Source organism: Triticum aestivum, chromosome 6B (genome assembly GCF_018294505.1).
Source record: "Triticum aestivum cultivar Chinese Spring chromosome 6B, IWGSC CS RefSeq v2.1, whole genome shotgun sequence".
NCBI lineage: Eukaryota > Viridiplantae > Streptophyta > Magnoliopsida > Poales > Poaceae > Triticum > Triticum aestivum.
Window position 1 is genome coordinate 26,533,530 of NC_057810.1, and position 72,089 is coordinate 26,605,618.

Genomic DNA, 72,089 nt, shown 5'->3' on the forward strand with positions numbered 1-72,089 from the left:
GAAACAGGCGATCTGGCGCGCGATCCCAGGCGAATCCTGGCGCCAGCGCCAGCGCAATCATTGGCGCACGATCCGAGGAGGATCCTGCCCACCTGCATGCGGAGGCGGCGCGCCTGGTGACCAACAGCGACCGCGTGGAGCCCACCAGCTCAGGCGGGGCCGGGGGTGAATCTCCGCGCGCCCGCAGCCCGCGGAGGTGGCCGACCGAGCGACCGCGGCTGGGCCCAGCCACGGGCCCCGATGCGCACGTCCACCCGCGAGGAACCTTCAGGCGACACACGGCCCGGTTCTGCTGGTGGACCGATCCCGAGGCGGATCTCGCCTGCAGAAGATCTGGCGCGTGATCCCGCGGCCGCTGGGCATGTCCAGGACGCTGGATCTTCTGTGGCTGCCTCCTCTGCTGCACAAGTTGTTCCCCGGCGTCATACACGATCACAATCAGGTATTACTAAGGAAAAAGAATACAAAGATGGCACCATTAGGTATGATAAAAATTGTGCTTTTCTCACTACTACTGGTGAACCAGTTAATCTTGTTGATGCTCTTGCTCACAAAGATTCGAAAGAGGCTATGGATAGTGAGTATGATGCACTTATGAAAAATAAAACATGGCACCTAGTACCATCAAAAAGTGGAATGAATGTCATTGATTGTAAATGGGTGTACAAGATAAAAAGAAAGTCAGATGGAAGTATAGACAGGTACAAGGCCAGATTAGTTGCTAAAGGCTTTAAGCAAAGGTTTGGGATTGATTATGAGGATACTTTTAGTCCAGTTGTCAAATCAGCCACCATTCGACTTGTCTTGTCTATTGCTGTTTCCAGAGGTTGGAGCTTAAGACAGCTAGATGTTCAGAACGCGTTTCTTCATGGTGTTCTTGAGGAAGAGGTGTTCATGCGGCAGCCACCAGGTTATGAAAACAAAGGTACACCACATTATGTTTGTAAATTGGATAAAGCTCTATATGGTTTAAAACAAGCCCCAAGAGCTTGGTATTCACGATTGAGCATGCAACTACAACAACTTGGATTTGTACCATCCAAGGCAGACACATCCTTGTTCTTTTACAATAAAGGAAATGTCACTATTTTTGTGTTAGTTTATGTTGATGATATTATTGTTGCTAGCTCGAGTTCAAGTGCCACTACTTGCTTGCTTAAAGATCTTAAGTTGGAATTTGCCCTCAAGGACTTGGGAGATCTTCATTACTTTCTTGGGATTGAGGTCAAATAGATAAGAGATGGTATACTTTTGACACAGGAAAAATACACAGCTGACATACTCAGAAGAGTAGGTTTAGAAAAATGTAAACCTGTGAGTACACCTATCTCAACTTCTGAAAAACTTTCTGTTGAAAGTGGAGAGCCACTTGGATCAGAGGATGCAACAAATTACAGAAGTGTTGTAGGTGCTTTGCAATATTTGACACTTACACGTCCTGATATTTCTTATGCTGTCAACAAGGTATGTCAGTATTTGCATGCTCCTAGCACTACTCATTGGACTGCAGTCAAGAGAATTTTGAGGTACCTTAAGTTTTCAGAGGGACTTGGACTTCAAATTACCAAGTCCTCTTCTATGCTTGTTACTGCCTACTCTGATGCAGACTGGGCAGGATGTATTGATGATAGAAGGTCAACTGGTGGATTTGCTGTATTTCTGGGATCCAATCTTGTATCATGGAGTGCAAGAAAGCAGGCTACAGTTTCTAGATCGAGTACTGAAGCTGAATACAAAGCTTTGGCAAATGCCACAGCTGAAGTAATGTGGATACAGACATTACTTTATGAACTTGGGATTGAGACTCCAAGAGCTGCCAGACTATGGTGTGATAACATTGGTGCAACCTATCTGTCAGCTAATCCTGTTTTTCATGCACGCACAAAGCATATTGAAGTTGTTTTCCACTTTGTCAGAGAAAGAGTAGCTAGAAAGCTACTCGAGATTCAGTTCATTCCTACTGGAGATCAACTGGCTGATGGATTCACAAAACCTCTCACAATGAGGAGGTTAGATGAGTTCAAGTACAATCTCAACCTTGGTCGAAGTTCATGAGGTTTAGATTGAGGGGGAGTGTTAGAATATGTATAGGATAGTTTCATTCAAATTGTAATCTATCCCTATCTCCCTTTTCTTTCTTCTCCTAGACAACCTCATGTACCGAACCATCTTCTCCTGAGATCGATCTCCTGATCTCTTCTTGTACTCCAAGGCTTTGCCAGTATATAGTAAACATGTGGCCCGAGACAAAGGGTTCAACGCTTCCAACCCAATTTACAACGTTTCATAGAAAGCAGATGATATCCAATTGTTTAGCCTGAACAAACTGCAAAGCACTGCACAACGGAAGTAGTGAAGCACAGTTATTTACAGGCGGTAGATCACTCGAATCAGTAGTAGAGTGAGGAAAAACGACCTAGAGGAACTCCGGGTGGGCAAGGTGCATACTCGGAGTTCACATGATTATGTTCTTGTTCTAATGGTCCGAAGAAAAGGTATGTTCTTGCACTACAACAAGGCCCTAATCGAATTCCACACTACCAGTTGGCCTGAAGTGTTGTAGGTTCGGTTTCTTGGAAACGAGACAGGTGTAGTAACAGGATGCCAGGAAGAAAGAAAGCAGTGCAGCCAGGGTAGGGCTTGCTACTCCCTCCGTATCAAAATATAAGACGTTGTTGTAGGCTATATATTTTGGTACAGAGGTAGTAGTAGTGGTAGTTTGAGAATCTGATTTGATTGCACTGATTGAAGAAACAACAGATATTGGACCTGACTAGCATGAATTCACCTAGGTCATCATCATATTCTACGTGGACCCAAACCATACAAATGATACCATCATACAGCCAGGTCATCACGGATACATATCTCTGAATTTCTGCATTATACAGTTACAATTCAGCCTGAAGTTGGATAACTCCACTGCTATTGACAGTCACCTGCGTTGTTGCAATAGTAGTATAGCTAAAATGCTTTGAACTATCTACTAACGGTATAGTTGTCTTTTTCCTCTTGGCTGATCGATGGAATAGAAGTGGAACTACAACCAGTGTAATCTTCATAATTCATAACTATGTCATCCTCTTCCTTGACGTTACACCCTCTTTTCCAATAACCATTAGCACGAAGGTGCTGTAGCTTCAGAAAATTGGTGATTGTTGTTGGCAACTCAAATATACTTGTACCTCTAACATCTAGAGTTTGGAAGCGCCACAAATTCCGCAAAGAATTAGGCAGCCATAAAACGTTAAAACATCCTCGTAGAGAAAGGTACTTGAGGTGATGGAGCTGCCCGATTTGATCAAGATGATGATCTCTTAACTCCATTGTGTCTTCTAAGTCAAGCACTCGGAGGAACTTCATATTATCATAGATGAGAAATGATATCCACTCTCCGAACACGGTCAATGACCGTACATGTACATGTGACAAGTCTAGAATGTTCTCCAACACATCTTTATCCCTTTTCCAATTCCTGCCTATGAAAAGATGGCATACTGCACCTTGCGTGTCTCTCAAACCACATCCTTCCTCCAGCATGAAAACAAGGTTTGCCTCCCTAGCCTTTGAGATGCATATTTCATGGATCATATCATGAAGTTGGCAAGAACTTATTTTTTGACTATAGTGGTCTATCCCTACACCTGGTGGGATCATACTCCTATCTAGGAGCTCGTCAAAGTACCTCTGACAAAGTTCAGCTGCAGTCATGCCATGCATATCCCTTGAGTAACCCTCTGCAATCCACTGCCTCACCAAGCTACCCCACTTTATTCTATGGACTTCTGGAAATATGGACAAGTATAAGCAAGCAGACTTAAGATGGTATGATAGACCATCATAGCTCCTCATAAGAATTGTCCATATTGTCCTAATTTCACGATTTATCACCAATTCAGTGCTAATACGATCATTCATCGTCCTCCATTCAATAGCAGTTTTTGGGTTAGTGGGCAGGAATCCACCAATAGTCGATATTGAAAGGGGAAGTCCCGCACATTTCTGCAGGGTAACTCTTGCTTGCTCCATCATAACCAACACTAAATTATTTTTTCCAACATTGTCCTTGAATAACTACAATATACATAATTTGGCAAATTTGATTACCTGGATATAGAATGCTAAATTAAGAATATGAAAAAAAAAATATTTTGAACTTTCCAAACTAACACCCCCCCCCTTGAATTCAACTGGAGTGGGCCCCTTCACCCCAACTACCAATTATAATCCTCCACATCAGCTGGTTGGTGAAACTTTAAGTAACCTTTTGTAGATGTAGCATTACTCAACACGTATACCCTGAGACGGGAGCTGCGCAGAAAAGTTTACATGCAACTTCAAGTGCAGCTATAGAGGGACTCAATCACACAACGGATTATGCCCACAAAGAACAGAGCCATATATATATACTAGGCTCCCTACATTTGGAGCCTCATGATGTGTCTGGGTTGTGGGGGGTCGCTAGGGCCACCTATAAGGGTGTGTGTTATTGGTTGAGGAGTTCATGATTATTTTTTTGCTTTTCCTTCTCTTTTATCTTTCTATTTTTTCACATTCTAATTTTTCACATTTATTAAAATTTATGAATACTCTTAAAGTTCATGATTTCAAATTTCAAACTTTATTTCAAATTTTTGAATATTTTTTAAATTACTAGAAATTTTGGAGTTGGAAAATAAAAGTTGATGTGATGCTTTTCAACTTTCCAAGTTGGAGGACGGCGGACATGGAGCGGACGAGATGGGGAGAGGAGATAAAGAGGGGAACTATTCTAGGGCTTCTGCTTATCTATCTAGGCTTCCTTTCCCTCTAGGCCCATACCACACAGGAAACTATATGTTTTTGGGTGGGAGGCGGGGAGGAAAATACTAGTTGACGCGATGCTTTCCATCTTGCGAAGTTGGAGGAGGGTGGCGGTCATGGAGCGGATGGGATGGAGAGAGGAGACAAAGTGGGGAATTGTTGTAGAGCTTCTTTTTCCTTGTAAGCTCATACCACAGAGGAAAACATATGTTTTCAAGGGTGGGTGTGTGTGTGTGGGGGGGGGGGGGGGGGGGGGTAGGAAAATACATGTTGGCACCCTACATTCTATCTTCCCATGAAGTACCAATTTATTTGGCGCTCGTAGAGCCGCTTACAGTGCTTTTCGTAAGCGGCGCACACCCCCAGTACAATCGTTTTTTATTTGGGCGACCCATCAATAGGCACTCGGGTATAGTTTGGTTGCTGGTTTTGGGAAGCTTCTGGAAGGTTCCAATTTTTTTTTTAAAAAGTTGAGTCTTTTGGATGGTTTTTATCCAGTTTTTTCTTTTACATTTTCTTGTTTTATAATTGTGCGAAATGTTTTCAAATTCAAAAACTTTCTTCAAATTCGTTTACTTTTGTTTTCAAATTAGATGAACTTTGTTAACCCACACCTTCTTTTTCAAAATCCATAAACTTTCTTTTAACTTCCTGGCTTTTTTTTCTAATTCCTTAAATTCCTTCCCAAAATCGAGGAACTTTATTCAACTCCGCAAACTTTTCTTGCGCCCAGCAAACGTTTTTTTGAACCCTTGAACTTTTTCGAGTTTGTAAAAAAATTCATACCCATGACCTTTTTTTAAGAGGTAAATACAGCAGGAGTCGTAGTACTTGCATTAGCGATGGTCAGTTTGGTGCATAAACTTGCTACATACATGTTTCTGGTCATCAAGCTGCCACGATCGTTTATACATAGTCACATTTGGTGTACACGGACGTATCCATTGCCTACATGGCATACCAGCATGGCTAGGGCCCATTGTCAGCCGCTATCATATGGCAGAATTTGCAGAAAACATCTTGGCTTTTTTATTTACGTATCAAGCCACTAAAATAAAAATGATAAAAAAAACAAATACAGGTAGAGGGTTTGGAACCAGCAAACTGCCCCTTGCAGGCTTGTGTGGACAACCACTAGACAAATGATTATTCATGTTTGATAACACCAGAACTAACATGTAGTATATCATGTAAACATGGACCAAAAATAAATTCAAAAAATAAATGTAACCTGAAAAAAGAGAGCACCATGGCTCGACCATCCGACTAAGATTACCGCCAGGCTACGACAACGCAACATCTAAAGAAGGGATAAAAAAACTTCATGTGGCTATTCCTTCTTGTTCTATGTAACAAACAACTTATATTCTTTTGTTTGTGACATCTAAAAAGTGTTTATGTGTTTAAAAAAAAGATACATGACATTTAAAAAATGTTTAAGCATTGTAAAAATATATTTGTGTAATTAAAAATATGTTGAATTTAAAACTGTTCATGCATTTCAAAAAACTGTTCATGTCATTTCCTAAAAAAATTATACAATGTTAAATTCGTGTAGTGTAAAAAGGTTTCATACCATCCAAATATGTTTAACACGTATTGATTTTTTTCAAAAACATGTAATTGAAATTTTTTAATCATATGTTTAAAACTTATTAAACGTGTATAAAACTGTCTTTAGGTGTATATTGGGAAAACTACACGTCAAAATATATATTTCTTAAAACTTTGTCTAACATTTTTCAAATACATGATTAACATTTTTTAATATATGTTTTGCTCTCTATTTTCCAGTATACATATTAGAACATTTTATACACTTTTAATGTTTTGTAAATATATGATTACTATTTTACAAAATATAAGTTTTTGGAACATTTTTTAAATGCATGTTAAATATTTATGGATGGTACGAAACATTTTTTTTCAAATAAACAAACATGTAAGTACATTGTGTGAACATTTTGCAAAATGTCATCAACAGTATTTTGAAATGCGCAACCATTTTAGAAATGCAATATATGTTTTTGAATTAACAAATATATTTTACAATGCTTAAATATTTTTTTAAATGTCATGTACCTTTTTTGGTGACACATAAATATTTTTTGAATTTCACAAACACAAAAATATATGTTGTTTTCTTACATAGTAGAACAGCAAAAAAAATTATCCCTTCTAACATGTTCTGTTGTACTAGTTTGGTGGTAATCTTAGTTAATGTTGACCACGAGATCACATGATCGAGCCGCGGCGCTCTTTTTTTTCAGGTCACATTTCTTTCCAAATTAATTTTCGGTGGCAACCCCCACCATCCATTTATTTTTTATCATATTATTTAGGGGCTTAATACGTAAATAAAAAAAGCAAAGGGCTTTTCTAGAAATTTTATCATGCAACAGCGGTGTCTGGCCATGTAGGCTACATTTACTTCTGTGTACACGAAAAATGAGCGTGTATGAATGTCCGTGCAAGTTTGATGACCAGAAACACGTATATTGCAAGTTTGTGCATCAAACTGACCATTGCGTGTAAAGTTCTATGACTTCCGGTGTAATTACCTCTTTTTTGAACCCCACAAAGATTTTTTTGCTTTAACTCATGAATTTTGTTCGTGAACTAGCTTTCAAGTTAATGATTATTTTCATACTCGAGAAAGTTTTTGAAATTCATGATTTTTTTCCAAACTCATGATTTTCTTCAAATTCATGAAAATTGTTAAACTCAAATTCGTGAACATATTTTCAAATTCGTGAAGTTTTTTAAACTCATTAATATTTTCAAATTCGAATTCATGATCTCCATGTTTTTTCGTGAATTTTGGGAAATATTTTAGATGCACAAATTCTTGAACATTTATTACAATTACTGAACTTTTTCTAAATTCGTGAAGTTTTTTCAAATCTATAAATTTCAGAACATGTATTCAATTCGATGAAGTTTTCTAAAATTCATTATTTGTTTCCAAATCGTGATTTTTTCCAAAATCTGCAAACAGTTTTCATCTCACAATTTCTGTGAAAAGTAGTATAAAAAACGGCTAATTGTTTTCCAAGTGGACCAACTGCCTAAAAAATCAAAAGTTATGTAGCGTTTTTTAAAAGAAAGAAAAGAAGTTGGCAGAGGAAAGCGAGCAAGCGGGTGAATAAGGCGAGTGATAAGGCGGGAAATTCCTATTTGCCAACCGGGCCGGCCAGTTTTGGAACGTTTTTTTTATTTCTTCAGACTGTAGTTTTTCTTTTTTCCTGTTTCATTTCTATGTTCGTTTTCAAGTTTTTTTTTCTGTTTCAAGAAAATGTTCGCAAATTTCAAATATTGCTGGGAAATAAAAAGGTTGTTCCTGTTTTTCAAATGATGTTAAATTTTTTGAAATATGTTCGCTAATTTGAAAAAAATTGTTTGGAATTTCAAAAATTATTTGTGGTTTTCAAACATTGTTTAAGTTTCTCAAAAAATGTTTCCATTTCGAACAAAAATCACAAATTTAAAATTGTTCCTGTTCTCAATATTTCTTTGCTAATTAAAAAAAATCCTCCCATGTTCCAAAATTGTTCAAATTTCTTCAAAACTTGTTCATGATTGTCAAAAAATGTTTGGAATTTTTGAAAATGTTCCCTTTTCAAGATTTGTTTCACAAATTCAAAAAAGTTCCTGCTTTTGAAAATTTATCCACATATTTTTCAATACTTGGTCTTGAATGTCAAAAATTGTTCATAGTTTTAAAAAATGTTCCAAGTTTTCAAGATTTGTTCACGAATTTTATAATATTATGCTTATAAATGTGATTGTGATATTCAAAAATTATCCACAATTTTTAAAACCTTTTTAATGTTTATAAAAATTGGTCAGAATTTTTTAAATGTTCCTATTTTCGAATCTTGTTGTGGTATGGAAATTTGGTTAGAAATTAGAATTTGTTTTCATAAATTTTGAAAGGAGTACAACTTAATTAGTGATTTTGCAACCTAATAAGGTGGGAGTAATCTTTGAAAGGAGTACTAGTTAATTAGTGATTTCGCTATGCCCCACAAGAAAATATGTTTATCTGGGATCACCCATCCCACAGGAAAAATTTGTAGGCCCAACCCACCATTGCACCACTGCAAAACGGGATATGCCGCCAAAAATTGGAGACCTCCTCGTTAACGCTTTATGCACCAGTTAGGAAGTTGGCCCTCACGTCGGATACCAGGAGGCTGCGGTCCAATATTGTGCTAACTGGCTCGTCCGCTTGCTTGCTTTGTCAGGACATCCTATCTACTGCATTTTGCGACAGATTGCCAGGGCTTCGCACAGGGCAGTCCTCCGACTGGGATGGCCCATGTTGGAGCTACGATCGATGTAAAAAATCAGAAAATGAGAAGGAAATTGTCGCAACCTGGGAGTTTTTCTTTTTTTTCGTACATCTGTTTATTCAAAATGTTGATCTCTTAAACTGTACGGCCAAATCTCGAACCAATTTCATCATTGGATTCCTCGCGTCGAGATCTTCAAAACTAGATTCCATGTTGATAAGTTTTGAATAACTTTTTTTCATGAAAAAACTGAACAGAAAAAAGAACCTGGAGCACTTTCTTTTCCCTTTTCGAAAGAGGCACGACCGTGCATCGAAGTCACAAAGCATATTCATGTTGATAATCAGAGGGGTAATAAATATCATTAAGGATCTGAACATATGATCTTCAACCAAATAAACTAACCAGCATCAACCTACATCCGAGTGGATATATGTATCTAGATCTTTCCCAAACACATGACGCTTGCCAAGAGAAAATGCGAAATATAGGAAGTGATAAAGATCACCATGACTCTTGCATAAAGGTAAATACTAAAGAGGTAAAAGATAGGCTCTTCGCAGAGGGAAGCAGAGGTTGTCATGCGCTTTTTAGTTGGATGAATGAAATCTTAATGCAAAAGAACTTCACTTTATATTGCTGGTTGTGATAAACAACTTTATTCTGCAGTCCGTCGCTTTTATTTCTTCCATATCACAAGTTCGTATAAAGCTTATTTTATCTACACTAATAAATCGTACATATTAAAATAGCAATTTTTATTGCTTGCACCAATGATAACTTACTTGAAAGATTTTACTCAATCCATACGTAGGTATAGTGGACTCTCATGGCAAAATTAGGTTAAGGGTGTTTGGATGCACAAGTAGTATCTCTACTTGGTGCGGAAGTTTTGGTCGGTATGAGGTGGAAGCAAGCGTCACATGTTAAATGATCCATGATAATATAACTTCTATTCGGAAATAAGTATGTTGTCTTCCTTGTTCAACTTCTTAGCATATAGTCCCTCCGTTCCTAAATATTTGTCTTTTTAGAGATTTTAAATGAACTACCACATACAGATGTATATAGACATATTTTAGAGTGTAGATTCACTCATTTTGCTCCGTATATAGTCACTTATTGAAATATCTAGAAACACAAATATTTAGGAACGGAGGGAGTAATATTTTATTGAGTGCTCACGATCATAAAAAAGATGTCCAAGATAACATATTTATATGTGAACCTCTCTTTCTTTATTACTTCCTTTTAATTGCAACAATGACCAACACTATGTTTGTCAACTCTCAACAAGTTTCAATCGACATATTTCTTATATGTGAAGTCATCACTATCCACAGGGCTGGTCCTGAGATTTTGGGGGCCCGGAGCGAAACCAAAACTAAGGGGCCCTTAATACATATTATTTCGACGGGGCTATAGGCCTATTGATATAATCGCCATGGCAATTATAGTAGATATAACCGTATATATATTACCAACAAACATTATAGTAAATCTGCCTACAAAAAAATTAATATATAATTCCAAAATCAGTATTGATATGAAATTGTTTATACACACAATGTTGAAATAAAGAAATTTTGCATCAAAAGTACTCCCTCCTTTCCTAAATATAAATCTTTTTAGATATTCAAATAGAGACTACATACAGGAAAATGAGTGAATCTACACCTAAAATATGTCTATATACATATATATGTAGTCCGTACTGGGATCACAAAAAAGACTTATATTTAGAAACGGAACGAGTATGACAAACAAACAATGCATCATGTTGATAAAGATAATTACTTAATTTTCAATTAACGTATAAGGAATAAGGAATGGTAGTTTGACCAATGATTAAAGTCGTCGGAGAAAGGAGAACGCAGCAACCAAATTTACAACAAAATTTTAGCCTAAATCAGCACAACCAAATTTACAACAAAATTTACCCTAAATCCGCACGATCTCATGTGATCTTGGCCTACATGTCAATCGCGGAGAATTTTACCTGCAGGATTGCGCCGCAATCTTGGCCGTTTCGCCCGACAAACAAAATCATGAATATATATTACCTTCGATCGGTTGAATGGGTGTCGATAATTGTTTCATCAGTTGCTCGGTATTGACGTGGTGTGTAAATGCGTCTGGGGCAAGCACTTGGCGATGTGATGATCACGTGTGTGCTGGGTGATTCCCGTGATGGCGTTGATGGAGTAGAGCACTAGAGATGGAAGAGCGGTGTTCAGCCATGAAACGGTGACTCCGTTTAGAGATCGCTATCGCGGCTGGGGATACTCGAAGACTTTAAGCCTCGATCTGATCTGGGAATGAAATTAGGGAAACTCTTTTAAAAATAGATGTGAATTAGGATACTTTTTTTAGGGAAGGGAATTATAGGAAACTTGCACAGGCATCACGCGATCAACTCGTACGACCCTACGACGACTACAAGAAGTTCGACCTATACATGGGCCCTGACGGAATGAGTGGGATATGTGCATGCGTGGGCTATCTGAGCTGCCTGTTATGACTGCTTGCCCAGCCTAGGGCCAGCGCGTAGCTGCGAAACTGCTGCGGATCTGCCGATGTTTACGTCGATAGGCTGCCACTTACGTACCTGGATGGGGGCCCCTGGAGTTGGGGAGCCCGGGGTGGCCGCCCCCCCTCAGGGCCGGCCCTGACTATCCATAGATCGTTATATACCCCTTTTTATTTATTTTATTCTATTCTTTCTTTATTTCTTTTTCTAAGGATCATAACAAGAAAGCAAAGTCCTCAACTTAAAACTACTCTTTATTATATAACTCTCGGGCTCAATTACATAGAAGGAGCATAAAGCAAAACCCAAAGGTAGATCATACTAAAAACTTTATTCTACTAAACCAAAATATATCAAAAGGATCAAACTAAGAAAAATGATAAAGTTAAAGAGGTGATGATCATACGATACCAGGACACCTCCCCCAAGCTTGGCACAAGGCAAGGGGTGTCCATATATTTAGAACTCTTTCTTCGGAGGAGGTGATGATGGAGTTGTTGAAGATGAAAGAGGCTTATCCTCCGTCTTTCAAGTCGTAGGTTCACCATTGTAAAAAGATGAATGAGTCTCCGGGGTCCTCAAATCTGCAGCCAAACTCATCCTCTTGAATCTATTTTCATACTCACAGTTTTGATTTTGCAGGTCATAGATCTGGGCTTGGAGATGCTTGATTTTCTCATTAATCTTGAAGATGGCCTCCCCAATGTTCTTGGTGTCCAGCTTGTGGTCACGGGTAAATTCCGTGACCATGGAGTGATTGGCGTTGAGTCCACGCTCCACCATCCCTTGGCACTTGAAGACTTGCTGCTCCATTGCTTTGAGCCTTGTCTCCATGCTTTCGGCCTTCTTTGGCCCTTCAACATCGCGGATGTGCAGCACCACCTCATGTATCTCAATGGTTTGAGGGTGTCGGAGCACCTCCGCATGGTAGGGGTTGATGACCTTCTCGACGAACTTGTCATTCGGAGCACTTGGGGACGTCATGGCGATCTACATCTGTCAGGAAAAATAGCTCGAAACAAGACTAGGAGGTATTGTCATGGTACGGTGGTCAGAACCTTCGGGAGATTATATAATGAATTTTACCGATCAAAAGAAGTATTGTGCAAGAAAATGGAGTCTAGAGGGCACACGAGGTGGTCACAAGCCAGGGAGGCGTGCCCGGGGGGTAGGGCGCGCCCCCATGGCTTGTCGCCACCTCGTGCACTTTTCGGACTACTTTTAATTTTCCTAAATTTTTAAATATTCCAAAATGGAGTAAAATTGCCACTGGAAAACTTTTGGAATCAGTTTACTTACCGTATGTCGTGGAATAGTCACGGCAAATGTCCTAGTGTGAGGACTTAGTCATCGAGCCATCGCAACTAAGTTAGCTTAAATGGGTTAAACGGGACAAAGGACACATGAGTTTATACTGGTTCGGCACCTTGCGGTGAAGGTAAAGGCCTAATCTAATTTGAGGTGGTATTGCTTATGTCTCGGTTACCAGGGAGCGAATACGCTTGAACTAGCTTTCGATCTCTTGTTTCTTGCCCGGAACCGCCGCCGGGTCATCCCTTTATATACACAGGTTGATGCCCAGCGGCTCACAAAGTCCCGGCCCGCTCATAGACAACGTGTCCGGTCGGTGACTAACTATACTTGCCTTACAATATAAGTCATACATATGTAGCGGTTTACCCTATGGGCCTTAAGTCACTCTTGGGCCTTCGCCCCGTGAACCGCCATCTTCAATATCCTCATGGGCTTCATACTGATGTACCGCCATAGGTATAACCCGGCCCCTCCTGGGCGGGTCATACTTAATAGTTATATCTCCAATATTAGGCCCCAGATTGATTTGAAATTGTTCATGTCAATCTTTCAACACTTAGAAAAAATCCTTCCTTCTTCCTTTGTGCGAGAGCTCATAACCCGCCATGACGTCATCTCCTGGGATTGTGGTAACCCGCCATGACGTCATCTACCATTTAATTTTACACAATATCCAATATATCTCAACGGATCCTTATCTCTAATGACCTTTTCGAGAATCGAGGCGTCTGCACCGCTGGATAATCATTCTTTGACCTCCTCGTTTATCGCGCCTACCTGTTCACCCGCCTCCTTATAAATAGGGTCAGACAGCCTCTTTTGATTCTCCCCCTTTCCTTCTCGTCTTCCTCCTCCTCTCGCGACTCATCTGTCACTTCGAGCTCCGCCGCCGCCGCGAAGCTCATCGTCCTCCTCATCCTTGGCCGCTGCATCGACGTGAACAGGACCAGAGAACGCCGGCGCTCCACCACAGTCTCCTCTGCATCTGTAAGTGCTCACCTTCCTATGCTCCAGATCTACATTAGGGTTAGCCCTGTCCTTAATTGTTCTTCGCCGTTCTTCGCTATTCTTCTTCAACCCTGATAGCTTTTGATCTGAATATGGCATATAACTCGTGCGGTAGCAGTTTAGCCTTTGCTTTCAGTACCATCAGATTTTTCCTTCATAGAAGATCTCATCAGAACCCATGAACTCCTCTGCTGCCGCTTTTAGTTTTAGGATTTACTACACTTTCTGAACTGCCACTGATCCAAAATTATAATTTCAGTCTGTGAAGCCTGTTTGTCCAGTATTTAGCAAAAATTTCTTCCTGATAGATCAACCTGGCCATGGCGGCTTACATCACCAGTTGTAGTTAGATTCAATACTTAACAGATTTCACTCATGATAGACATCAATCTGGTCATGGCGGCTTACATCACCAGTTGTAGCTAGTCATATACCATTAGGCCCCTTTTAAGCCGCCATTCAGGATATGTACTGTAGTGCTTTTCCCTAGGCTTAACTTAAAGCGGCAAAATTGTTCTTTCTTTTAGGCTTCTTTCTTCATAATGCTGCCGAAGACAGCCACTTCATGTAACTGGGTTCCCTCCACTGTCACTGAGGATACGCTTAAGGACATTTTGAAAACTGGCTACTTACTAGAGAAGACTGTCATGCATTATCGCGCCCCCAATCTGGAAGAAGAAAAACCTCAGCCAAAAGATGATGAAGTCATTGTCTTTACTGACCACATGAACCGGGGCTTCTCACCGCTCGGCTCTAAATTCTTCCGAGATGTTCTGCACTTTTTTGATCTTCATCCTCAAGACATCGGACCCAATTCCGTGTCAAACATATGCAACTTTCAAGTTTTTTGCGAGGTGTACCTTCAAGAGGAGCCTAGTGTGGAACTGCTTAGAGAATACTTTTATTTGAACCGCCAAAACGAGTTCTCGAATGGAACCAGCTTGGAACTTGGCGGGATCTCAATTCAGCGAAGGAGAGATGTTATTTTCCCCTACGCTCGTGTGTCGAGTCATCCCAAAGACTGGAACCAGACATGGTTCTATTGCCAGGATACCTCTTCGGCTAGCGAGAACCAACTGCCAGGCTATCACGCCCAGCGTCTTGAATCAAATCATCCTCTTCTTGATAAGCTGACCGCCGCTGAACGTAAGAAACTCGCCCCCACCATTGCAAAGGTTAAGGCGCTGCTGGGAAATGGCTTAACTGGTATTTACTTGGTTCGATGCTGGGTTGTATGGAGGATCATACCCTTGAGTCGCCGCACCGGTTTAATGTGTACTTACACGGGTGGCAAGAAAGATCCACTGCGCCATATCTCCATGCATCTAACTAATGACGCCATCAACGAAATGACAAAGTCCCTTCTGAATAAAAACCTGGCCGACTGTAGCAAAGTGGGTCTAAGTCCTTTCTGCAAACTTAACCCGGCACCAAAGGTGAGTCTTTAGATTATTTACTTTACCTTCATCATTCAAATCTTTTATTAACCCAACTCTGATGACTTTCATAGGATGACGGTGATTTTTGGTAAAAGACATATGACCACGAAGCTGCCAAAAGGGCCAGGGCTGCCAAGAAAGCCGCCAGGAAAACCGCCAAGAAGAATAGGAAGGAGACCAGTACTTCCGAGCTCTTTGAACTGGCCAACAGCTCTGAGTCGGAGGTAGCTCTTGATTCTCGTGGCTCCTTTTCCAACTACCTTATTGACATTGATTATCATCAGGATGACACGGGGGCCAGTCAAGCGATCGAAGAAGAGGTAACTATCATTTCTCCGAGCCAAGAAAGAAAATTCGAAGAGTAACCCAAAAAGTAAGCTTTTCACACCCCTTAGCTCATCTGGGTCCTCACTTTCTTATGAAGCAACAATAGCACAAGAGCCGGTGACAGACCCGGACCGGTGGTGGTGAAGAATTGTCTTCCGGCTTACCGCACACTCCCCGGAAACGTCGAAACGAGGTCTTCCATGATTTAAACTCTTCTTATCTTCTGGCGGGTCTCATCCGCCAGCCACTTAATTCTTTTGATTCAAATTATCAGGAGATGTCTCGCTCCTCTTCCGGCGATTCATCTCAGTCTCATCTGCCGGCTTTCAAGACTGCTCCCGGCTAATAACAATTCGTTATTATTTGCTCATTATGCTCCTTTATACTTATACTGACCTCTCATGACTCATGCCATGGAAAAGCCAAGCCTAGCAAGAAGGCAAGGGTGACTGATGTCTACTACACAACCTTCTTCTTGTAGACGCTGTTGGGCCTCCAAGTGCAGAGGTTTGTAGGATAGTAGCAAATTTCCCTCAAGTGGATGACCTAAGGTTTATCAATCCGTGGGAGGCGTAGGATGAAGATGGTCTCTCTCAAACAACCCTGCAACCAAATAACAAAGAGTCTCTTGTGTCCCCAACACACCCAATACAATGGTAAATTGTATAGGTGCACTAGTTCGGCGAAGAGAAGGTGATACAAGTGCAATATGGATGATAGATATAGGTTTTTGTAATCTGAAAATATATAAACAGCAAGGTAACTAATGATAAAAGTGAGCGTAAACGGTATTGCAATGATAGGAAACAAGGCATAAGGTTCATACTTTCACTAGTGCAAGTTCTCTCAACAATAATAACATAGATAGATCATATAACAATCCCTCAACATGTAACAAAGAGTCAGTCCAAAGCCACTAATAGCGGAGAACAAACGAAGAGATTATGGTAGGGTACGAAAACACCTCAAAGTTATCATTTTTGATCTATCTATTCAAGAGTTCGTAGTAAAATAACATAGAGCTATTCTTTCCGCTCGATCTATCATAGAGTTCATACTAGAATAACACTTTAAGACACAAATCAACCAAAACCCTAATGTCACCTAGATACTTCATTGTCACCTCAAGTATCCGTGGGCATGATTATACGATATGCGTCACACAATCTCAAATTCATCCAACCAACCCAAAGTACTTCAAAGAGTGCCCCAAAGTTTCTACCGGAGAGTCAAGAAAACGTGTGCCAACCCCTATGCATAGGTTCTTGGGCGGAACCCGCAAGTTGGTCACCAAAACATACATCAACTGGCACGTGATATCCCATTGTCACCACAGATAAACACGGCAAGACATACATCAAGTGTTGTCAAATCAAAGACTCAATCCGATAAGATAACTTCAAGAGGGAAACTCAATTCATCACAAGAGAGTAGAAGGGGAGAAATATCATAAGATCCAACTACAATAGCAAAGCTCGCGATACATCAAGATCATGCCATAGAGAGAACACGAGAGAGAGAGATCAAACACATAGCTACTGGTACATACCCTCAGCCCCGAGGGTAACTACTCCCTCCTCGTCATGGATAGCGTCGGGATGATGAAGATGGCCACCGGTGATGGGTTCCCCCTCCGGCAGGGTGCCGGAACGGGCTCCCGAGAGGTTTTTGGTGGCTACAGAGGCTTGCGGCGGCGGGACTCCCGATCTATCTTGATATTCGATGTTTTTAGGGTACGTAGGCTTATATAGGCGAAAGAAGTCGGTCGGGGGGGTGCTCGAGGGGCCCACGAGACAGGGGGGTGCGCCCAGTAGGGGGGGCGCCCCCTATCTCCTCGCCTCCTCGATGATCTTCTGACGTGAACTCCAAGTCTCCAGGATGATATTCTTCCCAAAAATAACGATGCCGAAGGTTCCATTCCGTTTGGACTCCATTTGATATTCCTTTTCTTCGAAATACTGAAACAGGCAATAAAACAGCAATATGGGCTGGGCCTCCGGTTAATAGGTTAGTCCCAAAAGTAATATAAAAGTGAATCATAAAGCCCGTAATAATTCAAAACAGATAATAAAATAGCATGAATGCTTCATAAATTATAGATACGTTGGAGACGTATCAGCATCCCCAAGCTTAATTCCTACTCGTCCTCGAGTAGGTAAATGATAAAAGAAAGAATTTATGAAGTGTGAATGCTAGAAGGCGCACAAGTTTGATCAATGATAATTTCAATCACCTTTTCTAGCATGATAATATGTCATAATAGTAGTTCATCTCATAAAACTTCTCAGGATAAAGTAACAAGCAATTCACATGTCAAAGCATAGACCATAAACTTTCTTGAAAACTAGCAAACTTCATTCTTAGTCATCAAACAATTGCAATTCATCTTATTTTCAGGAATAACAAACTCCACATACTCAACTATCATATAGTCCTCTACAATTGCTAACACTCACGCAATACTAATGGTTATGGAGTTACAGTCGGACACTGAGAAAGATAGGGGCTTATAGTGTTGCCTCCCAGCGTATTCACCTTTGGGTGATGTCAACAATAATAGTTCATGCTAACTTACATCCAATTGGATATATATATCAGGATCTCCCCAAGACGAGGTGGTTGACAAAGGATAAAATGAAAAAGGGAAAGGTGACGATCACGTTGACTCTTGCATAAAGTAAAAGACATAAAGTAAAAGATAGGCCCTTCGCAGAGGGAAGCAGAGGTTGTCATGCGCTTTTAGGGTTGGATGCACAAAATCTTAATGCGAATGAATGTCACTTTATATTGCCACTTGTATATGGACCTTTATTATGCAGTACGTCGCTTTTATTGCTTCCATAACAAGATCGTATAAAGCTATTCTCTTCACACCAAAAGATCATAAATATTTAGAGAGCAATTTTTATTGCTTGCACCGATGACAACTTACTTGAAGGATCTTACTCAATCCATAGGTAGGTATAGTGGACTCTCATGGCAAGACTGGGTTTAAGGATATTTGGAAGCACAAGTAGTATCTCTACTTGGTGCAAGGAATTTTGGCTATCATGAGGGGGAAAGGCAAGCTCAAAATGTTTGAATGATCCATGACAAATATACTTTAACTGAGATGTCGGAAAACATAACCCATTATGTTGTCTTCCTTGTCCAACATCAACTCTTTAGCATGTGATACTTAATGAGTGCTCCCAATTATAAAAGATGTCTAGAATAGTATATTTATATGTGAAATCTCTCTTCCTTCAATATTCTTTCATGAATTATTCAAATGACCAATACAATGCTTGCTAACCTTCAATAAATTTACAACCTCTACTTCTTAGATGTGAAGTCATTACTCCCCATGGGATAAGCAAATGAGACATATATGATTTCAAATTCATGAAATTCAACTCATTCAACCATTTACTCATAGGATATAAGTGAAGTACACGAGTAAATGATAAACTACTCCAAAAAGATATAAGTGAAGATCAATGAGTAGCTAAATAATTATGTAGCTATATGAAGACTCTCTCTCATTAAAGAATTTCAGATCTTGGTATTGTATTCAAACAGCAAGCAAAACAAAATAAAATGACATTGCAAGGATAGCACAACTCATGTGAAGAAGCAAAAACTTAGGCTTAACCGATACTAACCGATAGTTGTTGAAGAAGAAAGGTGGGATGCCTACTGGGGCATCCCCAAGCTTAGATGCTTGAGACTTCTTGTATTATCTTGGGGTGCCTTGGGCATCCCCAAGCTTGAACTTTTGTGTCTCCTTAATTCCTCTCATATCATGGTTTCTCTTTTTATCAAAAGCTTCATCCACACCAAACTCAACAAGAACTCGTGAGATAGGTTAGTATAAAACAATGCAAAACCTTATCATTTTCTACTGTAACAAATCACTAAAATTATTATTCCACATTGCATACTATATGCCTCTTCATATTTAATACTCCTATCCTCAAATAGAATCATCAAACAAGTAAACATATGCAAACATAACAGCAATCTGCCAAAACAGTATAGTCTATAAAAAATTGCAAGATTCAACATACTTCCCGAACTCCAAAAATTATGAAATAAAATTCCCACTGTAGTAAATTTATCAGAGCTCATTATGCAAAAGGTTTCATCATTATATCATTCTCTGACTTTTCTAGGGAATTTTTGCAACAGCGGTAAACTTTCTGTTTTCAAACAGCAACATGTATACTAGCAAAATAAGCATGGCAAAGGCTATCCTTGACTTTTTATTGAAACTAAAGATGCAAAACATTATTCTAAATTAAAGCAAGCAAATACTAACAAAAGAAAATGATGCTCCAAGCAAAACACATATCATGTGGTGAATAAAAATATAGCTCCAAGTAAAGTTACCGATGAACGAAGACGAAAGAGGGGATGCCATCCGGGGCATCCCCAAGCTTAGGCTTTTGGCTATTCTTGAATATTATCTTCGGGTGCCTTGGGCATCCCCAAGCTTAGGCTCTTTCCACTCCTTATTCCATAGTCCATCGAATCTTTACCCAAAACTTGAAAACTCCACAACACAAAACTCAACAGAAAACTCGTAAGCTCCGTTAGTATAAGAATATAAAACCACCACTTAGGTACTGTAATGAACTCATTCTAAATTCATATTGGTGTAATATATACTGTATTCCAACTTCTCTATGGTTCATACCACTTAATACTAGTCATAGATGCATCAAAATAAGCAAACAACACACGAAAAACAGAATCTGTCAAAAACAGAACAGTCTGTAGTAATCTGTATCAAACGTATACTTCTGGAACTCCAAATATTCTACCAAATTAGGAAGTCCTAAGAAATTTGTGTACCAATCCAGAGAAAAAATAATCATATCAAGATCACGTTTCTGTGAATTAAAAAACTAATTTACTGGGTGCAAAAGTTTCTGATTTTCAGCAGGATCAACACAACTATCACCGTAAGCTATCCTAAAGGTCTCACTTGGCACTTTATTGAAACAAAAGCTATAAAACATGATTATACAGTAGCATAATCATGTGAACACACAAAAACAGTAAGGGTAAATATTGGGTTATCTCCCAACAAGCGCTTTTCTTTAATGCCTTTCTAGCTAGGCATGATGATGACAATGATGCCCACATAAAAGATAAGAAATGAAACATAACGGGAGCATCATGAAGCATATGACTAGCACATTTAAGTCTAACCCACTTCCTATGCATAGGGATTTTGTGAGCAAACAACTTATGGGAACAATAATCAACTAGCATAGGAAGGTAAAACAAGCATAGCTTCAAGATTTTCAACACATAGAGAGGAAACTTGATATTATTGCAATTCCTACAAGCATATGTTCCTCCCTCATAATAATTTTCAGTAGCATCATGAATGAATTCAACAATATAACCAGCACCTAAAGCATTCTTTTCATGATCTACAAGCATAGAAAATTTACTACTCTCCACATAAGCAAAAATCTTCTCATGAATAGTAGTGGGAGCAAACTCAACAAAATAATTATCATGTGAGGCATAATCCAATTGAAAACTAAAATCATGATGACAAGTTTCATGGTTATCATTATTCTTAATAGCATACAAGTCATCACAATAATCATCATAGATAGCAACTTTGTTCTCATAATCAATTGGAACCTCTTCCGAAATAGTGGAATCATCACTAAATAAAGTTGACACTCTTCCAAATCCACTTTCATGTTCATCACAATAAGATTCAACATCCTCCAAAATAGTGGGATCACTACTTTCTAAAGTTGACACACTTCCAAACTCATTTTCATCAATATAATCATCATAAATAGGAGGCATGCTTTCATCATGATAATTATTCTCATCAAAACTTGGGGGACTAAAAATATCATCTTCATCAAACATAGCTTCCCCAAGCTTGTGGCTTTGCATATCATTAGCATCATGGATATTCAAGGAATTCATACTAACAACATTGCAATCATGCTCATCATTCAAAGATTTAGTATCAAACATTCTATAGATTTCTTCTTCTAGCACTTGAGCACAATTTTCCTTTTCATCATACTCACGAAAGATATTAAAAAGACAAAGCGTATGAGACAAACTTAACTCCATTTTTTGTAGTTTTCTTTTATAAACTAAACTAGTGATAAAACAAGAAACAAAAGATTCAATTGCAAGATCTAAAGATATACCTTCAAGCACTCACCTCCCCGGCAACGATGCCAGAAAAGAGCTTAGTTGACGGGCTGTGAGTGAGTGCCGCTTACCTAGCCTCCCCGGCAACGGCGCCAGAAAAGAGCTTGATGTCTACTACACAACCTTCTTCTTGTAGATGTTGTTGGGCCTCCAAGTGCAGAGGTTTGTAGGACAGTAGCAAATTTCCCTCAAGTGGATGACCTAAGGTTTATCAATCCGTGGGAGGCGTAGGATGAAGATGGTCTCTCTCAAACAACCCTGCAACCAAATAACAAAGAGTCTCTTGTGTCCCCAACACACCCAATACAATGGTAAATTGTGTAGGTGCACTAGTTCGGCGAAGAGAAGGTGATACAAGTGCAATATGGATGATAGATATAGGTTTTTGTAATCTGAAAATATATAAACAGCAAGGTAACTAATGATAAAAGTGAGCGTAAACGGTATTGCAATGATAGGAAACAAGGCATAGGGTTCATACTTTCACTAGTGCAAGTTCTCTCAACAATAATAACATAGATAGATCATATAACAATCCCTCGACATGTAACAAAGAGTCAGTCCAAAGCCACTAATAGCGGAGAACAAACGAAGAGATTATGGTAGGGTACGAAAACACCTCAAAGTTATCATTTTTATCTATCTATTCAGGAGTTCGTAGTAAAATAACATAGAGCTATTCTTTCCGCTCGATCTATCATAGAGTTCATACTAGAATAACACCTTAAGACACAAATCAACCAAAACCCTAATGTCACCTAGATACTCCATTGTCACCTCAAGTATCCGTGGGCATGATTATACGATATGCGTCACACAATCTCAAATTCATCCAACCAACACAAAGTACTTCAAAGAGTGTCCCAAAGTTTCTACCGGAGAGTCAAGAAAACGTGTGCCAACCTCTATGCATAGGTTCATGGGCGGAACCCGCAAGTTGGTCACCAAAACATACATCAACTGGCACGTGATATCCCATTGTCACCACAGATAAACACGGCAAGACATACATCAAGTGTTGTCAAATCAAAGACTCAATCCGATAAGATAACTTCAAGAGGGAAACTCAATTCATCACAAGAGAGTAGAAGGGGAGAAATATCATAAGATCCAACTACAATAGCAAAGCTCGCGATACATAAAGATCGTGCCATAGAGAGAACACGAGAGAGAGAGAGAGAGAGAGAGAGAGAGAGAGAGAGAGAGATCACATAGCTACTGGTACATACCCTCAGCCCCGAGGGTGAACTACTCCCTCCTCGTCATGGATAGCGCAGGGATGATGAAGATGGCCACCGGTGATGGGTTCCCCCTCCGGCAGGGTGCCGGAACGGGCTCTCGAGAGGTTTTTGGTGGCTACAGAGTCTTGCGGCGGCGGGACTCCCGATATATCTTGATATTCGATGTTTTTAGGGTACGTAGGCTTATATAGGCGAAAGAAGTCGGTCGGGGGTGCTCGAGGGGCCCACGAGACAGGGGGGCGCGCCCAGTAGGGGGAGGCCCTATCTCCTGGCCTCCTCGAGGATCTTCTGACGTGAACTCCAAGTCTCCAGGATGATATTCTTCCCAAAAATAACGCTGCTGAAGGTTTCATTCCGTTTGGACTCCATTTGATATTCTTTTTCTTTGAAATACTGAAACAGGCAATAAAACAACAATATGGGTTGGGCCTCCGGTTAATAGGTTAGTCCCAAAAGTAAAATAAAAGTGAATAATAAAGCCCGTAATCATTCAAAACAGATAATAAAATAGCATGAATGCTTCATAAATTATAGATACGTCGGAGACGTATCAGTGACTAAGCCGGCCGAAGACCGGAAAGTCAATGAACAGTAGCAACAAATCCCAGCACCTAGGACCTCCGCTCCTTCACCATCAGAGCCCGTTCTTAACGTTCCACCAGTGACTCCGGACCCTTCTATCGATCAAGCAAACGATGATCCTTTGAACACTGAAACATCAAGCCTAGTTAAAACAACTGAGACACATGATGATGATGCGGTGATTACCAACACCGGCTTTAGAGAGCCCGGAAGGCCTATTGTCCTGGCCAAGCACTCCGCCAAGGAAGAACACATTGAACTGCGAAAAGTGAGATTTGATGTTGCCAACTACTCTCAACTAAGCATTGGTGAAGTATATTCTGGCTATCTCAATCAAGTGCACACCACTCACGATCTTGAAGTTGACATGGTGAAGCAGATGCACCAAAATTTTGAGGTATGAACTCCTTTTAATGATTTATGCACATCCTCTCAGCCCCCAAGTCTACTGCTTATGATGGAATTGAATATGTTGTAGATTTAGATGAACGATGAGTATAAGTAATACCCTTTGATAGATCCCTTTAAAATCTGACTTACACCATCCGGGTTAAAGTAGATCTGTAATGACTAACACTGAATTCGCATCCCCCAAGGGCCGGTTTAATCAGCATGAATGAGCTGGTCCGTTGTATCCTTGGGCATAAAGAAGAACTTACTTGTGTAGCCCTCATGAGCCAGCTATGACCGTTTGCGACACAAATGGGTCATCATAAAGTATTAAAAACAAGCAATATGCATTAGCCCACAAGTGACGAGTATTCTTGCTTGCAAAGTACTTTGGACTTTAATCACATAAGCCGTTGTATGAATAATTTTTTCGGCAGGCATTAGCCCCCAAGTGCCAAGTATTGTTGCTTGCAAAGTGGTTGGGACTTCCTTTCTGTGTCTTAAATACAAACATAATCTTGAACCGGTGTATGTACAGGACACTACTGCTCAACTTCAATCTCAATTAACTGATGTGAAAACCCAGCTGGACGTGCAAGAATCCGAGACCCGGAAGGCGGACTCAAAATTCCTATTTAGCGTGGCTGAAATAGAAAAACTGAAGACCAGCTTTGAGGTTGAAAGGAACACCTGGGCTAAAGAGAAAAACGCCTGTATACAGTGGGCTGAGAAGGTGGAAGCGGCTCTTGAGGAGGTGACCACTGAGCTTACCGGCTTAAAACACCATGTATCTTAGATGGTTTCTGCTATATTTGGTAAGTCGCCTTGCTAGTATCAATTTTGAATTTCTTCCTTGATGATATAAACCACCTCTAATCCATCCATGATTTTTATTCAGGTCCCAGGAGCACCAATCTTAGCCAAGAAATGCTTGTGAAGCTGAAGGCTGTTTATACACTTGTTGAGCAGCTCTATACTGGGACTCAGTGCGCACTGGCCACAATTTCTCCGGCTAATCAAGCACCTACTCTCTTGGTTGATGTCTTGAGGAAGCTTTCTGTTCTTCCTGAGAGGTTTAGTGAGATGAAGCGATCATCTGCAAGAGCCGGTGCTGTGACAGCCTTAAGCTGGTCCAAAGCATGGTTACCAGAGCTAGACCCGGCCGATATATCTACTTGGTACCCAAGCTTGAAATAAGATGGCACTCCTTTTGATAAGAAAGACTTTGCCACCTGCGTGAAGGAAATACGTCCCCTGGCCAGTCTGATTGCCAATGAAACGGATCTTGCCATATATCAACCGGCTTATGACTTGGAAAATCAGAAGCTGCCAACGCCGTCTTACAAAGTGATTGATCTAATCCCCCCAATCCGTAAGCACACTTTTGCTCCTGAAGTTGACCCGTCCAAGCTTATTGATGATGAAGCTGAATTCCAAGCCTTGAATGGCATTGACTAGTCATCACCAACCTTCCAGGCAGCAGAGGAGGACGAAGAAGCGGAGAAGGATGATCCAGAAGCTTCAAGTCATCAAAGCCAAGAAGATTGATCTGCTGGGAGGTTCATATATTTGATCTTCTGAAAAACACTAAATCATTTTGGCCTTTTGAGTCATGTAATAGACTAGCAAAACCTTTGCTCTGTCGTGCCATCGTGCACGTTTATGTTTTGCCCAACACTGTTTGAGCCGTCGCCTGATAATTATCCTTTTACCCTTATCATAGTGTTGACTTGTGCAGATGAAACTTAGGATTATCCTGCACACAAGTAAATCACAAGAGCCCTAGCGGTTTACCGCCGGGCGGGTCATAACATCCCATATATAACTACTGACAGTTTATAGATGGGGCCGGTTTAGTCATAATTAAATATAACCATACCCAAAAATATCATACCTGTGATATTGAATTGTACTGCCGGTTTACCTGTGCAGTAAGGATGATAACCCAAAACTTAGAAACCAATGCTTCCAAGTATTTAATATCATCATAAACTGGTGACTTATCGTCCAAAGCCAGGCCGGTTAAAAGAACCCACGGGTACGCTTCAAATATGAGCTATGAGAATTGAGGCTACATAGCCTAAATCACTTTAAACCATATGTCAAGATGGTATCAAGATGAACCGAAAAAAATGTTCAAAAAACCAAGCAAAACGAGAAAACGAGGCTATGCTTCGAATACGAGCAGGAAGCCGGACCAGAAGGGTTATTTATAGCTATGATTCGAATACGACCAGGAAGCCCCCAAGTGGTTTGTGGCTTTGAGCCGATCAAGAGGGTAACGTCGACAGCTATGTTCTCTTTGGTGAATACACCTATGTTTGAACAGGAAGCCCCCAAGTGACCATAAGTTTTGGCATTGTGCCGATCAAGAGGGTACCGACAGCTATGTTCTCTTTGGTGAATACACCTATGTTTGAACAGGAAGCCCCCAAGTGACCATAAGTTTTGGCATTGCGCCGATCAAGAGGGTACCGTACCACATACATATTCCTTTTCGGAGTATGAAACATTCTGGTAAGTCTCCCTTGTGTACTCCTCCGGGGTTATGGTATTAATAATATTGGTTTCAACATTTATGGGAGTACCTGAGATATAATATTTGGTTCTTTGCCCGTTTACCACCTTCGGGTTATTGCCTTCGGCTTTGTTGATCTTGATGGCCCTGGAATGATATACTTCCTCGATAATGTAAGGCCCTTCCCATTTTAAGAGAAGTTTCCCGCAAAAAATCCTAAACGAGAATTGTATAGCAAGACATGGTCACCTACATTTAATTCATGCTTTTGTATTCTTTTATCATGCCATCTTTTAACATTTTCTTTAAACAACTTGGTATTCTCATAGGTCTGGGTTCTCCATTCATCAAGTGAGCTAATGTCAAATAACCTCTTCTCACTAGAAAATTTGAAATCATAATTGAGCTCTTTAATTACCCAATAAGCTTTAGGTTCTAGTTCTAGAGGTAAGTGACATGTTTTTCCATAAACCATTTTATACGGAGACATACCCATATGATTTTTATAAGCAGTTCTATAAGCCCATAGTGCATCATCAAGTTTCTTAGACCAATTCTTTCTAGATCTATTACCAGTCTTTTGCAAGATTTATTTTATCTCTCTATTACTCAACTCTACTTGCCCACTAGACTGAGGGTGATATGGAGATGCAATTCTATGGTTAACATCATATTTAGGAAGCAATTTACGAAAAGCATCATGATAAAGTGTGAACCACCATCAGTTGTTAAATATCTAGGGACTCCAAACCTCGGGAAAAAAAATATTCTTTAAGCATTTTAATAGAAGTGTTATGATCAGCACTACTAGTTGGAATAGCTTCTACCCACTTAGTAACATAATCAACAACAACTAAAATATGTGTATACCAATTAGAGGAAGGGAAAGGTCCCATATAATAAAAAACCCGAACATCAAATTGTTTAATAACAAGTGAATAATTCATAGCCATTTCCTGACGTCTAGTAATATTACCAATTCTTTGACATTCATCACAAGACAAGACAATCTTACGAGCATCCTTGAAGAGAGTAGGCCAATAAAAACAGATTGGAATACCTTATGTGCAGTCCTATCTCCCGCATGGTGTCCTCCATAAGCCTTGGAGTGACACTTGCGTAGGATCTATTCATGTTCATGCTCAGGTACACATTGTCTAATAATTAACACCATCAACTCCTTATTTACAAATATGAGGGTCATCCCAGAAGTAATGTCTCAAATCATAGGAAAACTTTTTTCTTTTGTTGGTATGTGAAGCTAAGCAGTATAAATTTAGCAACAATATAATTGGCATAATCAACATAACATGGAGTACTATGAGAAGCATTTATGATAGCTAATTGTTCATCGGGAAAGCTATCATCAATAGGTAGTGGTTTATCAAGAATATTCTCTAACCTAGACAAGTTATCTGCTACGGGGTTCTCAGCACCCTTTCTATCAATAATATGCAAATCAAATTCTTGTAGCAGAAGAACCCATCTAATAAGTTTAAGTTCAGCATTTTTCTTTTCCATAAGATATTTAATAGCAGCATGATCAGTGTGAATTGTTACTTTGGAATCAACAATATAAGATTTGAACTTATCACAAGCAAACACAACTGCTACAAATTCTTTTTCAGTAGTAGCATAATTTCTTTGAGCGTTGTCTAGAGTTTTACTAGCATAATGAATAACATTTAATTTCTTATCATCTCTTTTTCCTTGAACAACACCAACAGCATAATCACTAGCATCACACATAATTTCAAAGGGTAGGTTCCAATCAGGTGGTTGAACAATGGGTGAAGAAATCAAGGCTTTCTTAAGTATTTCAAATGCTTCTACACAATCATCATAAAAAACAAATGGGACATTTTTTGCAAGAGATTAGTGAGAGGCATAGAAATTTTAGAGAAGTCTTTAATAAATCTCCTATAGAAACCAGCATGACCGAGGAAACTTCTTATACCTTTCATATTCGTAGGACACGACATTTTTTCAATGGCATCAACTTTAGCTTTATCAACTTCAATACCTCTTGCGGAGATTTTATGCCCCAAGACAATACCTTCATTAACCATAAAGTGGCACTTCTCCCAATTCAAGACAAGATTAGTTTCTTCACATCTCTGCAAAACTCGATCAAGGTTGCTCAAACAACCATCAAAAAAAGTTCCGTAAACGGAGAAATCATCCACGAAAACCTCAACAATCCATGAAATCTTTGCACCGTATCAATGCGCACGGTGTGCTGCCGCGCGGGGATAAGCTAGTATGAAACATACAAAGGAATGTATGATGAACAAAACTATAGCACCTTTGAGGATTCAAGTGGAGAAGTTGTTGGGTTGTAGATGTATTTCTCACTAAATAGAAAATGCTCGCATGGGGTAGTAAAATACCCCGGACTGGATATGATAGGTTAGGACATTTCCAAGGCGGACCCTCAAACCTCTATTATATGTCCGGATCATAGTGTCTAGACCATTTTTGCCATCCAACGGGTACCTGTATATGTCCGCTTAGTTGTCCGGACAAACGAATTCCTTCTGGTATCGAAGAAACAAATGTGGGGGGCTTTGCCGGAGTTCGGGCATCCACTTGACCAATCACATGCATGGTCCCTCTCTTCTCTCTCCTCCCAAGTAGAAGGGCCCACTCCCAGTGCATACGATCTATGCTACCAAGCATACCCGGAAAGCCCCTGCTGACATTGATCACTAACAATTAGGTTGTATCTACAGCATTTGGCTCTCTCAAGCAATGTTGATGAAATCATTAATTGGTAGCTGCTCGCTCCGCTTGGGAGTAGCAATTAATCGTTGAATCGGCCAACTAATGGTCTTAATCGGTCGAGCATTAATCAGTCTAATTTTAAACTCAATAGAAGCAAAGACATTCTTGAGAAAATATCAACATTGCAAATATGAAGCAAATGGCACCATTTTCTTTTCTCAATAGATGAAAAACATGTATACAACAACAATCATCCATGTGGGCATAAAAATCATAAATAAACATTTATACAACAACACTTTTTGCTGATTTCCGCATGGGACGCATCTCCGAGAGATGGCGGCCACGCAGGGCGCCTGAATGGGTCAGTTGCTGGAGGTGGCACGACCCGAAGGAGGAGGGAACATAGCGGCGTGCAGAAGGAGAAGAGAAGGTGGCAACACACAGGGAGGTGATGAAGCGGCTGCGCCCCGACGAGGACCTACCTAGCTGCCATCTAGGTCGAGAGGGGATGAGGGAGCGGGAGGTGTGGTGGAGGGATAAACACTAGCTCTCCAGGAGTGGGAGGAGCTCGCAAGGGTTATGGGGACACATAATCAGGCTTTGTTTGCCCACGCGTTACTGGCCCAACATCGTTTAATCGGCCACACAACTAACTAATCGGTCTAACAAACCATTTAATCGGTGTGACAAACCATTTAATCGGCCTGGCAACTTAACGTGATGAATATGTGTTATTCGATTCGGCCACCCGATGAGTTGTGATTAACTCGCCAATTAACTGATTAATTAGATGAACTTTTGAACAGTGCTCTAAAGTACTCCGGGCCAAACACTGCCATCATAGCCTTGCAAAACGTATGCATGGAGTCTAGGCACGTGGACTCGCTCATTCAGACATACTCATCAATGAGATCACCGGGAACTCCGTATGCAAGCATCCGAATACCTGTTGTGCATTCCTGATAAGAGGAGGAGCCAATCTTTCCCAGGGCATCCTCCTTGCACTCGAAATACTTATCGTACGCCACCAACCCCTGCCGGATACGGTTGAACATATGTCTAGCCATACGGAAACGGCGCCGAAATAGGTGGTGTTTGAAGAGCGGGTTAGGCGACTCGAAGTAGTCCTGCCAGATTAGGCAATGGCCGCTCTCTCGGTTGCGATTCAATGCCGGAGTGTGTCACTGGATGGAGCAACTGAACATCGGCCGCTGCCTACTAAGGTGCTCATGGACAACCAACACAACAGCCAGAATGTCCTCATCATCGGATGAAGAATCATTCGAATCGCAAATGAAATTGTGAAAAATGTACTTGTCGCTGGAGTCCAGGAGCTTGCGGGAGTCGTGAAAGAAGCAGGCCGGTGAAGAGCCTCGCATCTTCCCGAGACAGGTAGCAGGCCTAGAGGCGTGGAGGCGAATGTGGCAGTGTCTAGCAAGCAAGGTAGCTGCGCTTGAATGCTACCAGAAGAAAGGCGAGGGCGTGGTGGCGTCGAAGTCGCGGTGCTGCAACAACGGTGAAAACAGTGCACCAAATGCCTTAGTAGGGGGCCATCAGAGGTGGTGTGTGCTGCTAGGGGGAGGTGTGGGTGCGGGCGGCTGGCCTGGGCACCGGAACTGGATGGCGGCGTTGACGGGTGGGGCTGCAGTGTGTGTTGTATGTCGATGGAAGGAAGGGGGAAAGGACAATTTGCCACCGACTGGCGGTCGGGGGGGGGGGGGGGGGCGGACAAAGGACAGTGTCCCGCGCGTCCACTATGTGTCCACGCTGACGCGAATCCGGCCCAAATTTGGGCCTGAAATGGGTCGCGCGCGGACAAAAAGCTGACCCTCGTTTGTTTTGGCCACTGCGTTGGGCAGACTTTTGTGTCCATTTCAACCTAAAAGGACAAGCGCGGACAGTTTATGTCGGCGCGTTCGAGTTGCTCTAAACTACAAATATCCCACCATATGCATGGTCCTTACCTGCTTTTTGTCCTCCCAACCAGATACTTTTTGATTAACATTGGACGTCTCCCTCTCACATCATGTTCGTGGAGCACCTCCGGACATAGAAACATTACCGGAGATATTTGTCGGTCAGCGTGGGAGATGCCATTAGTGGGTGAAGTGAACCGAAACTTGTCAAAGAGAAAACTGGGCCAAATCAACGGCGCGATGGGAAGGTGTTTGGTTTGGATCAATAATCCCTGTGATGTGAGCTTGTGACCATACTCTGCAATATCAGTCTGCATACATACGACGAGAGTTCCCAGGAACTGCGCCTGCTCCCTTCAAGCTGTCTCTCCCCTCTCGCCCTCTGCGCATCGAAACAGCGTGCGTGAAGTGGAAGCCGACATTATTGTCCGCGGAGGAGTGCAGCACCCCCGGTCGAACGGCGGCCACGACGTGAGCTACCGCCCCTTGAACTTCCTCAATAATCATCTCATGTGTGACCTTGTGAGTTGTGACCAACTGATCTGCAATATCATTAGGCATATGAATACGAGGAGAGGTCCAGGAAGAGAAGAAGCCTGATCTCCCCGCAAAAAGAAGAAAAAACAAGAATAAGCCTGATCTCGTCTCTCTCGCTGCTGTGTGGAAGCACCCCAACCGGGCGACGGCCACCAGGTGCGGTAATTAAGCTCGCTTTCCTTCACCTGCTTGATTTTCTTTGCCCAAAAGAAGGAGCGATGTCCACGCGAGCACGGACGCTAACATAAAGCTAGAAGTAGAAGAACACCATTATGCTCGTGGGAGTTGATATGTGGCTAGGACTTCCCTTAATTGTCGGGCAGCACCGCGTCGAGGGCCACGGACATGGCATCGTGGGAGAGGACAGAGGATGCTCGGCGTCAGCCTTCGGAAGTCACACGGTTGTGTCACCTCCTGTCCACCGGGACTGGTTGGGAACACAGGGATGGGGCCCCCACCGTGGTGGCGCCGTCCCAGCTCCGTGCCTAATTGCCGGCTAGAGAAAACACAAGGGAAACGTTTGTATACGGCGGACCGGCCGCGTTCGGCCGGTCATGCGCGAGCCACTCGATCGGGGGGTATCCTGTGGCCCGTTTTCACCTCCCTCGCGAGTCTTATCCATTGCCGTTCTTCTTCCTTGTAAGAAAACGATGCCGCACCCAATCTTCTCTCTTCGCTCACCCTCCCCTCCTGCCTGTCCCATGTTCAATCTGCTAGGGCGCTCTTATCTCTCCCTTTTTTCATGCAGCAGGCTCATGGGTCGGAGGTGTCCCTCATGGAACACGAGCTGCAGTGCGTTTTTTGCCCAGAACACCAAGGCGGGCGCGGTGCCGCGAGTGCACGGGCCGGCGGCGACAGACTGCGCTGCTGGTGCAAGCGACCAAGGTGTTGCAACCACCAAGCCCACGAGCTACTACCCAAGGCATGGGAATCTGCGACGACGAGGTGTAGCTAGCATGTGGGGATGGGATGGGAGGGGACATCACCGGAGGTATGAAAACGGCCACATCCAATGCTACAACCGGTGTTCGAGGAAGCTACAACCGGAGACGTCAAAAGCTTCAACCAGCATCGATGGATGCTGGGGCTGGCCACTGCCAACAGCAAAATGCTACAACCGACAGAGAAGAAAGCTACAACTGATGTCGCAAAAAGCTTCAACCAATGTTGACGGAAGTTGGGGGCGAGGACAGCCAAGCCAAAAAGCTTCAACCAGTGTAGAGAAAGCTACAACCAGCTGTGGAAAAGCTTCAACTAGAGACGCCAAAAAACTACGAGACGACGGTAAGCTGGAACGAGTGTTGACGAGAGCTGCAAGCGGCTATGAAAAAAGCTTCAACCAGGCTGAGGATGCTACAACCATGGCCTGAGGATTCTTGAACTGGCCTGCAGGGATGCTACAAACCATGGCCGGATTTTTTTCTGCAGCCGGCTGTGAGGAAAGCTGCAACCATGGCTTGGATATGCTGGAACTAGTATGTGGGGATGCTACGACCATGATCAGATTTTGCTGGAGCTGGCTGCGGGAGGAGACCAACAGTACTGCAGCGACGGCCGACATGGCTGCGAGGTGGAGCGCATGGCACTGGAGTGTGGGGGGACGACTAGCTGCTGGCAGCATTGACGGACAGAGTTGAGCATGCTGCGACAATGGTTGGGAGCGGGCGCGCTGCGCGATGCGATTTTTGCTACAGGTCACAGCGAGTGAGCTTAATTGACGGCTATCGCGACCGGCGGCGAGGGAGGCGGGCTGCTACCGACGGCGGGGCGGCGGCCGGAGGAGCGCGCTCGATGGCGTGTGCGAGGGAACTGTTCGTCGTTGCAAGAGACGGGGGTAAGAGAAGAAGACCGAGTCTAAGAAGAGATCTGGGCCGCTCAATCTCATGTGATCCTACGTTGCAGGGGTGACCGGCCCAAACTGGACCGGTCGACCGGCGGCTAGTGCCAGTACTGGGCGCCGGCGCACCGGCCGAAACCTTCGGCCGGTCCAACCCCAGTCGTTCGATTCACGTAATAATAACCGTCCAGATTGCATCTCCTCCCTTGCGCGTGGGTCAAAACCTCCTCCATCCTCACGTACAGGCTCGTTGCCGTCGGTAGCTTGCTCGCCGGAGCCGCTCGTCGGCGCGCTCGTCAGAGCCGCTCGCTGGAGCTGCTCGTCGGCGCGCTCGTCGGAGCCGCTCGCCGGACCTGCTCGTCGGCTTCCTCGCCGGAGCTGCTCGTCGGCCTGCTCGTCGGCTTCCTCGCCAGAGCTGCTCGTCGGCTTGCTCGCCGGAGCCGCCGCTCGCCTGCATGCTCGTCAGCATGCTCGCCTGCATGCTCGTCGGAGCTGCTCGCCGGTGCGCCATGTGCGATCAAAGTTCGCCATGGCCGTTGCAGCAAATCACGTGGCCGGACGCAGCTTTTTTTGTGGCCGGTTGTAGCAAAAATCACGAAGCCATGTGCGATGTAGCAAAATGCGACACCGGTAGTAGCAAAATACGATGCCGGTTGTAGCATATTGTGATGCCAGTTGAAGCATCTAGCAAAAAAGATGTTGGTTTCAGCATCCCTGTGACAACGGTGGTCACATGTAGCAAAAAACATGGTGGCCATGCGATGTAGCAAAAAGCGACGTTAGATGTAACTGTGTGGGACGACGGCTGTAACAATTTGTGACAACGGTGGTAACATGCAGAAAAAACACGGGGCCGTATGATGTAGCAAATCGTGAAGCCGGTTGTAGCTGCTGGGAAGCAGCTTGTAGCAATTTGAGACAACGGTTGTAGCATTAGGGAAACTACGATGTGGGCTGGAGGTAGAAGAAGGGGAAGAGATAAGATAGAAAAGAGAGCCAGATGCGTAGGACCCGCCATGTGCGGGAGCTATTTTGCATGCAGCAGTTTCGCGGAGAGCCAGGTGGGTAGGACCCGCCATGTGCGGGAGCAGTTTTGCATGCGGCCGCGCGTGCGGGTCGTGCTGCATGTGCGGGGCTTTGGGTGTGAGCGCGAGCGGCGAGCCGAAAGTTCGGCCGGCGCGCCGTTTCAAAACATGGGGGGGGGGGGGGCGGGGCGGCGCACGTTACCTGCAAGGATGCGCGTAGTACCGCCAGTGGTTGCACCGTCAAGCCTTACGTACGACCGTATAGTACTGGGCAGGCCCATCTTTAGCACTGGGCCGTTCACTGGCCCATGTTCGATGTGGTTCCCTTTGTTTCTTTTGGTTTCTTTATTTTGTTTTTTTTCGGCTTCTTTGGTTCTTCTTTAGTTTTATTCATCTGTTTCTTCCCCAGTTTTCTTCATTTTCTTTAATTTCTACGTTTGTCACTGGGTTTTTTCGTTTGTTTCATGGTTTTCGCTGTGTTTCTTCTTTCTTCTTTTCTCATTTTTCTTTGTTCTTTCTCGGTTTTCACTGGTTTATTTACTTTCTTTGTTTTCTTTTGTTTCTTTCTTGGTTCTCATCGGGTTTGTTTGTTTGTTTCTTGACTTTTTTCCCATTCTTCTGCATTGATTTTCTTTGGTTTTTCATTTTTTGGTTTTCTTCACTTTTCTATGATTTGTTGTTGATTTTCACTGGTTTATTTTTTGTTCAATACATTTTTGCATGGTAATACGTGTCTCATTCATATCATAAAGATCAAAGCACAAGTTACGTAAATACCGACATGACAATACTAAAAGGACAAAAGAAAGTCTTTGAGCTTGACACCAATGCTCGTCACCTACCTCCGACACCATCACAGCAGCCACTGAATAAAAAAATGATCGATCACCTCCTCACCGAGCACGATGCGGCTCCATCGCTGATACGCAGCTTTGCGAAACTCCAAAGTAGCTCACCAAAAGTGAAGCCGTTGTTGTTAAACAAATTAGACAGGGACAACACCCCAGACGCGCCATCGAACTTCAGATCTGGCTCCCCACCATTGTTCAATACATGTCAACTTTTGAGTACACATTCAACATTGTTTGTATACATTAGAAACACATTTTTAATACATCATTATTTTTCTAAACTTATTTTTTACGTGTACTTCTTGCTATACATATTGTACATTGTTGGTATATATCTATACATTTTTAATACAAGTTAGTTTTTTTTAAATACAAGATTACAATTGTTTAATAAATGGTCAACATTTTCAATAAATGGTGAAACTTTTTAATGAAAATAAAAAAAATTCACACACAATGTACATTTAATGTATATGCCAGCAACACTTTAAAATACATGTTTAACATTTTTTGAAATACTTCATTAACATTTTTCAAATGCTTGATTAATATATTTTGAATACATGATCAACTTTTTTCAAACACGTTGTATTCTTTTGTAACATTTTCCGTATATATAAGAAATATGTTTTCTATACATATTTAACATTTTTAAATGCTTAATTAACATTTTAAATGTTTTATATGAAGTTTTTTTGTAAAATATATTTAGTATATAAAAAGTAATAGTAGAAAAAAAATAAAAACAAAACACATTAAGATAAAATCGAGGTCGTGGTATGTGGCCTCACGCGCTCCGACTACCTGTGAGCTACGTTGGGATTTTCCCCGAAGAGAAGAGGAGATGCAGCACAATAGAGATAAGTATTTCCCCTAGTGAGGACCAAGGTTATCGAACCCATAGGAGAATCACACAAAGACTCGTGAGCAGCCCTTGCACACACAAAAGCAAATACTTGCACCTAACACGGGCAAGAAAGTAGTCAATTCCTTGAACTCGTTACTAGCAAGGATTAAATCTTGTAGTGATAGATAGATAAATTGCAAAAGGAAATAAAAGTAAATAAATTGCAACAAAGATTTTTTAGGTTTTCTTTCACTAGAGGTTTCTCTCTCAAACACATAGCATACAGTGGGTAAACAAATTACTGTTGAGCAATTGATAGAAAAAGCGCATAATTATGACGATATTCAAGGCAATGATCATGTATATAGGCAATGACGTTCGAGACAAGTAGACCGACTCTTGCCTGCATCTACTACTATTACTCCACGCATCGACTGCTATCTAGCATGCATCTAGGGCATTAAGTTGATGAAACCGGAGTAACACCTTAAGCAAGATGACATGATGTAGACAAAGTAAACCCAATCAATGTGAATAAACCCCATCGTTTTATCCTTAATGGCAATAATACAAATACGTGTCTTGTCACTTTCTGTCACTAGGATATAGAGCACCGCAAGATTGAACCCATTACAAAGCACCTCTCCTGCTGAAGATAAATCATTCTAGTTGACCAAACCAAACGGATAGACCGGAGAGAAATACAAAGCTATAAAAATCTTGCAAAAAGTTCAAAAAAGACTCAATTACTTCTCATGAATATTCAGATCATAAACCCACAATTCATCGGATCCCAACAAACACACCCAAAAGAAGATTACATTGGATGGAACTCCAAGATGATCGAGGAGAATATGGTATTGAAGATGTGTGTGTGAGAGAGAGAGAGAGGGAGGGAGGGAGGGAGGGAGGGAGGGAGAGAGAGAGAGAGAGGGAGAGAGAGAGAGAGAGAGAGAGAGAGAGAGAGAGTCATCTAGCTACTAGCTATGGACCCGATGGTCGGTGAACTATCACACATCATCGATAGGGCAGCAAGATTGATGTAGAAGCCCTTCGTGATTGATGACCCCTCTGGCAAGGTGCCGGAAAAGGCCTCCAGATGGGATCACGGAAGAAGAGAAGCTTGCGGAGAAAAGTTATTTCGTGGGGTTCTCTGATGGTTTCCCAATATTTGAGAATTTACAGAAGTGGAAATAGGTCAAAAGGAGCTACGTGGGGCCCACAAGGTAACAGGACGGGCCACCCCCTAGGCACACCCTATTGCCTTGTCACCCCCTCATAGGTCTTCTGGCCCTCCCCGAAGCTTCTAGGGTCTCTTGTCCAGAAAAAATCGTAAAAAAGTTTCGTAGCGTTTGGACTTCGTTTGGTACCGATTTTCTGAAAAACCAAAAACAAGCAGAAAACAACAACTGGCATTGGCACTAGGTTAATAGATTAGTTCCCAAAAATAATATAAAATAACATATAATTGCATATATAACATACAAGATTGATACTATAATAAGGAACAATAAAAAATTATAGATACGTTGAAACGTATCAGTGCATGGGCGGGCCCATCTCATGCTTGCCATTAGGGGTGCCTAGCAACAGTAGCTGGGCCGCCCTACTAACACTCTGGCGCTTGCACCACGGTAGCAGCCAGGCCGCTTCCGTGGCAGGGGGTGGCTCACTCACAGGGAGCCCGGCTACTGGCCTTCCCAACGGCCCAAGGCCCACCACATACCCGACGACAGGAAGGAGCCCGGAGGAGCATATAGGCATCATAGATCATCTTGGCCCCAGGTCTACACTGGTGGCGGCCTAGATCGCATCTTCCTTGTTGTAAGATCGTAGCCTCCAACGTGTATATAAGGTGGAGGCAGGAGGCTGGTGCTACCATTTAAAACAATAATGAGGCTGGCCAACTTGCATGGAGAAGGCTCCCCCCAATGGCTTCCTTTGATGGCCGTTCGATCCTGGTCAACTTGGTCCTTTTTTCACTGTAGGTCGTTGGATCGTCGGTGGAAATCAAGGGTTGCCGTTTTCACCACGCAATCAGTTTTGGGTGGGCAATGACCTGTGGGCTCGGGAAGGTTTTGATTGGCTACTAGGCTGCCCGTCTACCAGAAAGGCATGATGGCCACGAGGGAAGCCTTCCCACTTCCACGGAGTTAAGACCAAGGAAATTTTCGCAACCTCGAGTTCTGCCACAAGCGAACCATCTGAAATCTGCACCAAACCTGTTGGAGAATTCGATGGTGCAAGGTGAACATAGTAGCCTCGTTCAGGCCCACGACACAGAAGATGTGACCGGCTTCGGCTGCTTCAACACGGGACAATGATGCCAAGGGTGCTCATAAATCAATTCAAAACAACCGGGGTCACATAGTATGGAGAAGGTGTGGGAGGAGGTGAGGCGCGGGGTGATGTGGATGTGGTCGGTGCATCGGCCTCGCTGACCCCGGCCGATCGACAACTCAACACGGATGAGAGGGACAATAGGTTTAGCATTGGAAGGGAAGTGGGCACAGTTACTTGTCTCATCGGCGTCGACTACAACAGCCGCCCCTCGCCATGCTACCCTCTCCTCCCTCCCTCTCTCCACCCAAGGATTTGGATCCCAAGTGCACTTTTTTTCTCGCGGGCCACCAAAATTCTCGGTTACCGCGGTAACCGCGAAATCCCGGAAAAAATTCGGACGAAATTTGAATTTGAATTTTGAATTCAATTTTTTTAATCTTGTATAGATTAGCTCTGGACTCAAGTTTGTCACCATCAGCAGCCTGGCGCAGTGGTTAGGTCGTATATGTCTTACTATTTCCTCGAGGTTGCAAGATCGAATTGCCACAGCAACAATTATTTTCACAGCATCTCTCTTTTTATCATAAAAATTGTGTAAAAAAAACAAGCAGCAATGGGATTCAAACTCAAGACCTCAGGAAAGTTAGGAAGGACACGCTTACCAGTACGCCACAGCTCGCTGTCTGTTAAGGAATGTATCTAACCTAAGTACCAGAGTTTGAATTCAAAAAATTCAAAAAAATCGCTTGGTATGTAGGTTTCTCGTGGGGTGGCGAGAAACGTGGTAACCGGGAGGTATCCGAATATTCCGCCCGGTACCCAAAACCATGTCTCCACCTCGGGATTCAGCCAAGGACGAACCGACTCACAATTGAGTCGATACAAAAAAACATTAAAAAAGGACACCAATAGCCCCACCCTCCAATCCGGGTCGGGATTGCAAAAACAAAAAACCCAAAATAGAACCACACCAAAAACCGCAGGGCTAGAAAAAAAAGGTATACACTCAAGGCATGTGAGCTAAGATTCAGGCTGAGAATCCGACGGCCACAAAATTTGACTGTGGCCAATTTGAAGCAACTAGTTATTCTTTCGAGAAAATATTTTGTTAATACGAACCCTTACCAACAAAAGTATTTCTTTAAAGAGATAAGTCCATATTGTAACCCTAAACTATTAAAGCTTAATGTATAACCCCGGACTTCAAAATTGTTTGTGTTTGCAACCTTGAACTTCCAATACCAAACAAATACCATTCTTCAAAACAGTTATCTTTAAACAACTGTGAATGCACATAAAAATGTGTCCTTTTGTGTCATGATCATTCATAAATCATGATATTCTCCAACTCGGTGATGGAGCACATATTAAAACTAACTAGAGAATAACCCGTACGTTGCTGCGGAAATCGATAGTAATATATTTCAGTGACTTTTTTTAGTTAAGAGGCCTATGGCCCGGCGTTAAATTAATGACGCCCTAACTGCCCAAGGTACAACGCAACACAAGACTAAAAACACAAGGAAAAACTCCGGCAAGATACATGCGTGCCCAGGAGCAACAACAAAGCCCTCGAACATGATCGAAGAACCGACGCCGAGAAGGAGGCCAGCCGTCGACGGTGGTTGTGTCATCACCATCACCTAGACGTCTGGGACACCAGCACCAACTTGTTCCATTGCCGAAAGGAGCCCCCTGCTCCTCGCCCCGGCTCGAAGGGCGCCGCCCCGTCGAACAATGAAATGCTCACCTCCCTAGAGCGTGTAAGAATAAATTCGAGGCATACCGTTGATCATCCGAGGACCAAGCAATCACACGAGCACGACACCGAGATTTGTTAACGAGGTTCACCAATATGGCTATATCCCTGGGGCTTGACTACGGGCGCTCCTCCCCGTGACACCGTCACAATACCGCACCCGGCCACCCGGGCACTGGCACAGGCCGCCGGCTCCCCCTTGCGCGCCTGTGCTATTATGTTGGCATAGGTTACATCGTGTGTCTACCCCCGCTATATATGAGAGGCCTAGGATACAAGTGTCCTACTAGGACACGACTCCATATCCTATGTAAACACAATACTACTCAGAGTCCAACTGTAACCTACCATGTACACAATATTCGACACAACTCTAACAAACTCCACCTTTGCGAATATTCTCCACCACCTTGAATTTGTCAATGCGTCACATTGGACTTGAGCTTATCCCATGAGCACCGCTGATACTCCAAAGACTCCATATGACTTCACCTGTAACTTGTAGTCACTTCTTTTCTTGACCACAGTCAACACTCGAGCAAAATTAAGTTACTCATTACTCTACATTGTGCTCCCAACTTCCGGAGTATCCGTCAACGCCATCACACACCGACCACTGACCTGCATGAAAGTGAACAACTCACATATTGGGTGTCACACATAAGAGTTACCTGAACTCAACATCACCGCTCCTTTCTTGACCGCATGTCTGAAACTTGAAAATTTTCACCATTGTTTGTAGTCATCTCGAGTCAAATTCGCAGTTGTCTCACCACATGTATGACCACCAGAGCCCTGGTCCGTCTCCATGCACCGTGCATACCGCACGCCTCGCCGCTATTACCGCGTCAAGCCTCCGCTGTCCCAGTCGAGTCTCAAGGGTCGTGAACCCACACCACTCAAACCCTTCTGCAGAGTACCACCGATCATCACGAACCGATGACGAGTTTCACGCTTCCATCAGACCACTGGGCTTCAGTCCGAACTACGTGTCCCTTGCTTTTCCCCTTGTTGAATAGGCTTCGATTCTCTGGATCCTTACATCGTAGCCCCTCAATCCAGCTTCACCTTCAACATGACTCCATGGTGGTTGTACGTGCCACCCCGCCCCGTTGACTCCAAGCTCCATGTGTACACCATCTTGAATCAGCCCCGCGCCATAGTCTTGTCGAAGCCACACAAGCACGCAGTCCCGTGCCACGTGTTTCCACGCCCAGAAGTCGGTCACCATCAGCATCACGCTTCTATGTCGTCGTCACCGATTCCATCACCGTCTTCTGTACCAACCGACTCATGTCGATCCGTCAGACTACCTAGTCCGACCCAGCCGAACTCGTTCGACTGTATGACACGCTCGAGGCTTCCGCAAATTTCCATCCATCACATGATAATTCCACCTCAGCTAACATGATTTCCCGCAACGCCTTCAAAAATCCCTGTTGTGCCAACAAATCCTTCACCTATGCCTGCTATAACCCAAGGTTTTCAGTTCCATGAACTTCTCCACCTCAAACCTAATATACGATGACACCATGATTCTTCATATAGCTAACACTCTGAAAAGAAAAATGTCCGAGCTTCCCACGCGATGCCCAAGTACAGAACTTGTGTACTACTAGTAACAAATCAACCAGTTGACTGTACGTGAATTTGCTCTTGCCTTGGCCTCAACTCCCGATGCTAGTGCTGCATGTCAATGTCTCCTGCTAAATCCGATGGATCCATATCCCTTGATAGATTTCTTCACCAATTGATTTTCCTGGCAATCTCCGTGTCATACGTGGACTCGGTCCACTTTTGGTCCAAACAAATCTCACTGTAGCTTCAACGTTGTACGTGTTCCCGAGCAGCCTAGCTTGGCAGTCGCGCCTCCACGCGCTCGCGCTTCCAACACGGGCCAGCATCGCTAGCACTCCACGCTCCAAGCCTGCCGCCCCAGCACGCACCTCAGCCACGCGCTCCTTCCGGCGGCTTCCAAGCGCCGAGCCAAGCGCCGCTGCCGAGCCATCTAATCTGATTCTGAACGAACTCACCGAGAATGCTGTCTGCCTGACTTCTTCCGATCGATCTCAACCGCACAGCACATATTGTATTACGACCAACTTCTGTGTAGACGATACCGATCAAGAAAATCAATCCTTCCTCTGAATCAACACGATCTGCAGCCTTCGAACAACCTAGCTCATGATACCACTTGTTAGCATAAATCCAAGGCATACCGTTGATCATCTGAGGACCAAGCAATCACACGAGCACGACACCGAGATTTGTTAACGAGGTTCACCAATATGGCTACATCCCCGGAGCTTGACTACGGGCGCTCCTTCCCGTGACACCGTCACAATACCGCACCCGGCCACCCGGGCACTGGCACACGTCGCCGGCTCCCCCTTGCGCGCCTGTGCTATTATGTTGGCATAGGTTACATCGTGTGTCCTACTAGGACACGACTCCATATCCTATGTAAACACAATACTACTCAGAGTCCAACTGTAACCTACCGTGTACACAATATTCGACACAACTCTAACAGAGCGTAGCTGGACACTGACGCCAAGACCCCAAGCGGAGGCCTTCGAACAAAACTGCCTCGCCGGACCTAGCTCCTTGAGAGAGCACCACCATCTAGGCATAGAACAGTCACACGAAGAGAGGAAGCAGCCATCCATGAACCCATCTCGGCGACCAGCAAAATGGGACCTTGCTCATGAGACGGGGCCTCCAAAAAGGGAACGCCCGACGCCGCCACCGCTCGGTCTGGAACAAGCCAGACAAAGGTTTTCACCCAGAGCCCAATGGGAATGGAGGCCACCCACAGTGACACCTCCAAGAAGGGGAACGGCGCACAAAAGCGTCTCCATAAATTGGCACCGACACCATCGGGCGAAGCTTTCGCTTGGGATATGTCCCGACCAAGAGCTGCAGACGACGACCGAAGCAGATCTGGGCAGAACCAAAGACCACACCCGACCAACGAACGCCTCCAAAGTGAGCCACCTCGCTGCCCAAACAGCCTAGGGGACACATGAGCACCCACGCGTACGACATCCGCCCGAATGGTGCCGTTGCGCCTACTGTCCGGAGCCGCCGCTCCGGCAACCATGGGGATCCACCCTCACCCACCACCCACCGGCGGTGGATCGCAAGCACGCAGCCGGCCACCCCTACTGCCGCACTAGCGCAACTTCACCTACCACGGCCACACAAAGCATGCACCTTTCCCACGTGGAGACGAACCACAACCAAGATCTGTGCTGCTGGACGCCCAAAATAGCAGCCACACGGGCCACCGACGAGAAGAGAGCCGTTCCCATGAAGACCAATGAGAACCATCAGATCCGGCGGCAGCCTGGATTCCATCCACGACCGCCGGCCCCCATGCGAGGAGCCGGACCACCAGGGCTCGAAGACCTTGTCCGCACCGCCCCGCACCCGCCTATGGCAGAGCCACCCCAGGCAAGGCCACAGACGAGGGGGAGGGAGGGGGTTCGAGATCTGGGCGGGGGTGCCGCTTCCCAGAAAGAAGACAAACTCAAGAGCAGTAGAGTGGAGGAGGAGGATGCGGGCGCGACCTGCCGCCGCCACAGGCCGGCCGGAGGCCGCCGGCGGCGATGGCGAGGGAGGGTGGCACGGAGGAGGAGGTTGTTGGGGCGGCGGTCGCCTCGTGACCTGCGGGAGCGACCCACGAGACGCGAGAGGATATATTTCAGTGACTTGATTGTATGAAACATGCATAGTTGAGTTAATATATATGAACTAAAATAAAAAAAATGAATATTATATATTGTGTTTGATTATTATGTGGTCAAAAAATATTTTGAATATAAATGGCATAATATAATGAATTTTTTTTTGCATGCATGTTGAGTAGACCTTTGACGAGGTGGCATGCGTGATGAAGTGAGATGTGTGCATGGCATCAACTAATAATGTAAAAGAATTATCATGCATGCTAGGGTGGACCATACATGAGGTGGCATGTGTGTATGTTAAGATAATAAATATAATGGGGATGAACTGAGAACGGCATTTTGGAGCTCGGCCTCCATGGAAGACATTTTTTTTGAAAATTCAAAATTCATTGCACAAGTACACAAGGATGTGATATGTATGCATTCGTTAAACGGTAGCTTCCGCGCCCTTTCTGCCTGCTTCAATTGATGTGAATGATCGTGTGTAAAATTTCAGAATGAAATTGAGATGTGATCAATGCAAAAAGAACAAATTCAAGAACTTTTGGGATGAATAGTATCATGTGTTAAAAAGGCACAGATTTCTCTTTTTTGCACAACCTTCATTTCAATGTATTTCATCCTGAAAATTTACACACATGTGTGTTATGCCTCCATATATGTGTATTGTTTTTTAGAAAATTTTGAAATGTAAAAATATGAATTTTGTTTAATTTTGAATTTTTCGAAACCCTGCCTCCATGGAGGCCGAGCTCCAAAAGTAATTTCAGGATGAACTATTTACATAGATAGCATATATTATTTCATGCCAAATTTAATTTTTTAGAATCATACTGGAGAACATAATAAAATTACATGGAATAGCCAGCTTGTTGAATACTATGATTCAAAACTTAAGTAATATAATCTTGACACTTCCATTTTTTTCAATGGGCAAGGTCTATCTATTTGCGCTCCCGACGGAGTGAAACACAAGATCAAGATGTTCAAAATGATGTGTCACATTGGCAGAGTGGACAGAGTGATATACGGGATCAATATCTTCTTGATGATGTATCACACTCGCAGAGTGGACGGAGTGGAACACATCAACAAGATCTTCTAGATGATGTATTGCTCTTGCAGAGTGGACATGGTGGATCAGAAGAGCAATATCATCATAATGATGCATTGTTGCACTTGCAGAGCGGTCGGAGTGGATCACCACCTTTACAGGAGCAAGGTCCGCAGGATGATGCATTATTGCACTTGCAGAGTGGCCTACAACAGCTTAGAGATACTCTTCCTGCAATGTACAATCTTATTGACCGAGCAGAGTGGCGGAGCCATGAACACCATGTGGCTGAGCTCCTTCCGAGACTCAAGGACGCCGTGTATAATGCGGATGACCTTCTTGATGAGTTTAGGTGGTATGAGATGAAGGCTGAATTGGAGGGCAACACAAGCAAGTCTCCTTTTAGTGACTTCATTGGTACTCTCATTCATGGCAGCTTTGACAAATTGAAGGATGTCCGAGAAAGGATGGAGCATCTTTCTCGCCAGTTGAAGAGGATGGGGTTGCATAAAGTTATGCAACGATTTGACAAATCAGTTAGGCCGGAGACTACCGCTATGCCAGATGAAGCAAAAATATTTGGTCGTGCTGAGGAGCTAAAGCAAGTGATGGAATTTCTCAATGTCCCGACAAATGCAAAACGCAAGAGAGCAAAAAGTTTAGCCAATGCATCAACAAGCTCATCAGCAAACAACCAAGTTAGTAAGGAATCAAGAATAACATATCTTCCTGTTTTGCCAATAGTTGGAATTGGTGGTGTTGGAAAGACTACTTTGGCCCAACATATCTGCAGTGATCAACAAGTGAAGTCTCACTTTGGCCTGGTAATTTGGATTTGTGTCTCGGATGACTTCAACGTGAAAAGATTAATCAAAGAGGTTATACAATCATGTCCTAGAAAAGAGGCAACATATGATAGTGGAAAAGATGCACCGGCTGATAATCTCAATTCTCTTCAGCTTGCTCTTTCTAAGCATGTAAACAATCAAAGGGTCTTGATTGTCCTTGATGATATATGGGATGATTCTTTGAAGGAAAATAGGCAGTGCTGGAATAGATTTTGTGCACCTCTAAAAAGCGCCCAAGAGGGAAGCATGATGTTGGTCACCACTCGATGTCCAAATGTTGCTCAGGGAGTGGGCACAGTGAAGCCTATTATATTAGTAGGGTTGAAAGATGATGTCTTCTGGAATTTCTTCAAATTATGTGTTTTTGGGTCTGAAAGTTCTAGCAATAATCCAAAGTTAGAACTCATTGGTAGAAGCATACTTCCTAAATTGAAGGGTTCTCCATTAGCCGCCAAAACTCTTGGACGCATGTTAAGAATGGACCTTCAAGAAACACATTGGGAGAGTATACTTCATAGTGAATTGTGGGACTGATATTTTACCTGCCCTTCGATTGAGCTACATGTATTTACCATTCAATTTACAGCGTTGCTTCTCATTTTGTGCTGTATACCCTAAAGACTACAAGTTCCAAAAAGAAGCCTTGTCTGAAATATGGGTGGCAGAAGGCTTTGTTGAACCTCAAGGTGATGACTCTTTTCAAAAAGCTGGTTGGCAGCACTTTGAAGATCTTGTAACTCGGTCATTCTTCCAAAAAGTTAATGGTGGATATGTAATCCATGACTTGCTGCATGACATGGCACAAAAAGTTTCAGAGCATGACTGCTTCATCTTAAGAAATAAGAATGACTATGAGAAAGTTCCTGAAAATGTTCGTCATGTATACATATTTTGTAACAGGAATGTTGGCAATTCTGATTTGTTGAGCCTATGCAAGCACAAAACACTGCGTACCCTAATTTGCGAGAAGCAGTTAGGGAGTACAACAAGCACTGTGATGGACAAGTGGTGTACTAATCTGCCGCGTATCCGTGTGATTTCTCTTACCACTACAAATGGGTTACCATATAGTATTGGCAACTTGAAGCATCTTCGGTACCTCAAAATCTCCGAACATTGTCCTTTGAGCATTCCTTCAACTTTTTGTTGGCTCTATAATTTGCAGGTTTTAGATGTCACAAACTGCAGTCTAGAAAGCTTACCATATGGCTTCAGTAACTTGAGCACTCTACGGAGATTCGTATCACAAGGATTCTCATATTCCGCTGATTGCACATATCTGAATGCAGCCAATATGCAGCTACAAGGAACAAAACTAATCAAGAATCTGAACCAAATTCGTGGCTGTCTGCAAATAAGAGAGGTTCGGATGCTGAGTAAGGATTATGCAGCTGAATTAGAATTGAAGAATAAGAAATATCTTCGAGAGCTGAAATTGAACTGGTCATTTGGGTCCACTGCAGTATTATCTCCAAATGAGCAGCACAATGGGACAGAAGTGCTTCAGGTTCTGCAACCTTCTATAGGTCTCAGGTGTCTATCCCTCATGCAATATCCAGGTGTCTCTCTCCCAAGCTGGTTTGAGCCGCAGAACTTGCCAAGCTTAGCATCACTTTCTATTGACAGCTGTTATGCTCTCAACAGCATATCATTCTCCAGCAGTAGTGGTAACGTTGGCACTTTCCTTCCCCTGACGGAACTACACATTTTTTGGTGCCATAGTTTATCAAGCCTACATTTTCTGCGTCCAGATTATGTACCAGCCATCAAGAGTATAAGTATTGATAGTTGTGAGGGCTTAGTATCAGTACCAACCGAAAGGTTAGAAGGTTTTCTTTACCTGAAACATCTGTTTGTTTCTGGATGCCCAAAACTCCAATGGGAAAGTGAATTGTTATTACCGTCGTCTCTCCAAACTCTCAAGTTGAAGGAATGTGGAGATTTCTCTGCATCTGTCCCAAAATGCCTAGAAAACCTGACATCCCTAGTGTCGTTGCACTTGGCGGGGTGCCCAAGTCCCAGCTGGCAAAGGGGGGTGGTATTACCCTCGTGCCTCCAAACTCTCTACTTGGTGAGATGTGGTGATTACTCTGCATGTGTCCCTGGATGGCTAGACAATCTCACATCCCTCGTCTCACTGACGATGAGTGGATGCCAAGATATAACATCCATTCCGGGGCACACTTGGCTCAGTAATCTGGCGTTACTTGCGGAATTGGTAATTAGTGATTGTCCAAGCCTAGTTTCAATCGGTGGAGCAAAGGCAGTTGCAAAAATAAAGAAAGTTGAGATATACAAGTGTCCAAACTTAAAGGAAGCAAATCAGATCATGCGGAGAGGCCGACGGTACATGTGCTAACTCTAGCTTTCCTTCCAGTTTTTGCTCCGTTTTTCTTTTCGTTCTGGAATTTCTGAAAAAAATTGAAACTCTCCAGGTCATCAAGGCGGAATAACTGACAGGCGAGCTAGCTGGAGCACGTAGATGCAGGACTTGGAATTTGGAAAATCAGGGGACAGCCAGACATGATGCATGGCTTCGTCTCTTATCTATCTCTCCATGGCTACCTCTACCATCTGCATATCCATATTTATGCTGATAACAGTGGATCTCTTCTTTGTTTGCACGGAGGCTGAACTTATTTGTTTCAAGTACTTGGCCACAGCTTGTGATGGAACCTACGGAAGAATCAACGTAGCTGAAGTGAGTTTTAGCTATTACTAATATTGTGTGACAAATAAGTGAGGGCAGGACATGTGTGTTTGTGTTGTACCTTGTGTTCAGCCGACAAATAAGTGAGGGTATATATGTCATGGTCTCATGGATGCTGTCATACAATCATACCTAATTTTATTTTTATTTGTTAAGAACATATGGTTGTATAACGTACGATTCTGGGAGTCTACCCATAAACTGAAGTGATGTTTGTCAAGTAAATTGCATTATCGAAGTAGGTTTACAGGGACTCAAATTTACAGCCGGTTTCTGACTTCCATAGCACGCTAGCACTGTCCATGTTGAAACTGATGCTATATGAACCATACATGAGGGCAGAGTTTCAGACTCCAGGGTTCCAATATTCAACCTGAAGTGATCCATCGAGAACCTGAAGTAATTTCTGTTCTAAAGATGGAGAATTCATTGTGGCTTAGGAACTTTCTGTTCTGTCCACCTTGATTTAAATGGCAGAAGTACCAGACATTAACCTACCGAGTAAACTGAAATTTAGCAGAAGAACCAGACATTAATTTTACCGAAAAAGGGTTGCCCCCCGCTTTATATTATAAAGCAACGACCACACGATACAAATGCTGGGGCCTCAGCACAAGCAAGCCCAAAGGAAACAAAAAAAGGAACTGAAGAGAAAATAATGCCAACAACGGCGGATCAACGAAAACGATGAGGACCCGCAACCTCCGCGCCCAGCGGATAATACCACCACGCTCCTAGCACTCCGGACCGCCGCATACCAAACAACACCCTCAAGAAGGATCGCGAAGGTGACGACGCTGTTGCCCGGACATGTCCTAGGGTTTCCCCCGGTACGCGAGGGGTGAGGTGGAAGGGGTATGCCCGACGCCCTTCAGGAAGGCACGTCGGTGCCCACGAGCGTCACCGCGTCGGTGCCGGCCCTGCCGACAAGGATTTCTCCCGACCACCAACCAACCACGACCCCAGACGATCCATCCCGCGCCACCAAACACACCGCCCTCCAACTTGCGCCACCACGATCGAGCAGTCTCCATCGCCGTCTCACCATGGCAAACGAAACAGGACCGACGGAAACAACACGACGCAATCGGGAACCAGGAGCGGCAACATCAACAGCCTCGCGGGAGGGGACATCCTCCACCGCCCCCGGCGGGATCCGGCCGGACGCAGCACAGGGGCAAACCGGGCCACCCCTGGCCCAGCCGAGCCCGAAACGGGCTCGCGAAGCCCCCGTCACCGCGCTGCAGAACGCGAGCCACCGTCGCCACCATCCCCCGCACGAGTCACGCCCCCGACCCGCTGGAGGCGCCGCAAGCATACCAGGTCAGGCCCGCCCAGACCCAGATCGAGCCGAAAAGGGCCCAGATCTGGGCCGGGAAGGCCCGCCACTAGCCACCGCGTCGCCCCGCCGCCAAGCGGCCGCGCCACCGCCCGCACGCCACCCAGCACTGCGCCGCCTAGGGAGTCGCGCCGCCGCCGGATCCATAGTCGCCGAGGAGCACCCCTGTCGGCCGCCGTCCGCCCGAGCCAAGGCGCCATGCGGGGGGGAAAGGCCGGGGCCGCCGCCGCCGGCACCACGCGGGCAAGGCCCGGTGGCCCAGGCCAACGGCGGCGGAAGGGTAGGAGGGGAAGGGGAGGGCTGGGAGGGGCGACGAGAGCCCCCGGTCGCCCCGCTCGGGGAGGCGACGCGGGGGAGGAGGGGGGAAGCTGAACATAGGCGAGAACTTGTCAAATTCTCACCAGACATTAATTTTTTATTTCGTTCAGCGGATTGTCAGAATTTTATTTCAATTAGCTCATATGTTGTCTGAATGACGCTAGGCTGTAGTTCTCAGCCTGATTGATGGTTAACGTCCCGTAGACGTTTAAGCCCCCGTGCTATAGCTTATGAGAGATTGAAATGATCTAGCAACAAATAAGATACTCCCGTACAAAGTTGTACCAAATCAGCGACACTTATTTTGGGACGAAGGGAGTATATGATATCTGAGTTAATCAGTACTCTAGTTAGGTGGCATTTAAAGTAGTGTCATCGAAAGATTTCACTCTGTAGAAAAAAGGAGAAAGACAGTTTTTGGCTGCTGCTGCTGGTTGTTTAAAATTGATTGATTAAAACTAAGTGCAACGTATAGGATAATTAATTTGGGAGAGATGAGGGAGCAAGGCGGCGGCTTTGAGTGCTTAGGATATCTGACTTCCTTTTGTATATATAGCTCACTATGGTACAGAGTGATGGGGAAATAGAACAAGGCATTCGGTCTGTTGTTTTATCGTCGGTTATTTTAATTTGTAATCTACCAGCTTTCTTTTTCCACTGGATAGTGCAGTAGATACTTAGTTTTTTTTATTTCTTTTTGATGTAACAGTACCTCAACTGGTGTCAGAACACCTTATATGATTGGCCTTGTGTTGGCCCAGATCACGTCGCCGAGTACTTTTCGACGATGGCGATATGACCGACGACAAACGACGACGAAGTGAAGCGACGCTGACTGACTTGGTTCCTGCCCCAAGCTGGCTCGATCCGTCCCGATCGATCAAAGCTAGCACAGCTAGCTACGTAGCCCGGCGAGTTGCACACATACACGAATCTCCTACACAAGCACGCACGTGTACAACAGCTGAATCAATCGCTGGATTGAATCACGCCGGAAACTAAACACACACGTACGCACACGTGAAGATTGGCTGATTGCCAAAGGCTCGTATCGAGCCTTGTGTATATTGATTCAACTCACGGTTTTTTTACAAGTTACAAGGGGTACGTGAGTACTTATATTAGCTAGCTATCCTGCTATCTAATACTAGTCCTACTCGGTTATTGTTTTGAGATCTACACGGACACTAACACGTACATGTACTGATCGGACAGGACACACGTGCACTTCGTGTTTAACTCTAACAATCACCCCCCTAAACACGACGTCGTCACGTCACAACTCCGACGCCGATTCTTCTTCGCATCTCCAAGAACTTCTCTCAGTCCAAAGTCTTGGTTAGCGTATCTGCCAGTTGATCATCGGTGCAAACGTAGTTGACCTTCGTCTTACCTTCTTCCACGCAGTCCTTTATGTACTGATACACCGTATCAATGTGCTTGCCCCTATCATGCCGCACTAGATCCTCGCGTAGAAAAGTTATAGATTCACTGTCAACATTGAGCACCACTTGTTCCGAATCTCGATCCATGAGATCATTGTGTAGCCGTCCTAGCCACACACCTTGACATTCTGCTTTACTTGAAGTCGATGTCACCACTTTCGGTCTTCTGATAGCCAGCTTACTATGCTTTCACCAAGGAAATATTGCACGCCCGAGGTACACTTACGGTCGCCAACAATTCCTTCCTTGTCACTACCACTGTAGCTGAGTAGTTTCACCATCTCCTTCTTGCTTAGCTCAAGACGAGGTTCCATTGAAGCGACAATGTGATTGCAATCTTTCATGCCACGGTTTTCAAGTACCTTCCTTGCATATGCCTCCTGGCATAGTGTGATCCCCTCCAGCTTTTGATGTACCTCTGTCCCGAGGTTGCAACTCAAAAGGCCTAGATCATCCATCTTGAAAAGCTCCTTCATCTGTAGCTTGAACTTTGCAATCACGTCTTCATCTGCTCCAGTAATCAATAGGTTGTCGACGTAGGTTCCAACTAGTAGACGATCCCTTCCTTCACCTCTCTTGTACATCGCATACTCTAGTGGGGCTTTCTCAAATCCAAGAGAAATCATCGTCTGATCAAGTTTGATGTTCCATGCCCGAGAGCCTTGCCGTAGCCCGTACAAGACTTTGTGTAGTTTTAGTACCATGTGTTCCTGTCCCTCTTTGATGAATCCCGGTGGCTGATTCACATACACATCTCCTTCTAACTCGCCATTCAAAAAAGCGGGTTTTACATCCATGTGATGAATCTTCCATGATTCCTGAACCGCGAGAGCGATGAGTAGTCTCACCGATTCCATCCTTTGAACAGGAACGAACACTTCCTCGAAGTCCACACCTTTCTCTTGCACGTACTCTCTGGCTACTAGCCTCGCTTTGTACTTCACGGACCCTTCGACATCTCTCTTGACCGTAAATTCCCACTTGAGATCCATGGCTTTTTCATTGTTGGGAAGATCCACAAGCTCCCATGCATTGTTATCGTGGATCGACCTCAACTCCTCTTCCATAGCTCGACGCCAACACCACTTCGTATTCGCGTCCTCAAAATCCGCCGGCTCCTTGGCGCTTAGACACCATCTCCCACTCCTTTTCACCTTTACCGGGTCAAGCATCCGAAGAGTTTTCTCCGAATAGGGGTGCAACACCGGCTGTAGAAATACGGGTATAGGTGATGATGCCCTTCCCTCCTTCATGGACATCAGCGTTACCTTGTCGTTCCTGCCTCCCAGCGTTGTAGTGGCCAAGTTTTGCAAAACTGCACTTGATAAGACCTCTGGTCTCCCTGGTAAATCAGCAGCCTGACCTGGGCCACCAAAGCCGTCCTCAACTGCGCATGGACTTTCAGGTAGAATTGTTGGGTTGCCCCTCACTTTTAGCATGCTGGAAAGGTCCGTTGGATAGTTTCTTTGTGATAGGCCAAGCCCACCACGTTCACCTCCTAGCCCTCCTTCTCCTCCTGTTCTACGTGAGCTGCAACCTGCTTCTTCAGGTACCGGTCCATGCCCTGCCACATCTCATCGTGTTGGCTGATTGCTTTGAAGGCTCCCAAGATCACCTCCCTGTTGTCCCGGCGTGTGGACCTCACCAAGCCGTGGCTGGCTCTGGCACTCCTGGCCGACCACCACATCGCCTGGTCGAGTGCACGCAGCACTCATTTCACCAGAGTGAGCCGCCTCACCATCCAACGTGTCTGTTTTGGTTGGCGACACGTTAAATGTACGCCTTGCTTTTTCATGGAGTCGAAACTTTTGTCTCAATCTTCAGGCCACCTACGGACCTCTTCTCCAGTCGACCAGCACAGAGACTACTTCTCCATGGACGAGCACATGCAATTATCGCCGCATCCGCTCCAGCAAAGTTGGCACTTACGTCCATAGCACTGACATAAGTTTCAGAATCACTCCCCGCATCTGTAGCTTCGACACAGGTTTCCGAACCACGATCATGATGGCAAACTTTTTCTTCCACGAGCGCGACAATTTCTTTAGCCGGCGCTCGAAGAACTGGATCCTCCTCATCCACGAGTTCAGTCATCAACATCATGTCACCGTCGTCACCTTGCTGGGCCATGAGCGCCTTCTGCTTCGGTGCTTCCTCGCAGTCAGCCTTGAAGTGACCAAGGAGGCCACAATTATAACACCTCACTTTCCTGATGTCAAACTTCCTCCTCGGTGGTGCTGGTGCAGCCTCATCATCTGAGTCGTCGTCCGAGTCGGCGAAGTTCTTTCTCGTCGAACGCTGCTTCCCCTTCTTCTTGCTACTGCTCATGGATCCGCCTTGCTTTTCTAGGGCAATCCACTGTGCCTTCGTGAGCATCACAAGCTCGTCGCTCCTCCCGTCCCCAAGACTGTACCGCATACGCTCATCATGAGCCTTGTACCGTCCGACAAGATCGTCGATGGAGAGAGTCGCGAGATCGACGCACTGCTCGAACGCCGTGACAATGTGCAGGTACCGGGGAGGGGCTGCACGCAAGAACCGCCGGACAACCGAGGCCTCTGTTAGGTTCTCTCCAAGCGTGCGAATCCGATTGACGAGAGTAGCCACCCGTGAAGCGAATGCATCCACGGACTCATCATCGCCCATGACCAAAGTCTCGTAGTTCCTTAGGAGAGTTTGGAGATTGGCTTGCTTGACACGGGTGTGTCCCTCGAACATGAGCTTCAGCGTATCCCACACCTCCTTCGCCGTTGCTTTGACGATTAGGTGCTGGAGGACATCCATCGGCATCACCGAGTAAATCGCTGACGCCGCCTGCCGATCCTTCCGGTGCTCGGCTCCCTCCTTCTTGAACGCGTCACCTCCTGGGTCGACAGCGTCCCATAGCTCGTTGGCACGGAGACCACACTCCATGAGGGCCTTCTAGACGCCGAAGTTCTCTCGATAAAATCGTGGGTACGACGAACTCACCGGAGCAGCAAATACTTTAGCCGCACCGGAGTACTCCGCCAGCTGCTTGGTCTTCTCGTCGTCCGACATGATCTCCCGTTACTAGAAGATCAATCTTGCTCTGATACCAATTGTTGGCCCAGATCATGTCGCCGAGTACTTTTCGACGATGGCGATATGACCGACGACGAAGTGAAGCGACGCTGACTGACTTGGTTCCTGCCCCAAGCTGGCTCGATCCGTCCCGATCAATCAAAGCTAGCACAGCTAGCTACGTAGCCCGGCGAGTTGCACACATACACGAATCTCCTACACAAGCACGCACGTATACAACAGCTGAATCAATCGCTGGATTGAATCACGCCGGAAACTAAACACACACGTAGGCGCACGTGAAGATTGGCTGATTGCCAAAGGCTCGTATCGAGCCTTGTGTATATTGATTCAACTCACGGTTTTTTTACAAGTTACAAGGGGTACGTGAGTACTTATATTAGCTAGCTATCCTGCTATCTAATACTAGTCCTACTCGGTTATTGTTTTGAGATCTACACGGACACTAACACATACATGTACTGATCGGACAGGACACACGTGCACTTCGTGTTTAACTCTAACACCTTGGCACTTTGGGAAGATATGCAGACAAAGGGGCCTGAGAAGCAGGCAGAGAAGCTAAGAAAACTGCTCCCTGTGTTGGTGAAAGCAAAGTGCTCTGTGACTGTGACACTCTTTGCTGATAATCAGAAATCACCCACCCTGATGTTATTTAAACATGTACTTTATGTCCATTGCGTTACAGCGACATGTTAAGATGGTGATATTTGCCACTGGTGCAGGTCGACCTGCTTAAGAATAGGAGGTCAGAGAAAGTTGGTCACCATTCCGAGGTGCTTCAAGTCATGGGACGGTGTTGTGGCAGCCAAGCAAGATCATCTCATTATCGTTGTTCCCCGTGAAACGCAAATTCAGTCACTGGTTCCTTTTGCTCATGTCAGAAGATGAGTCATGTATTCTGGTTACCATGTGACTGATTATCTGGTACAAGGAAGCATGGGAGGAAGAGAAGCTCGGAATCAGAAGATTTCAAGTTTACAAGAGGCTGGTGTCTCTAGCCTCAACAAACTCCGCGCATCCATTGCACAAATGTGTACTATGTATAGCTCTTGCTCAGTAGTGTAGTCTGTAGAGGCTGGAGTTGAGATGCAGTTTTGGTAGTTTCGTGCTTGCGGATAATTACCACACCTGAAAGGTTCGCTCATAAAAGTTGCAAAACTGTTATCTAATTCGGAGTATTACCCATGGCCTTAGAATTCTGTGTGATTGTCAGGGACAGCAGGAGGAGGATGCTTTTCTTAGAAAAAAGGAACAAGTTTGTCAAGATGATTTCTCTGCTGCTTGCTCGAGCTACTTCAATGTTATAGACTTGTGTTAGCCCATGCACATTTTGAAAAGGCCCGACCACCGACTCCCGCGGCGGCTGGAATCTCGGATCTCGCTGGGCCTAGATGGGCTTTCATGGGCCGACGGGTCTGGTATGCGGCGACAGGCTGGCGTGTTGGGCCTGGCAAGCTGGCTCTTTTGGCGCCGTGGTGGTGCCGCGGCCGGTCAGGCGGCGGCGGCTGGATCCTTTTGGCCTAGTCTCCGGCAGAGAAGTCGACGATCCGTGCACAGGAAGCTGGATGGAGTTCTTTCAACAGATCTGGGTGAAAACCTGCTCTTTGCTAGATGCCAAGGCCGGTGATGGCGGCGCTCTATGGTGGAGCAGTTCTAGACCACTATCTGCTACCTCCGAGGGAAACCATAGACCGATCGATCAGAAGGCGGCGCGCTTGTGTCGTTTCCCCCTTGGGGCGTTATTTTTGGAGGTGTACACAGGCTTGGGACAAGTGGACGGCATCTTTGGTGAAGCGGTGCTTCATCCTAGACATTGATGGCGACGGATCTCGATGGTATGGCGCCCTGGAGATTAGGCATCTGATTTGCGAAGATGGACTCGTGCAGGAGGGTGACGTTGTCTGGCGTCGTGATGACGTAGACGACAGCTAGACCGGGCAAGGTAGATGTGTCAGTACAGCTCTGAAGATGGATTGGTGGCAGTTGGCGGCGGCGGCCTCTGAGTGTGCGTCGAACCGGGTACCTAATACCTGGCAGGTGGCTTGGTTAGGGCCTCAGATCTTAGATGTTAGGTTTGCTGCGAGGTCTGTTTGGTATTAGTCCCGGACTATCAACATCCCTTCATCAACTGTATAGGAGTAATGACAGATATTTGCCTAGACGGTGGCTTTAGTGTTACTGATGTACTCCCTCCGTTCCCAAATATAAGTCCTTTTAGAGATTCTAACAAGTGACTACATACGAAGGAAAATGAGTAAATCTACACTCTAAAATATTCTACATACATCCATATGTTGTAGTCCATTTGAAATGTCTAAAAAGACTTATATTTAGGAACAGAGCGAGTATTACTTTGTAAGGTCTTTTATGAATAATTAATAAAGTGGCAGCATGCATCGCCCAGATGTAGAGGCTGGGGTCTTCCTCCTTTTGTAAAAAAAACAGCTTGACAGCTTCTGATGGTTCAAATTGCAACTCTTCATCATTATGATTGGTCATACTCTGTTCTGCTGATTTTCACAAGAGCCAGAGAACACGGCATTATTAAAACTAGTCATCAACCCGTGCATCTGCATGGGCTAGGGATTTGTACATAGTTTAAACATTATGGTGTTATCCCAATATATAGTGTGGAAATAAACATTTTGAATCAAAATAGTACAAAAGGTGTCATATATTTGAATATTTTCCCCTCATTAGTATAACATGAGTCTTTATTTGAAATTGAAAGACAGTGGCGTCTATATCTGCATCAAAGTTATTTTTGTATCAAACCTGGAATACGAACAATAAATTTCAATAGATTTGAGATAGTGACCATTATCTGAATTTTAATCAAACTATTGATTAATTCACAAAGTTTTAATTCTCCATTGCTTATTTCTTTAGTTTTACATTCCAATTCGTAAATGAAAAAGATATACCAGCAGGCCAATATATATTTGCAAGGAAGGATCACTTTGTTAACAAAACAGAATATACAATCATAATAATTCTCATATAAAGGCAAGAAATAGAATAAAGTGTATTCCTATTTATTCTTTTACTAAGTTGGCTTTCTTTTTTCTTCTCGGATGCGTTTTGATTTGTTATCTATCAGGAAAAACACCAAAACAATTTAGTACAAAATCACTCACCAAAATAACAGTGTGAATTCATTGGTTCATCTAGAAGAATCTAAACTAATGGTTAACATTGCACGTAGCTGAAAGAAATAATGTTGATGGGTTTGATGTAGTGGACGATACAGCCTTGCTGCTGCCATTGTGAAAGGAAAAATTCCATGACCAATTGATTTAGATAGACCTACAAATACTAACTTGGCCTGCTCAAAAGAAATTGATTTCTTATTTCAAACTGTGAGATTCTATCAATCAGTTTTATACATGTAACTAAAAAATATTAGTAGAAAGGAGAACATCTTGCGAACTTTCTCAAGAACACATCCTTAAGTACAGCAATACATTGAGAAATATAAATCAAAAACAAAAAATTAACATCAGATTGATACAACTGAACGTTGAGGATCGTTTGGCTTCAGGTGCATCTAATATATGAAATTATGTCTGACTTTAGAAGACAGTTGCAATGACAATCATGTTGATATAAGAAAGTGTCCAGAACGATTTTCTAGTACTGGTCATTCTTGTGCAAATATATTAAAACTGATCAGTTCAAATGTAAACTACCTTATAGCAGTATGCAGCCAGTGGCAGTATGGGAGGAATAGGCGAGAGGTAATGCTAGTCTGCCACAAAAAAACCATAAAATTAACCCATCTTTTAATATAAATGACAGGTCATATATTTATCAACCACTTAATAAAGTATTGGGAGTCCAAAAATTAAGCGAACCATGTAACTACGGGATGATTGGAAAATTAGTATATATAAGTCACAACTTCAGAGGTATCCTAAAGAATTTGTCAATTGAAAAATCTAAATTAACTTCGATTTTATTGGAGTAGTGTTACCTTCTCCATGCATAAAAGGGAGACGTTATCTACAACTTTGTGGTCCTAAATGTGAGTATGCAGAACTAAAAAAATTGGCCAATCGAATAAGGTTGAACATGTAACCCAGCATAAGTTTGTTAGCTCTTATGGAGTTCTGCTGCTGGCCTGCATGTCCCACACATAAGCCAAAGAATGTTTTCAAATATACACGTTCTTTGAAATTGAAAGAAACAATAGAATCTGTGTGTTGAAAATACACCACAATAGATGTTTTCGTTGATATGTACTGTTATATACTCCTTTTTATTCTATTTTTTGGAACAGGGAGAACTCCATAGATCGAAAAATATTCATTGGTATTATTTAGCAGACCACATATGCATAGTCACCTGCAAGAGGAAATTAGTAAAAGGAAAGCAAATTAAACAACTTGGTTCACATCGTATCATCCTTGAGATTACAAATCTGAGTTAGATGCATCATATCATAATTTTACCGCGTCTTCCGAGAAACAGAAAATCAGAGTCGAAGACATACTAATTAAACTGGTAGCTGCATACGGAGGTGTCGGAAACAAACACCACTATATGACTCACCAGTTAGTAAAAAAGTATGAAGATACCCACATCCATGTCCGGATGTGAAACACAACACACCAATCTTGCTTGGAACACACCAATTAAGCACTTCTCCAGTCATGTTTGCCTGTAACCATATGGAAACAAAGGTAAAAGTAAAGACTCAACGATATGCACTGGGGGTATATGGAGAACTACTAAGAGATGAAAAAAACGGGTCTGAATCTGTTAACTCATTGTCCCCAACCCTTGCATGTCAATCTTTCCGGCACACCATCGATTCATTATTTTAACCTTAGCAGGAGACGCATGATGGAGGCTAATGAACACACCTTCATATATTATTGCGAACTAATCAGTAGAGCAAGATTGATTTAGTAGGATCGTGGGCGGTGCCGCTTAAGCAGAGGAACTGACCAAGCAACATAGTTTTTCGTAATGGGCCACAGTCACAGCAAATTTTTACAGCTAGGGATGTACATACGTGTACCATACATGGAGAAGGCAGGGTCGTTTGAAATCTCACCACATCATCCAAGTGCTCCTAAGGCCTAAGGCATACCTAACGGCTTGTACATATGGACATGGTGATTTATATATAAAATAGTGAGAAAGCTTGTTTCGACAGTAAGTAAATACTCTAAGAACACAATATTATCTCGCACATTACAGAAGATTACTAAATCATGGAGTTTGTAAATATGTATTGATGAGTTGATCTGGAACTTTACAACAAAATTCCAATGAATAGTGGAAACTTAATTATTATGCTGACAGTCCTAATGTTAATAAACAAATTGTGCTAGGTCTCACGTTGTATATTTGTTTCACATAGCTACTACAGTAATGTTTCTGTTTCCAGTACGTATACCTGCTGGGTAGCTCCGTGTTGTAGGTGGGTGTTCCCCTTGACGGCATTGTCGAGCTTGTCTTGGTAATAAACCTCCACATCGGCGATCTACTTGGCGTCGTGATTCCCAATGATGACCACCTTCCTGCACACAAATATAACCCCTCATCATGGTGCACCCTCTGCACGTAGTCCCTGATCTATCTGTAGCAACCTGGTGCTCACTTTCCCTACTTGTTCACCATCTCGACAACCTCTCTCTCAATAGACTTCAGCAGGATGCATGCAGTACGCCTTGGTTCCACAACGGAAGGGTCGTTGGTACTCTCCCTTCTGCCTCCAGCGCAGCGCCATCTTCTCACTGTCAATCATGTTAGCCTCATCAGCTTACGCCAATAGGAAATCATCCAATCAGCCTACACCAATATGAAATCACCCATGTTGACGCGGCTGAACCGCCTCGTCCGGGTGGCCGGCGCCGGGGCATGTTCGCTGGAACGAAAAGGCGATCGGAGGCTGGGCAAGGGGATGTTGGTTGTCAAGTCGCCGAGGGAGTAGTTGTAACATCCCAAATTTTCAATTTGGAATGTTATACATAGATCATCATGCATATCATATTTTTATTGCATTGTTGGCTCGACCCTAGAAATTCTACGCAACTCAAGGACCCTCGGAGAGAGTTGGAGATTTCGTTATTTTCATATTTGGGGTTTTTCTCAAATTTTGAAAATAGGATCATTGATTTTATTTATTTTATCTTCAATTATTTCTACTACCAAAAATTCAGAGAGGGAATAAAATGACTTTCCCAAAATAAAGAAATAATGAAGATTTAATAAAAAAATCAAATAAGGTTTATTTTGGAGTTTTTCGCTTTTTATTTGAATTTAGGAAAAATGCGTGTTTTTCAAAATTGCGTTTAGGCCCCAAATAAATGTTCATCTAGTCCGGCTTGATTTTAGAAGTCGGGGAAAATTTATTTCGGGATTTTTGGAGTCCGTTTAGTATTTCTTTTTATTTTTCTACCGAGCGTAATATTTAAAAAAAACGCGCGCACCGACTCTGGGCCGTACCCGAGCGGGACTCCGCTCGGGGGGCGCTTTATAAAGCGCGGGACCCCGCCGCCAGCCCGCCAGCTCGCCCCGCCCCGCCAGCCCGTTACGCCGCCCCGGCCCACCAGCGAAACCCTAACCCTAACCCTAGCCAGCCGCCGCGCCGCCGCCCGACGCCGCCGTCACCGGAGCCGCCGCCGCGCGCCCCGCATCCCGAGGTTCACCGCCGCTTGAATCGCGTGCCGCCGGTTTTCTTAAAAACCAGGCGGTTTTCTTTACGATTTTTTTTGATTCGTTTTATTTTAGTTTTCGGTTTTTTTCGGTTTAGGTTAATTAGCGGACGTTCGTCCGTTAGTTCGTCTTAGCGAATGCTTTTCGTCAGATTCGTTAAATTAACGAACGTTCGTTCGTTAATCCGTTCGTCGTTTTTCTTTTTCTCGGATTTTCCGCGGTTATTTTCTGATCGCGATTTCTGATCCGATTTTCGTTTTAGTATAACTTTTCGCTCGTTTATCGGAATCAGGCGATTCAAGCGCCTGGTGTTTCGTCTCGAAACCCTCTTTCCGAATAATCTACTTAAACAAGTTTTTGCTTCTGTAAAATTTGACTTAGATCCAGATTAGTAAAACGAAGCTGTTTTCTTTCGCCGTTTGACTTTCGTTGCTTTATTTGATTTGATTCTTTTTGCAAACCGGAGTTCTTAAGTTGAACATTCTGGTTGGATCTTTTATTCGAGTTTTACCTGTGCATTAGATGAGTACTTATTGTATGCTTGTTTGTTTGTCTGCGATAGAATACCCGGAGTGCGCCGCCTGTTACTTCGAGTCTCTAGGTTTCGCGGATCATCAGCAAGGCAAGTAACACTTGATCATACCTTTCTACTACCCAGTTTTTATGCATTAGATCTATCCTCAAACATTGCATGATTAGGATCTAATTAAATTGTGGGATGGGAAGTAGATGAGGTAGTACCTATTACCTGTTTTATTATCAAACCTTTGGGAGTTACTTCTACGTTTGCTTATTATGCCATGCTATGCTAGTAGACGTGGATTGGGTGAGTGTATCCATGACAGATGTGAGATTGTTAATTAATGGTTTATTTAAGGTGGCAACTTGAATACACATCTGGGTGGATTGAGGCACCTGTTTTCTAGCAGGACTTGCCTGTATTTCTTCGGACCGCCACCCAGGCTCAAAGGGATCATGAGATTATTCAAACTAGAAACTTACGTGTGCAGCCACAAGCCATTATGGGCTCTGGCATAGTTGACTAAGTTGTGCGAACTCTTACGGGTAGACTAGCAGATGTAGGGGAATGTAGGTGTACCGGTCTACCCACATGTAAGGTGCTAGTGCTTCCGAAAGACTATGTCTCGGTCATCCGTTTCTCAAACATCATGTAGTGCGAGGAATCAAACGGAGGCGATCGAGTCTTGTGGGAAAAGTGCGCAAACCTCTGCAGAGTGTATAAACTAATCATGGTTAGCCGTGTCCCCGGTTATGGACATCTTGAGTATCTAGTACTTGATTATCATGTGAATCTCATCATGTTACTTTAATTAATATTGTTGGGTTTTAATGAGTACTTTTTAATTGGGATTGAGAATGCTGTCAACCATTCTCAATGTTTAACAACCACCATGATAGTTAAATAAATTTATTCCTTTGCAGTAGGGAAAAATTGGCTTTATGCAAAAACTGTAACCATAGAGCTTTACCACCAGCCAAATATGCATGTAGTATAGCCTATCTCCATTGTTATTCTCTATGTGTTACATTGCCAGCATATTCCATGTGCTGACCCGTTTTCGGGCTGCAACGTTTCATGTTGCAGACTTTTCAGACGACGAGTAAGGTGCTTTTAGGTCGTGGTTCTATACTCAGTGATGCCGTTGGAGTTGATGGACTCGCTTATCTTCCAAGCCTTCCGCTGTTATCGTTTTAGATGGCCTTAAGCCATATTTATTTCAATAAGTTCTCTTTTGAGACATTCGATGTAATAAGTGTGTGATTGCTACTCTGTTATAAATCCTCCAAGTACTGTGTGGTGTCAGCATTACTGATCCAGGGATGACACTGAGCACAGAGATCAGACTGTTTGAGGTCTGGTCGCTACAAGGTGGTATCAGAGCACACGCTGACTGTAGGACACGGCCACTAAGCTTAAGCCCTAGATCACTACTCTTTCTTCTCATTTCTGACTCCTCATCTTTTCTATTCTTTAGGATGGCGGATGCAAGGATCAAGTTCGCGCAACCAGATGAGAATTCACCTTTTGGATGTCACTTGAAGGAAGCCGCTAGATACTTGAACATAGGAGTACCAAGCTTCACTAGAACTTTCAACGCCACTTTACCCGAAGAGGAGCGCTGGAGGATTCAAGTCTACATTCCAGGAAGGACGTTTGCACCAATCACGGAACCAATAGAGTTTACCTTTGATGCACCAACATGGAGCCTAGGAAAGAGCATGGCAGCTCACATCGCCATGGGACGAATTGGAGAAGTTTACTACAACGATCTCAAGAATACTATCTACCAGATTTGTGGGCGCCGAGATGAGCATTGGGAGATGATCGCCACCAGGAGGGACAGATCAATCGCAGCTTATATTCAGGAGTTAAATCAACACATCCGACGCCAGGAGAACCAGATGTGCGCAGATATGGAGGAGCTACAGAAGGCTATGACCAGGATTAAGGAGCTAGAAGCAGAACTCAAGGCTACGCGTAAAGACTATATGGAAGAAATCGTCGCTCTAGTACGACAGAACGGTGACCTTAAGGAGAAGATTGGAGTATTCATGGGAGGTTCAGCACCCCGAGGAGAAGAGGATGAACCTACATGTCCATATAATTATATCATCATCGACGACACCGACTCGGATTCCGACGACAGCAATGATGACTATGTTGATGAAGCTGGAGCAGATATCATGGAATCTGCATCGGAGCAGTTTTTCTAGTTGACCACCATAACAGTAGTAGAATTTTCCACCATTTAACTAGTTTTAGTCCAAGCACTTTTGTAACGATAGTTAGACCGTTGTATGCCCTTGTTTGAATTGATTGGAATGATATTGTGTGTTTTGTCTCATGTGCATATGGGTAGTGTTTTCTCACTAGACCTCATTCTATTCTTAACTCTTCCCTTTAAACCCTCAGATGCCTCCGAGACGCGACCCCGAGTTTGTTTTCCCGCCAGAGATCACTCAGTTGATTCAGCAGCAGAATACCTTGATTCAAACATTGGTACAGAACCAAGGCAACAACAACAACAACCCACCACCACCACCACCTGTTGACCATCTGGCACGTTTCTTAAGGTTGAATCCGCCGGTGTTTTCCAGTAGCACCGAGCCGATAGTAGCAGATGATTGGCTCCGTAAGATAGGGAGGGAGTTGACCACTGCAGGATGCACAGATGGAGAGAAGGTGAAGTTTGCCGCGCATCAGCTTGACGGACCCGCAGCAGCATGGTGGGAGAATTTTACAGCCACTTACCCTGTAGACATTGTCACATGGAATCAGTTTCAGCAAGCTTTTCGTACTGCCCATGTTTTAGCAGGAGCTATGCCCATGAAGAAGCGTGAGTTTCGCAACTTACGCCAAGGAGGACGGACAGTTGGCCAGTATGTGGATGATTTTAGTAAGCTAGCACGTTATGCCCCAGATGACGTTGCTACGGATGCAGCTAAGCAGGAAAAGTTTCTAGAAGGACTGAATGATGAGCTGAGCATGCAGTTGATGGTAGCCACTTTCAATAATTACCAGGAGTTAGTAGATCGTGCTCTTATGATTGAAGGGAAGCAGCAGCAGATTGATAATCGTAAGAGGAAGTATGCACATGGGAAGTATAATTCTGGAGCTCAGCAGAAGCCACGCTTTACCCCAAAGTCAGGAGGACATTTTCAGCATACTCATGGAGGAGGCAGCTCGCACAATCACAATGGCACAAAGAATGGAAACGGGAATGGAGGAAGCAATGGACAAAGCCGCACCACCCCATCAACACCATCCAAAGCAGACCTGAGCCATATCACCTGTTATAAGTGCCGCAAGACGGGGCATTATGCAAATGATTGTCCTGAAGCCCAAAATGGAAATGGCAATGGAAGCTCAGGAAAGAAGTCGAACCCTTTCAACAGGGGGCAAGTGAACCACGTTACCGTGGAGGAGGTTGAAGCTCAGCCAGACGCAGTAATAGGTAAGCTTTTGGTTAAGGCATTTACTGCAGTTGTTGTTTTTGATACTGGTGCATCACATTCATACATATCAAGGGGATTTGTGAATAAGTTTAGCCTGCCCACTAAGGCTCTTAAGACACCCATGCTAATAAGTTTACCGGGAGCTGAGTTTATGGTCAGTTAAGGATGCTTCCAGGTGCCGTTGAGTATAGAAAGGCATGTTTTCCCCACGGATTTGATTATATTGGAATCCCAAGGATTGGATGTAATTCTTGGTATGGATTGGTTGTCGATGTACGGAGGAAACATTGATTGTGCCAGTAAGACAATTTTGCTTACAACACTAGAAGGGATAAGGATCAAGTATGTATCACGGCATGAGCCGAGGAGAGCCCATGTAAATTCCTTATCAGGAGTTGGGCAGGAAGAAGTACCAGTGGTAAGGGATTTCCCCGATGTATTTCCTGAAGAGTTGCCAGGCATGCCACCGGATAGAGACATTGAGTTCTTAATTGAGCTACTGCCAGGCACTGGGCCTATATCCAAGAGACCTTACAGGATGACAGCCCAAGATTTGGAGTAAACTAAGAAGCAGATTAAGGAGTTGTTGGATAAAGGTTTTATTCGCCCAAGTTCTTCGCCTTGGGGATCGCCAGTACTTCTAGTGGAGAATAAGGATGGATCGTTAAGAATGGTTGTTGATTATCGCAGATTGAATGAAGTAACCATCAAGAACAAGTACCCACTACCAATGATTAATGATCTGTTTGATCGATTGCAAGGAGCTAAGGTGTTTTCCAAGATCGATTTGCGATCAGGGTACCATCAGTTGAAGATTCGGGAGCAAGATATACCGAAGACGGCTTTTTCCACCAGGTACGGGCTGTATGAGTATACAGTTATGTCATTTGGTCTGACTAACACCCCAGCCTATTTTATGAACATGATGAACAAGGTGTTTATGGAGTTTTTGGATAAGTTCGTCGTGGTGTTCATTGATGATATCTTGGTTTACTCGAAGAATGAAGAGGAACACAAGGAGCACTTGCGATTAGTACTCGAGAAGCTCAGGGAACATCAGCTATACGCCAAGTTCAGCAAGTGTGAGTTTTGGTTGAAGGAAGTTGGATTTCTCGGACATGTTATATCCGGAGAAGGTATCGCAGTAGACCCCACTAAAGTAGTCACTGTGACAAACTGGGAAGCACCAACCACAGTTGGAGAGATCAGGAGTTTCCTTGGACTCGCAGGATACTACCGAAGATTCATTGAAAATTTCTCGAAGATTGCGAAGCCTATGACAGAGTTGTTGAAGAAGGATACTAAGTTCATTTGGACTGAGGAGTGTGAGGCTAGTTTCCAAGAGTTGAAGAAACGTTTGGTTACCTCACCAGTGTTGATTCTGCCAGATCAGACTAAGGATTATGAAGTGTATTGCGACGCTTCACGTAGAGGACTTGGAGCAGTGCTTATGCAGGAAGGGAGAGTTGTTTCGTATGCTTCACGACAGCTTAATCCCCATGAGTTGAATTATACTACTCATGATTTGGAGTTAGCAGCCGTAGTGCATGCACTGAAAACGTGGAGACATTTTCTCATTGGAAATCATTGTGAGGTGTACACGGATCACAAGAGTTTGAAGTACATCTTCACGCAGAAGGAGTTAAATCTCAGGCAGAGGAGATGGTTGGAACTTATTAAGGATTATGATATGAGATTGCATTATCACCCCGGGAAAGCTAACATTGTAGCAGACGCGTTGAGCCGCAAGAGCCATGTCAATACTCTAATGACGGGAGAAATACCCAAGGAGTTAGCCGAGGACCTTCGAGAGCTATGTTTGGAAATAGTTCCGAGAGGCTATGTAGCAGCATTGGAGATTCAGTCTACGTTGATGGATAAAATCAGAGAAGCTCAAAAGGCAGATACGGAGGTTGCCACTATTAAGGAACGGATGAGCAAAGGAAAGGCTAAGGGATTTCGTGAGGATGAGTACGATACCCTACGATTTGAGGACCGTGTTTATGTGCCCAATAACCCGGAGATCAGGAAGTTGATTCTGCAAGAGGCACATGATTCACCATATTCGATTCACCCCGGGAAATACAAAGATGTATTTGGATTTGAAGGAAACATTCTGGTGGACCGGAATGAAGAAGGATATCGCAGAGTATGTAGCAGTTTGTGATGTATGTCAGAGGGTGAAAGCAGAACATCAGAAGCCAGCTGGATTGTTGCAGCCATTGCCTATACCCGAATGGAAGTGGGATAAACTAGGTATGGATTTCATCACGGGATTGCCCAGGACTCGTTCAGGCTATGACTCAATTTGGGTTGTAGTTGACCGTTTGACGAAGGTAGCTCATTTCATCCCAGTAAAGACTACCTACAGTAGTGCCAAATTGGCTAAGATATACATGACGAGGATTGTATGTTTGCATGGAGTTCCGAGGAGTATCGTATCAGATAGAGGAACCCAATTCACCTCGAAGTTTTGGAAGCAGTTGCACGAAACATTGGGAACCAGGCTGGAGTTTAGCACAGCTTTCCACCCACAGACAGATGGACAGACCGAGAGAGTCAATCAGATTTTGGAGGATATGCTTAGAGCTTGTGTTTTGGATTATGGATCAAGTTGGGATGACAACCTGCCATACGCGGAGTTTTCTTACAACAACAGTTATCAGTCCAGTTTGAAGATGGCCCCTTTCGAAGCCTTGTACAGAAGGAGGTGCAGAACCCCGTTGTTGTGGGACGAGGTTGGAGATCGTCAGTTATTTGGACCAGATTTGATTAAGGAGTCTGAACAGAAAGTGAAGTTGATTCCCGACAGGCTCAAGGTAGCTCAGTCAAGGCAGAAGAGCTATGCCGATTCGAAACGCAAGGAGACAGAATACGCAGTCGGTGACAGAGTTTATCTTCAAGTATCTCCACTTCGAGGAGTTAAGCGTTTTGGAGTTAAAGGAAAGTTAGCGCCACGTTTTGTGGGGCCATACAAGGTTTTGGAACGCATGGGAGAAGTAGCATACAAGTTAGAATTACCTAAGGGATTGTCGGGAGTTCACGATGTGTTCCATGTTTCACAGTTTAAGAAGTGTCATGCAGAGATGGCCGATATACCACTGAGAGATAGGGTGCCATTGGAAACGATTCAGTTGAAAGAAGATCTGACCTACGAAGAGAAACCTGTTAAGATTTTGGATTATGCCAGCAGAGTTACCCGCAGCAAGGTTATCAAGTTTTGCAAAGTTCAGTGGAGCCACCACACTGAGGAGGAAGCCACCTGGGAACGAGAGGAAGATCTGCTCAAGGACCACCCTCACCTATTTGCTAGCCAACCCGAATCTCGAGGGCGAGATTCATCTTAAGGGGGGTAGGTTTGTAACATCCCAAATTTTCAATTTGGAATGTTATACATAGATCATCATGCATATCATATTTTTATTGCATTGTTGGCTCGACCCTAGAAATTCTACGCAACTCAAGGACCCTCGGAGAGAGTTGGGGATTTCGTTATTTTCATATTTGGGGTTTTTCTCAAATTTTGAAAATAGGATCATTGATTTTATTTATTTTATCTTCAATTATTTCTACTACCAAAAATTCAGAGAGGGAATAAAATGACTTTCCCAAAATAAAGAAATAATGAAGATTTAATAAAAAAATCAAATAAGGCTTATTTTGGAGTTTTTTGCTTTTTATTTGAATTTAGGAAAAATGCGCGCTTTTCAAAATTTCATTTAGGCCCCAAATAAATGTTCATCTAGTCCGGCTTGATTTTAGAAGTCGGTGAAAATTTATTTCAGAATTTTTTGAGTCCGTTTAGTATTTCTTTTTATTTTTCTACCAAGCGTAATGTTTAAAAAAAACGTGCGCATCGACTCCGGGCCGTACCCGAGCGGGACTCCGCTCGGGGGGCGCTTTATAAAGCGCGGGACCCCGCCGCCAGCCCGCCAGCTCGCCCCGCCCCGCCAGCCCGTTACGCCGCCCCGGCCCACCAGCGAAACCCTAACCCTAACCCTAGCCAGCCGTCGCCGCCGCCGCCGCCGTCGCCGGAGCCGCCGCCGCCGCCACCCCGCATCCCGAGTTTCGCCGCCGCCTCGAATCGCGTGCCGCCGGTTTTCATAAAAACCGGGCGGTTTTTCTTTACGGTTTTTTCGGTTTTTTTTTATTCGTTTTATTTTAGTTTTCGGTTTTTTCGGTTTAGGTTAATTAGCGGACGTTCGTCCGTTAGTTCATCTTAGCGAACGCTTTTCGTCAGATTCGTTAAATTAACGAACGTTCGTTCGTTAATCTGTTCGTCGTTTTTCTTTTTCTCGGATTTTCCGCGGTTATTTTCTGATCGCGATTTCTGATCCAATTTTCGATTTAGTATAACTTTTCGCTCGTTTATCGGAATCAGGCGATTCAAGCGCCTGGAGTTTCGTCTCGAAACCCTCTTTCCGAATAATCTACTTAAATAAGTTTTTGCTTCTGTAAAATTTGACTTAGATCCAGATTAGTAAAACGAAGCTGTTTTCTTTCGCCGTTTGACTTTCGTTGCTTCTTTTGATTTGATTCTTTTTGCAAACCGGAGTTCTTAAGTTGAACATTCTGGTTGGATCTTTTGTTCGAGTTTTACCTATGCATTAGATGAGTACTTATTGTATGCTTGTTTGTTTGTCTGCGATAGAATACCCGGAGTGCGCCGCCTGTTACTTCGAGTCTCTAGGTCTCGCGGATCATCAGCAAGGCAAGTGACACTTGATCATACCTTTCTACTACCCAGTTTTTATGCATTAGATCTATCCTCAAACATTGCATGATTAGGATCTAATTAAATTGTGGGATGGAAGTAGATGAGGTAGTACCTATTACCTGTTTTATTATCAAACCTTTGGGAGTTACTTCTACGTTTGCTTATTATGCCATGCTATGCTAGTAGACGTGGATTGGGTGAGTGTATCCATGACAGATGTGAGATTGTTAAATTAATGGTTTATTTAAGGTGGCAACTTGAATACACATCTGGGTGGATTGAGGCACCTGTTTTCTAGCAGGACTTGCCTGTATTTCTTCGGACCGCCACCCAGGCTCAAAGGGATCATGAGATTATTCAAACTAGAAACTTACGTGTGCAGCCACAAGCCATTATGGGCTCTGGCATAGTTGACTAAGTTGTGCGAACTCTTACGGGTAGACTAGCAGATGTAGGGGAATGTAGGTGTACCGGTCTACCCACATGTAAGGTGCTAGTGCTTCCGAAAGACTATGTCTCGGTCATCCGTTTCTCAAACATCATGTAGTGCGAGGAAATCAAACGGAGGCGATCGAGTCTTGTGGGAAAAGTGCGCAAACCTCTGCAGAGTGTATAAACTAATCATGGTTAGCCGTGTCCCCGGTTATGGACATCTTGAGTATCTAGTACTTGATTATCATGTGAATCTCATCATGTTACTTTAATTAATATTGTTGGGTTTTAATGAGTACTTTTTAATTGGGATTGAGAATGCTGTCAACCATTCTCAATGTTTAACAACCACCATGATAGTTAAATAAATTTATTCCTTTGCAGTAGGGAAAAATTGGCTTTATGCAAAAACTGTAACCATAGAGCTTTACCACCAGCCAAATATGCATGTAGTATAGCCTATCTCCATTGTTATTCTCTATGTGTTACATTGCCAGCATATTCCATGTGCTGACCTGTTTCGGGCTGCAACGTTTCATGTTGCAGACTTTTCAGACGACCAGTAAGGTGCTTTTAGGTCGTGTTCTATACTTAGTGATGCCGTTGGAGTTGCTGGGCTCGCTTATCTTCCAAACCTTCCGCTGTTATCGTTTTAGATGGCCTTAAGCCATATTTATTTTAATAAGTTCTCTTTTGAGACATTCGATGTAATAGTGTGTGATTGCTACTCTGTTATAAATCCTCCAAGTACTGTGTGGTGTCAGCATTACTGATCCAGGGATGACACTGAGCACAGAGATCAGACTGTTTGAGGTCTGGTCGCTACAGTAGTTCGTGGAGATATCTCCGGGTAAGTTATGAGATTGTATTTGTGAATAATTGCGTGGGATTCCAAAATCCCCACGTTCCGTGATATACGTAAAGTTTTTCACGCTGATTTCTTTCCTCTCTCTTTTTTGCCCTTTTCCTTTTTCTTTCTAGAGACTACATACCAAAGTTTTTTTATACTACTACTTGGACGTGACAGATGCCTTTATTATGGCCGTACGGAGCAATCTATGTTACGCAAGTTTTTCTTTTATCCTGGGCGTAAATTCTATAATCCAACGGTGTAATTAATTTTGATGATGTGGATTAATGAGAATACTTGAATGGTGCCTCCAATTAGTAAATAGAAGATAGAAGATAGAAGAAGGAAGAAGGAAGCGTGGTGGCGCTATTTGGGATCCATTTGACACATCAGCCATGTTAGAGAGCGTGGGTTCCAACTTTGAGCCTGAGCTGCTCCTTCAAACTCACTGAAATACTACCATATTTAAATTGTATATATCTGGAATAATTCAATTTAATAACGGGCAGAACAAACATCTTGACGTGTCAATAAAGAGCAAGTATAAACACTCAGAGAGAGAGAG

The 72,089-nt window shown here is 43.7% G+C and overlaps 1 pseudogene; it reads left to right on the plus strand.

The window, feature by feature from the left end:
* Positions 1 to 240: 240 nt before the first annotated feature.
* Positions 241 to 48,088, plus strand: LOC123138675 (uncharacterized; annotated as a pseudogene).
* Positions 48,089 to 72,089: the final 24,001 nt, after the last annotated feature.